This window comes from Lithobates pipiens, unplaced genomic scaffold (genome assembly GCF_037356315.1).
Source record: "Lithobates pipiens isolate NorthernLeopardFrog02 unplaced genomic scaffold, aLitPip1_a1.2 Scaffold_8, whole genome shotgun sequence".
NCBI classification, from domain to species: domain Eukaryota; kingdom Metazoa; phylum Chordata; class Amphibia; order Anura; family Ranidae; genus Lithobates; species Lithobates pipiens.
The window spans coordinates 685,834,383-685,906,471 of NW_027507903.1; the positions used below are offsets into that span (position 1 = coordinate 685,834,383).

General features: G+C 47.4%; 1 protein-coding gene across 1 annotated transcript; it reads right to left on the reverse strand.

Moving 5' to 3' along the window:
- Window positions 1-15,346: 15,346 nt before the first annotated feature.
- On the reverse strand, window positions 15,347-43,592 carry LOC143962195 (activated CDC42 kinase 1-like). Its single transcript, XM_077471525.1, has 12 exons — window positions 43,390-43,592; window positions 34,780-35,103; window positions 34,536-34,688; window positions 32,598-32,875; window positions 32,316-32,442; window positions 29,910-30,056; window positions 28,568-28,662; window positions 21,369-21,533; window positions 21,232-21,293; window positions 20,636-21,027; window positions 19,455-19,550; window positions 15,347-17,489 (listed from the first exon to the last, which is right to left on the reverse strand). Exons 1-12 carry the CDS (start codon window positions 43,390-43,392, stop codon window positions 17,367-17,369), a joined length of 1,965 nt encoding a protein of 654 aa, XP_077327651.1. The 5' UTR covers window positions 43,393-43,592; the 3' UTR covers window positions 15,347-17,366.
- Window positions 43,593-72,089: the final 28,497 nt, after the last annotated feature.

Genomic DNA, 72,089 nt, shown 5'->3' on the forward strand with positions numbered 1-72,089 from the left:
GATAACAATAATATTAAAAGTAATAATAATAATAATAATAATAATCTGCATGAATAAATGACATAATAGTAAACGGATAACAATAATGTTAATAATAATAATAATAATAATAGTAGTAGTAATAACAATAATAATCTGCATGAAAAAATGACGTAATAGTAAACTGATAACAATAATGATAATAATAATAATAATAATAATAATAATAATAATAATAATAATAACAATAATAATCTGCATGATATAATGACATAATAGTAAACCGATAACAATAATGATAATAATAATAATAATAATAATAATAATAATCTGCATGATAAGGGGAAGTAATAGTAAACTGATAATAATAATAAAACCAATAAGAACAATCTGTATGATAAAATGAAGAGTAAATTGATATTAATAAATAACAATAACACTTATTATCATCATCATCTTTGTTTGCATGATAAGATAAATTAATAGAAATAAATTATTAAATAGATAAATATAATAATATACATGATAAAATGAAGTAATAGTAAACTGATAATAATAATCATCATCATAATAATAATTATAATAATAATAATAATAATAATAATATTCTGCAGCAAAAATGTCGTTATAGTAAACTGATAATAATAATAATAATAATAATAATAATAATAATAATAATAGTAGTAATAATAATAATAATAATAATAATAATAATAAAATAAACCTGTGGCACACTGTGTATAACTTTGTGCAAATATTAATATCCAATGTGCCAATACATAAAGTGCAGATGCTAGATAAAATATATATATATATAAAGTAACTGTGAATTAAAGTCACTTATCAGAGCACATTCTGTTTTGGAGCACTGGATTTATATTATACGTATATGGAATTTATTTACACCTATGATATTAGCACTAATTATGTACATTTATTTCTGGTTTATATAACACTGTACAACTGTCTTCTAGTAGCACTTACATTGTAGATTGTGTATTGCGGTGGAGTGCAGAGCACAATGTATAAGATCATTTGATGTGAGTACAAGATAAGGTGCGTTGGCTTGGACCATAGGGTGAGTACATGGATTGAAAACTGGCTACAAGAGTAAGTTCAGAGGGTGGTGATAAATGGGGAGTACTCGGAATAGTCAGGGGTGGGTAGTGGGGTCCTCATAAATGACCTGGAGGATGGGGATGGGGGAAACAGTCCAATCTCTGTATTTGCGGACGATACTAAGCTAAGCAGGGCAATAATTTCTCTGCAGGATGTGGAAACCTTGCAAAAATTCTGAACAGATTAATGGGGGGAGGGGCAACTACATGGCAAATTAGGTTCAATGTAGAAAAATGTAAAATAATGCATTTGGGTGGCAAAAATCTGAATGCAATCTATAGACTGGGGGGAGAACCTCTGGGGGGGATCTAGGATGGAGAAGGACTTGGGGGTCCTAGTAGATGATGGGCTCAGCAATGCCAAGCTGCTGCTAACAAAGTAAACAGAATATTGGCATTAAAAAGGATCAACTCCAGAGCTAAAACGATAATTCTCCCCTCTACAAGACTCTGGTCCGGCCGCACCTGGAGTATACTGTCCAGTTCTGGGCACCAGTCCTCAGGAAGGATGTACTGGAAATGGAGCGACTACAAAGAAGGGCAACAAAGCTAATAAAGGGTCTGGAGGATATTAGTTATGAGGAAAGGTTGTGAGCTCTGAACTTATTCTCTCTGGAGAAGAGACGCCTGAGAGGGGATATGATTTCATTATATAAATACCGGACTGGTGACAGAACATGATCATCACCCCATGACAATGTCCTCCCTGCCCCCCTGTGACAATGTCCTCCCTGCCCCCTGTGACAATGTCCTCCCTGCCCCCCTATGACATTGCCCCCCTGCCCCCCTGTGACAATGTCCTCCCTGCCCCCCTGTGACAATGTCCTCCCTGCCCCCCTATGACATTGTCCTCCCTGCCCCCCTGTGACAATGTCCTCCCTGCCCCCCTATGACATTGTCCTCCCTGCCCCCCTGTTACAATGTCCTCCCTGCCCCCCTGTGACAATGTCCTCCCTGCCCCCCTATGACATTGTCCTCCCTGCCCCCCTGTGACAATGTGACAGTGTCCTCCCTGCCCCCCTGTGACATTGTCCTCCCTGCCCCCCTGTGACAGTGTCCTCCCTGCCCCCCTGTGACAATGTGACAGTGTTCTCCCTGCCCCCCCCCATGACAATGTGACAATGTCCTCCCTGCCCCCCTGCAACAATGTGACAATGTCCTCCCTGCCCCCCTGTGACAATGTGACAATGTCCTCCCTGTCCCCCTGCAACAATGAGACAATGTCCTCCCTGCCCCCCTGTGACAATGTGACAATGTCCTCCCTGTCCCCCTGCAACAATGAGACAATGTCCTCCCTGCCCCCTGTGACAATGTAACAATGTCCTCCCTGCCCCCCTGTGACAATGTGACAATGCCCTCCCTGCCCCCCATGACATTGTCCTCCCTGCCCCCCTGTGACAATGCCCTCCCTGCCCCTCTGTGACAATGTCCTCCCTGCCCCCCTGCCCCCTGCAACAATGTGACAATGTCCTCTCTCCCCTCCGTCACAATGTGAAAATGTCCTCCCTTCCCCCCCTCTATGACAATGTCCTCCATTATTCTGTACATGTAAGACCCCTTTCCAATGTGGGAGATGATTGCAGAGATGGTCCTGGGTGCGTTCGGACCTCAGTGAAGGTATATATACCGTATACTGTATATGTCTGTATGATGTAGAAGAGCCTCTCGGAGAAAGAAGGAATTTCTACAGAAGCTCTAAGAATGAGGATGTGATGAGGAGAAGCGGTGGCCCCGGGGGGGGTTCTATTATCTTATACAGGTGTGGGGCGTCCTCACCACTCAGCACATTCCTCCCATATCACTCACTCATTACCAGAGAATCTAAAGTGGAACTCCGGCCTGGATTTTCTCTCTTTATCATTGGGACTCCCATTGCTGCTTATGGCCCCCTCAGGGAGATTTCTTCTGCCCCCCCCCACACATCCCCCTAGGGAAGATTTGCCCCCCCCCCCCGTTCCGGTGACAACGTTTCCATGTTGAATACCTCTTCACTCACTGTGGCCGGGGTCACCAGGACAATCAGTGAGGGAAAGATAACGTTTAATCTTCCTATAGTCTGCCTCCACTTGTCCCTCTCCCCTCCCCCCTTCCCCCCTTGTCAACATAAAACCTTATCATTGTCACTGGGATGGCATCACCGGGTCTCTGTGCTTCTCTAAGCAGCGTAGGCAGATTGTGGCGGATGGGAGGGGTCGGCAGTGTTCTGTACATAGCTTCCTATGAACCTCACAGCACCCGACCTCCGTACTCTACTCAAGAGCCCTCAGTCCCGATGGAAGCAGTGGGAGGAGCTATACAAATATCAAAATTCCCTGGTGGGTGGGGTCATTCTGGAAGAATGGGTATTTCTAGGCACGCTGTATTTGATGCTGAGTCTCCATGGTTGAAAGAACTGATATCCAATGAGTGAAAAAGGGGCGGGCCGTTTCAGTCCAGATGAGCTGGTACACCCGTACACCCGAGCAAGACTGAATAAAGGGGGGGGGGTTGAAGTCTCCCCAGCAGGGACATGGACAGGTTCTCATTACTCCCCCCACAACTTAACAAAAATATTTATGCTTTATATCAATTAGTGATGAGCCGAACACCCCCCGGTTCGGTTCGCACCAGAACTTTCGAACGGACCGAAAATTCATACGAAATTTAGAACTCCATTGAAGTCTATGGGACTTGAACGTTCAAAATCAAAAGTGCTAATTTTAATGGCTAATAAGCAAGATACTGTCCTAAAAAGTGTTTGGGGACCTGGCTCCTGCCCCAAGGGACATGGGTCAATGCAAACTTTTTTTTTTAAAACTGCCGTTTTTTCGGGAGCACTGATTTTAATGACGATTAAAGTGAAAAAAAGTGAAATATTCCTTTAAATATCGTGCCTGGGGGGTGTCTATAGTATGCCTGAGAAGTGCCACATGTTTCCCGTGTTTAGAACAGTCCCTGCACAAAATGACATTTCTAACGGAAAAAACGTCATTTAAAACTGCTTGCGTTTTTAATGTAATATCTGGTTCCGGCAATATGGATGAAAATCATTGAGAAAAAAATGCCATGGGTAGCCCCCCTGCCCATTACCAGCCCCTTTGGGTCTTGTACGGATATTAAGGGGAACCCCCATAGCCAAATTAAAAAAAGGAAATACGTGTGGCCCCCAGGCCCTATATACTCAGAACAGCAGTATACAGGCGGTGCAAACAAGACAGGGACTGTGTAGGTTTGTTGTGTTAAGTAGAATCTGTTTGTAATTTTGAACTGGTACATTTTTAAAGTGTAGCTCCAGTCCAAAAATCTATTTTTAAGCTTTTAAGAAAAAATAGGGAAAGGTTATCACCCCTGTATAATTTTTTTTGCTGTCCGTCTTTTTTCATCTCACTTCCTGTTGTCTCCTTCCGTTTGCAAGTAGCAGACGTTTGTAAGCTGGATGTTTGAAAGTAGGGGCCTGCCCTATATGCTCTGCAGAAATGTGGGCCTAAGGTGTTGGTGTTGCCACAAAGCTGTAAGCCCTCAAAGTGACTCTTGGTGGACGCTGGAGCGCCCTGCTGTGAACGATTTAATCAAGAATTGTAATTACATGCCATTGTTGAACAGTGATAGAAAAATTGGGCCTTTGGTGGTTGTGGTGGTGGTCATGGTGCCACAACACTATAAGTCCTCACAGTTACTCTCGGTGGGCACAGGAACTGGCCCCGCTGTGAAATATTATATCAAAAATTGTAATTACATGCCCCTGTTAAACAGGGGCTGAAAAATTGGGCCTTAGGCACTTGTGCTGGTGCCACAATACTGCAACCTCTCCCATATACTCTAGTTGGAGTGCAGGAATGAGCCCTGCTGCAAAGCATTGCATCAAAAATTGTAATTACATGCCCCTGTTAAACAGGGGTTGAAAAATTGGGCCTTAGTCACTGGTGGCGTCACCCAGAACCAAAAATGTTCTTCCAAGCTATCAGCAGGATCATTGAGGAGGAGGAAGAGGATAGTCAATCAACATAACAGGACAGTCACTCAGCATCAGCATAGGCAGTCTTGAAGGGATGTGACATTTCAAAAAAAATTATTCGGTTACATCAGCTTCAGGTGCTTGGTAGCTGGTGATGATCCAAGACTGATTCATCTTTATGAAGGTCAGTCGATCAACCGAGTCGGTGGACAGGTGCACCCTGTGATCGGTAACAAAGCCTCCAGCAGCACTGAAGGTGTGTTCTGGATGCAGGACAGGCCGGTAGCTCAATTGCATACTGTGCAAGCTCTGGCCAGTGATCCATCCTCAAGACCCAGTAAGTCAGAGATTTTCGGTGGGAAAGGTGTCCAAGTCTGACCTTGCCCCTAGGTATTTCTGCACCATGTAAATCACACGCTGGTGATGGTTGCTGGAACCGATCATACCTTGGGGCTGTGGACTAAAAAATAGTCTGAATGCATTGGTCAGATGGCCACCTTCTCCTCCACTCCTTCTGTGACTGACTAAAGCCTCAGCAACTCGTTGTACAGGACCAGGAGTTTGTAATCTCCCAGTCTCTGGGAACACGTTGCACAAACCTTTCTGCAAGGCCTCCCGGAGATGTCTCATCCTCTGCTCCCTCTGCGATGGCAAGATAAGGTCCACAACTTTACCCTTGTACCATGGATCAAGGAGAGTGGCCAGCCAGTAATGGTCCCTATCCTTGATCCGAAGAATACGAGGATCTTTCCACAGGTTTTGCAGGATCAGGGAGGCTATGTGGCATAGGTTAGCTGAGGCATTCGGTCCGGAATCCTCTGGGTCACTAAGGACAACATGATCCGCAGCCACCTCCTCCCAGCCACGTACAAGTCCACAGGTTTCTTGGGACTGTAAATCATCCCAAAAAAACGCTGATGCTGATTCTGAGTGCCAGGCTCCACCTCCATGCTGACACAATCCTCCTCCCCCTCCTCCTCTTCCTGTGTGATGGGTGGGACAGCAGGAACACTGCCTCGATAAAGGGGGCCTTGAGAGGCAAGGAAGTCCTCCTCTTCCTGCCTCTGTTCTGCCTCAAGTGCCCTGTCCATTATTCCATGCAGCGTATGCTCCAACAGGTGGACAAGAGGTACAGTGTCACTGATGAATGCACTGTCACTGCTCACCATCCTCGTGGCCTCCTCAAATAGTGACAGGACAGTACATGCATCCCTGATCATGCCCCACTGGCATGGTGAAAAAAAAAACCGAGCTCCCCTGACCCTGTCCTTGTGCCGTAGCCGCACAGGTACTCATTGATGGCCCTCTGCTGCGTGTGCAGCCGATGCAGCATGGCCAACGTTGAGTTCCACCTGGTGGACATGTCACATATAAGCCGGTTCTTGGGCAGGTTCAACTCCTTTTGGAGCTCAGCTAGCCGAGCACTGGCATTAAATGAGGGAAATGCACACAGACTTCCTGGCCTGCCTCAGGACATCCTGTAAGCCCGGGTACCTGCCCAAGAACCGCTGCACTACCAGGTTAAGGACATGAGCCACACAGGGCACATGGGTCAGTTGTCCCTGTTGGAGGGCGGAGAGGAGGTTGGTGCCATTGTCGCAAACCACCATTACTGGCTTAAGCTGGCATGGCATCAACCACCTCTCAGCCTGCCCCTGCAGAGCTGACAAAATATCTGCCCCATTGTGGCTCCTGTCCCCCAAACAAACCAGCGCAAGCACGGCATGGCATCTTTTTGCCTTACTTGCATAGCCCCTTGAACGCCTACGGAGCACCTCTGGTTCGGAGGACAAAGCACTGGAAGAGGCCATGGAGGAAGACGAAGAGTAGGGGTTGGAGGAGAGAGGTGTGTCACAACCAGTAGTAGCATTTTGGAGGCGTGGTGGCGGAACAACCTCCAACACTACTGCACCTTGTCCTGCATCCTTCCCAGCTGCCAGAAGAGTGACCCAATGGACTGTGAAAAATAGGTAACGTCCCTGTCCATGCCTGCTGCACCATGAGTCGGCGGCGATATGCACCTTACCGCTGACCGCCCTGTCCATCGAGGCAAGGACATTGCCTTCCATATGCCGGTAGAGAGCCGGAATCACCTTCCGTGGGGGGCCGAGTCTACCAACTGAAAAGGTAGCAGTTGAAGTGCTAGCAATTTAGCCAAGCTAGCATTCAACTGCTGGGCATGTGGATGGCTGGGAGTGAACTTCTTTCGACGGTCCAGCAGCTGGGGCAGGGACATTTGCCTGCTACTATCAGACGTGGGTGTACTGCTAGCAGAGTGCCCGGAAACACTTGGCTGTGACACACCTAATTCTACACCTTCATTCCTCTCAGAGCAGGTTTCAGAGAGGACTGAAGGTCTAGTGGGGTTGGAGATGCCAGCTGATGAGGAATAAGGAGAGGTCCACTTTGTTCTTTGGTGTGGGTCTTTGAGGTACGCTTGCCAACGAGCTGCATGGCAGGTCAACATATGTCTGGTCAACCATGTGGTGCCCAAGCGGCTGATGTTTTGGCCACGCGAGATACGCTTGAGACATATGTTGCAAATAGCAGTGGTGCGATCTGATGCACTCATCTCAAAAAAGGCCCACACCAAAAACTTTAGGCATAACGCGCAGAGGCAGCGCCCTGCACAGGCGGAGTTCTGCGGTGTGATTTAGTCAGTGTGCTGCCCTTAACCTGGCCCCCGGAGGGCATCCTGCCTCGTTGGAGATGTGCCGCCTCCTCTTCCTCCTCCTCTCTCCTATCAGGCACCCACATCGAGTCAGTGACCTCATCATCCCTTCCCTCTTTATCACTGGAGCAAACTTGGCAGTAAGCTGCAGCTGGTGGAACATGACTGCCAGATTGCTGTCCTTCTTGAGCATCCCCTCTCTCTGCGCTCACGCTACTGCCTTCCTCTAGCTGGGTATCATCATCAGAGCCTTCAAAACGCTGGGCATCCTCCTGGAGCATGTACCCAACACTGTGCTCAAATAGTTCAGGGGACTCTTCAGGAGGTCTAGGGAAGGAGTGACTGATGACATTGAGACAAGGGAAGATGACGCGTTGGCAGCTGCTTTGCTAGTACCCTGAGCCTGGGTGAGAGAGGATGAGGAGGATGAGGAGGGCTTGGTCATCCACTCTACCAAGTCTTTGGCATGATGCGGCTCAACACGTCCAGCTGCCGAAAATAAGGGCAATCGCGCTGATGACGATGCACCACGTCCACGACCAGCACTGTTGTCTCTAGACACAGAGCCTGCTTACCCTCTTTTATTGGCTTGTGACTGTCTGCCTCTCCTTGTTGGCCTTCCAGACATACTAATGGCCCTCAGGGTGATGGGAAAACCAGCAATTGGGGTACCTTTAGGTGCACACTGAGCAGATGACACAGTACACCGACTGTAATTACTGCAGCTGCCTGCCTGTGTTACAGAAACAGAACAACACCAGCAATAAGGGGTATCTTCAGGTGTATACTGTGCAGGAGGCACACAACACCCACTGTAAATGCTGCAGATGCCTGTATTACAGAAACACAACAACAATAAGGGGTAGCTTCAGGTGTATACTGTGCAGGAGGCACACGACACCCACTCTAACTGCTGCAGATGCCTGTATTACAGAAACAGAACAACACCAGCAATAAGGGGTAGCTTCAGGTGTATACTGTGCAGGAGGCACACAACCCCCACTGTAAATGCTCCAGTGCCTGTATTAGGGAAACAGAACACCAGCAATAAGGGGTAGCTTCAGGTGTATACTGTGCAGGAGGCACACAACACCCACTGCAACAGCACTAGATTCCCAAGCAACAAAGACACTGCCCCTGCCTATCCTTCTGTCTATGAACGCCGCAATACACTACACAAGGCCACCGCTCTGGCGTGTACTAAATCCCCCTGAGCTATAATTGGCCACAGGCATCTCCTCACTGACGGCGTGTGATTGGCCAAGCATGTGGGGTCACAGTGCATGTTTGGCCAATCATAAGCCAGCAATGCACTGCGATGGCGCAGTGCAATGTGGGCCGTGAGCGCCATATATGGCGCGAACGGCTCACAGGGTTCTGGATTCCCTGAACAGGTGAACAGCCGGTGTTCAAGTCGAACATGCGTTCGACTCAAACACAGAGCTCATCCCTATGGAGTTGGAGTAAGGAAGATGGACAGCTCCCACCTCATCCAATGACCTATGGAGTTGGAGGATGTGGATGGACATCTCTCATCTCATCCAATAACCTATGGAGTAGGAGAATAAAGAGATCCAATCCCATCCAATGACCTAAGGAGTAGGAGGATGGACAGTTCCAATATCATCCAGTGACCTCTGGAGTAGGAGGATGGATGATGGGAAGCTCCAATCTCATCCAATGACCTATGGAGTAGGAGGATGGAGAATGGACAGATCCCATCTCATCCAATGACCTATGGAGTAGGAGGATGGACTGCTCTCATCTCATCCAATGACCTATGGATTTGGAGGATGGAGAATGGACAGCTTCAATCCCATCCAATGACCTATGGAGTAGGAAATGGAGTATGAACAGCTCCCACCTCATTCAATGACCTATGGAGTTGGAGGATCGACAGCTCCCATCGCATCCAATGAACTATGGAGTAGGAAGATGGCGCATAGACTAGTCTATCCCATCCTATGACCTGTGGAGTAAGAGTATGGAGGATGGACAGCTTCCACCTCATCCAATGACCTATGGAGTAGGAGGATAGAGGATGGACAGCTCCCATCTTATCCAATGACCTATGAAGTAGGAGGATGGAGGATGGACAGCTCCAATATCATCCAGTGACCTATGGAGTAAGCTGATGGAGTATGAAAAACTTCCACCTCATTCAATGACCTATGGAGTTGGAGGATCAACAGCTCCCATCGCATCCAATGACCTATGGAGTAAGAAGATGGCGCATGGACTAGTCTATCCCATCCTATGACCTATGGAGTAAGAATATGGAGGATGGACAGCTTCCACTTCATCCAATGACCTATGGAGGAGGAGGATAGAGGATTGACAGCGCCCATCTTATTCAATGACCTATGGAGTAGGAGGATGGACAGCTCCAATATTATCAGTGATTTATGGATTAGGAGGATGGAGGATGGGCAGCTCCAATCTCGTCCAATGACCTATGGAGTATGAGTATGAAGGATGGACTGCTCTCATCTCATTCAATGACCTATGGAGTATGAAGATGGAGGATGGACAGCTCCCATCTCATTCAATGACCTATGGAGTAGGAGGGAGGAGGATGGACAGCTCCCACCACATCCAATGACCTATGGAGTAGGAGGATGGATGGTCCCCTACCTGGAAGGTTCTACACGGCAGGAAATCTGCTTGAATCATTAATGTAATGGAATTGGAACAATGCCATGCCTGACCCTGTTGAGTATCCTGTGTACCCAAGGCTCATTCAGGGAGACTGCTTAAAGCCCACACAGACTGCGGCCAGAAAAGCCATAGAGTGGATAACAAATGTCTTATTTTGGAAGCCCACCTCTATGGGTGGAGTACTTACTCCAGTCTGCTCAGGTGTGACACAGTTTATAGAGAGGGGTGGAAGTAAGGTCGCCACTTGGGCAGTATTTTACTGCCCATGTTGATGCAGTTCTCCAGTGTGAGCGTGATTTGCAATATATGGGAGCCAGGAATCCCTCTATACATGCAAAGCTTTGCTAGTAATATATTGCATGTGAACACCGGTGACGTGCTACTGACAATCAGTATGTAAACCTTAAACCAAAACAAACATAATAAAAAAATGTGTGTCGGTTGTTTTATGAATTCCAATACAATGATATAATGTATTCACATGAAGTGCACACATCCAAATTCCATAGAAAGCAATATCTGTCACACGTGTGTTGAATAGTCCCATCTAGTATTCATGTTCTAATCTAGATTGTTATTTATCTGTCTGCCACCATCTAGTGTCCATGATGTAGATTGTCATCTGTCTGCTACCATCTAGTGTCCATGATGTAGATTGTCATCTGTCTGCTACCATCTAGTGTCCATGTTGTAGATTGTCATGTCTGCTACCATCTAGTGTCCATGTTGTAGATTGTCATCTGTCTGTCGCCATCTACTGTCCATGTTGTAGATTGTCATTTATCTGTCTGCCGCCACCTAGTGATCATGTTGTATATTGGTATCTGCCTGCAATAGGGATGAGCTCGGTGTTCGACTCGAACACGGGCCGTTCGACTGTTCGGCGAATTCAGAACTTTGTGGGCCGTTCGCACCATATTCGGGTGGCGCTCATGGCCCACAATGGACTCCGCCATCGCAGTGCATTGCTGGCTCATGATTGGCCAAGCATGCACTGTGACCCTGCATGCTTGGCCAATCACAGCGCCGGCAGCGAGGAGAGCCATAATTGGCCACAGACAGGGTGCCTGTGGCCAATTATAGCTCAGGGGGGTTTAGTACATGCCCCACACTATATAAGGCCGCCAGCGCGGCGGCCTTGTGTAGTGTGCTGGCATGCAGGGAGAGAGCAAGATAGGCAGGGACAGTGTCTTTTTGCTTGGGAACCTAGCGCTGTTACAGTGGGTGTTGTGTGCCTCCTGCACAGTATACACCTGAAGATACCCCTTATTGCTGGTGTTGTTCTGTTTCTGTAATACAGGCATCTGCAGCATTTACAGTGGGTGTTGTGTGCCTCCTGCACAGTATACACCTGAAGCTACCCTTTATTACCGGTGTTCTGTTTCTGTAATACAGGCATCTGCAGAAGTTAGAGTGGGTGTTGTGTGCCTCCTGCACATTATACACCTGAAGATACCCCTTATTGCTTTTTTTTCCGTTATTATATAATTTTGTGCAGGGACTGTTCTAAACACGGGAAACACGGGACACTTCACAGGCATACTATAGACACCCCCCAGGTATGATATTTAAAGGAATATATCACTATTTTCACTTTAATCTTCATTAAAATCACTGCTCCCAAAAAAAAAAAACATCAGTTTTTAAACATATTGTTGCATTGACCCATGTCCCCTGGGGCAGAGCCACGTCCCCAAACCCTTTTTAGGACAATATCTTGCATATTAGCCTGTAAAATTAGCACTTTTGATTTCGAACGTTCGAGTCGCATAGACTTCAATGGGGTTCTAAAGTTCGCACAAAGGTTCTGGTGTGAACCAAACCGGGGGGTGTTCGGCTCATCCCTAGTCTGCAATAAGTTTCACACTCCTAACATACAGAGAGAGGTGAGGTGCACTTAAAGTGGAACTATAGTTTCCCCCCTACCAGGTTCTATGCAGAATGACGTTTCAAACAATATCCAGCAATGGTGTGTATGCAGCAACGTGTGTCAGGAAGTGGCCTCCTGGTGTTATTTGAGGTTTCCCTACAATTCAAAGCCACTTGTCCATGAGGAAAGCCTGATCTATGTGGAGAGGCTTCTACCAGTGGCAGCTGGAGCTCAATGTTTTGGGAGGGGCGGCAAACCAACGACCAACACCCCCTCCCCCCCCAGAGAAACAGGATGGGAATGCGGCGATCCTAAGACTCCCCGGCCAATCTGGTGTCAGGAACTGCTGCCTGATTGGCCAGGAGGAGAATCGGGAAGACAAACAATAGCGAATCTTCTGGATTCTCCGCTATTGTCTTCCTGGTATTGCCACTACCCTTCTTATAAGCCTATTAGAGCCTAAGGCTCTAATCACATGCTTCAAAAAAAAAATTGGACACTAATGCATCTGGTGCCCCATATGTAGATTAGGAGAAGAGAGGGAAGAGAAGAATTGATGAAAGAAGGGGGGAGGGAGAGGGGAGAGGAGAAGAGAGGGAAGAGGAGAGGGCAGAGGAGTGATGGAAGAGCGGAGGGGAGAGGAGAGGGGAGTAAGGAGAGATAGAATAGAGGATAGGGATAGAGATGAGAGGAGAGAGGAGAGGGGCAAGGAGAGGGGCAAGGAGAGGGAAGAGGAGAGAAGAGGAGGGAGAGAAGAGTCTTAGTCTTGCTAATAAACATTTTCCTGCAGCTGGTCAAGTTTTCACTTCTTTATCATGTGTGGATCTCTTGTCATAAAACACTTGCCTGTGCTCTACCCAGTCTAGTTCAGTACTGTCCTGCTGTTGAATAGTTTTACATTGCTGTATCATCTTCGGTCTCCTAATTCTTGTAGTAAAGCCCTAATCTCTGCTCCTTGTCGCTAGTACATGTCGGCATAGTCTTGCACATTATAGCTGTCTGGCAACTGACCAATTTTACCTTGCTGGAAAGCGTCCTTCAGTGAGAAATGGGAAAACTGCCACCCATATTCCACTAGTCAAAGAAGGTTAAAGCTCTCCAAAAAAGGCCTTTTTAAAGCCCAAATTACTCTTATTTGAGTGCTGAAGCTGTATGTTAGCCAAGTATAGCACTAACCCCCGAAGGAGCTGCTGTTTTTTTTTTTGGGCTTACCGTTAACTTTCGTTCTCCTTGTTGCACGTCTAGGGGTGTCCCGTGGTAGATGGCCCAGTAACTTGAGACTGACAAAAGATCCACTTGAATGGATTTTATTTGCAAAACTCAGACAATTGAACAGTCTTTCAACTTGGGATCAGAGGGTTGGAAAGGAAGCTCAAGTACTCTTATGCCGTGTACACACGATCGGACTGTCCGAACGAGCGTACCTGCTCACACACGGTACTTTTGCGGCAGACTATCTGCCGTACTTTTGAAATGAACGGACTTGCCCACACACACGGAGGAAAGTCTGTTCATTTTGAGCGTGGCTCCAGGTAGCTGGGGCCAGCGAAGGAAGCTCCTACTCCTACTCCGAAAAAAAGGCGTGGGGGTGTCCCCCTAGGTCCATATCAGACCCTTTTCTGAGCACGCTACCCGGCCGGTCAGGAAAGGGGGTGGGGACGAGCGAGAGCCCCCCCTCCTGAGCTGTACCAGGCAGCATGCCCTCAACATGGGGGGGTGCTTTGGGGAAGGGGGGGCTGCGTGCCCCCCCACCCCAAAGCACCTTGTCCCCATGTTAATGAGGACAAGGGCCTCTTCCCAACAACCCTGGCCGTTGGTTGTCGGTGGGTCTGCGGGCGGCTTATCAGAATCTGGGAGCCCCCTTTAATAAGGGGGTCCCCGGATCCCAGCCCCCCCCCCTATGTGAATGAGTATGGGGTACAATGTACCCCTACTCATTCACCTGTGAAATAAAAAAAATAAAAAACACAACACACAAGGCTTAAAATAGTTTATTGCACAGCTCTGGGGGTCTTCTTCCGTCTTGGGGGGTCTTTTCGCCGGACTCCTCCGCTATCTTCTGCTCTTTTACTAGCGGAGGAGCCCCGCTTTCTTCTTCGTGGCCGCCCGGTGGTCTTCTTCCGACTTCGGGGGTCTTGTCCTTCTCTTCAGTTCTTCTTGCCAGGCCTCCGCGCCTTCTTCTAGCTCTTTTACAAGTGGTGGCCCAGCCTTCTGTCGCCGCTGTCTTCATTGCCGCCTTCTGTACTTCTCTCCTTGAGCTGTTGACTCGTCGCTGTCTCTGGCCACAATGACAGGGACGCGGCGTACGGCGACTTATATAGGGACATCGCCGGGTGATGTCCCCGCCCATTATGACGTCACAGTCCCAGCATCCTCTGTCCCTTCAGGACTCAGAACCATCCTAAAGCCTGGGAAAGGAGGAAGCACTCGCTAGTGCCCCTAGAGGCGAGCTGAGGCTGTTGCTTAACGCAAGTGTGGCAGCACTTTTTCTTAAAAGCAACACTTCACACAGACATAATTATCTCCTAGTAATCCATGGCCCAACTTCTGTAACTCTTTACATTGCACACAAGGAACACAGTCCTTCATTCCACTTCTCTTGTTTGTGTAGCATTCCTGAGCTGGCGCATTGAACTTCACCAGCCCAGGTGCCCATCACAACACCTCAGTGACATTGATTTGAATGTTACTCTTGAATACTAGGAAGCTCAACTGTGTACATAACCCGTACTTATTCTTCCCTGAGGCCTCACTCCATTTTCAGTGTCTTCTAGACTGGGTCCCTAGGATACCCCGTGCCGTGAGTCGGACCCAGTATTGGGGTTCCAGTCACTAGGGAAGAAGTCTATGCATGCAAGTTCATTCACTACCAGGGTCTTCTATTACCTATGTCAAGTCGCCACCCTTCCCGACTGGCTGGTTGCTTATGCATGCAATACTAGTATTGTAGTCAATAGCAATAAAGCATCCTTGGAATAGTTTCAGTGCATGTTAGACATGTGTACTTCATCTTTCCTAACTTATTTTGTCCCCAGACGTAAACCCTGTTCTGTGATATACCAAACATACATGCACCCCTTTACAGGTGTCCTGAAGTCACTTCAGACCAGGCAAAGTTGCATAAAAACAAAGTTCTTTATTAAAAAAAAGAAAAAGAAATTGTTTAAGTATAACAAAATATACAGGCATTTCTTTTCCTACTACAAAGCACCTCTTTTGTGCCCCTTAGATGTTTCCTGGTGCTCTATGAGGTGGCCATGCCTTAGATGGGCGAGACAGTCCTTTTAAAGTCCATTTAGCTGTGGCACAAGTCCATATCCCTGGAAACCCTGATTGTAATCTCCCAAGGGGGGGGGCGGGTTCAGAAGAAAAAGCCATTACATCCTGGCACAGCTCCTATTCCCTTCCCATCCTGGAGCAGAACCAAAACACAGCCCCTGCCCATAGAGGCAGTTCCTCTTTTAACTCCCCCCCCCCCCCCAGCAAAGGATGGTACATCCCAAAAAAGCCTGGGAAAACCAGGCCAGCAGTGTTAACCCTTGCTTTTCAGCACTTACCGACTCTACAGGGCAATTTAAGGAAACAGTGCAATTAACTCACATAGCAATATACAATTTTACAAAGAAATGCAAAGTATTCAGAACAACAACAGTCAAAAATATATACAAAAAATATACATAATACCGTAAACCCTTTGGAAGCACCTGCTTGCATGCCTTAGCTGAACCGCCGTTTTAAACTGCCGATACACTTATGTAGAAATTACACTTTGGTAGACATTCTTATGGCCAAGTGCCTCAGCCCCCTATATCACCAACCACAGTATGTGTCAATCCCACATTAGTGAAAGACCTGGACGTCATCTGCTGAACCTATGCCTTGGACATGGATTTATTTCTTAATTCCCATTTCATGTCACCCTACCCCAAGCCATTGTCATAAAACTCGCTTTGTTTACCACACACGAAAAGTTTGTAAAAAAAAAAATTCTTGATAATTTTCCAGATTTTAAAACGGAGTCACACCCCTTGCCTTGAGAGGTGAACTGTGTCCAAAGGGATGGAACATTTCCAAAAATGGTGGCCTCCATGAGTCTCAGTGCCTAGCCACTGATTATACAGCCTACAACAGCCTTTTTTACCCCCTAAAATATTTTTCAGGTCACTAAAACCAATTCTTTGGGGGTCAATGGAAAGAAAATGCCTCCTACATTATTGATTAGCAGAAAGAACAAAACCTTTATAGTGGTGCTCAGAATGTCACCATTATAGAAAGCTAAAAAAGATCAATGGAGATGTCAGGAGACAAATACAGCTGATGCTCATTTTCCTACAACGAATGCTCATGCACAAGTGCCAGCATACAGATGAGCTCTGGTGTATATGTTGTCGTGCATCAGCGCACCCGTGCACGGCCTATCCCAGGTATGGTACAGAGCTGCCCATTTAAAGGAGACCCAGATGTGTGCTAATCCCTGAATCCTGAAATCTGTGTTCCTCTGTTCCTGCTTTTCCTGACTGACCTCCCATTGCTAACCTGGCTTGCTCCCGACCTTGTCTGTGGTACTGACCTTGACCATGCTACTGGAGCTCGCTCTGCCTGCTTTTGAAGTACCAGTTGATCTATGAGCAATAAAGCAATCTACGATATAGTGGAAGCTGACCATCGACAATTCCTCAGTGATGTCCTAACACAAGAGGATCACCAATAAATGTGACGCCATTCTGAAATGTAGCACATGCCATTTCCAAGTCGGACGCCTGAAAGCACACTCTGGTTCCTCTTGATTAGTATACGTCTTTCAGATGAAGCAGAGGCAAAACATTTTGCATGGTGCTGCCCAACTTTACTAAACTGTTCAGCCAAAGCAATTCCTTCAATGAAATTCCTTCGTTACCGGAATCTGAATGTGCTGGGATGTTAGGAGTGATAAAAATGGCAGAAAACATGCCAAGCTCAGAATTCAAAAGAAAAGCCAACCAATGTATCCAGAAGTTTTGTGTGTAGAGCCAGTACAGTCAGAGCTGCGATAGTAAATCCCAATACATAGAGACATGACCTTCGACACCTTTCTAGGTCATCAGGAATTTTGAATTGCTCTGCGTAAAGGGAGGGAAGAAACTTCAGTCAGTCCCATTATTGAGGGTTCTTATGCCGCAGGACATAGCTTGAAGCCGCTTCTAGGTTCCAATTGAAGTTCTCCAGGATTCTGCGGCATTCCTCCTTACTGTATCGGCTCATGTTGTACACATGAACCACCTGAAGAGAAAGAAATTCTATGATACAAAGAACCTCACATTGTAAATTCATGTAAATTCTACCGATTTCAAGAACTTTATTTTACAAAAACGAAATCCACTTCACCATTTGTCATATAACAACCCATCATCCATTAAAATGTGACAGATCTGTCATATTAAAAACTGTACCAGGGTGCCCCCACATTCACCATACACAATGTTGCATAAATTGCATAAATCCTAAATCCATGAAATAGTCATAATAATTCAAAGTGCAAAGGATTTCTCCTGTAGTGAATATGGAACCGGAAGTTTACACCTCTTTTCTCCATTAATGGGGGGTTGAAAATTCCTTCCAACTTGTTCCATCAGTCCCACAAGGGTTGTAATTCAAGATGTCTCCAAGTTGAGTTGCTATGACAACCCAACCTTTTGACATGTTTAACAACCAAACCCTCTGACTATCTAACTTCTGAAAACCCTACCTCATTATACCCTCAATTTTGGGCCACCCTACCTTCTGGCCACCCCACCTTCTGGCCACCCAAAAATGCAGACCACAAAACCTTCTGACAACTCCACTCCCTGACCACCCTAACTTCTGGAAACTACCTTTGCGATCCCCCCACCTTCTGACAACCCTCACCTACTTTCTGACCTTCCCCCCTTTTGACAACCCAACCTCCAGACAACCAAACCGTCTGACAACCCCACCTCTTGACCACCCTAACTTCTGAAAACCCTACCTTATTATCCCCCCACCGTTTGACCACGCCACCTGCTGACAACCCTCACCTGACCGCCATTACCATCTGACAGCCCTCACCTTAAGATTCACCGTACCTTCTTACTGCCCCTGCAATTTGACAGCACCCCCTTCTGACTATCCCACATTCTAGCCACCCCATCTTCTGACAATCCCCACCTTCTGATGACCATAACTCCTGACAATCCAGCCTTTTTTATCCCCCCCCCCACCCGCTGATCACCTCACCTTATGACAGCTTCCACCTTCTGACTACCTGATTGCCTGATCACAACCCCTTCTGACAATGCCCACTTTCTGACCACAACACCTTCTGACAACCCTACCTCCTGACAACCCCACCTTCCATTTCCTCCACCTTTCAATCACCCTACCATCTGACCACACCACCTTCTGACAACCCCCACCTTCTGGTGAAAGCTTCTCTTCTACCCCTAAATGTGTATTGATTCTTCTTTCTTGTTTCTTAACAATATAGTTGCAATTCTTTATAGTAACTTCAGATCTTAGTATGGAATCTGATTTTGAAATGTCTTTATATTATAGATTTATATAAAAGATTTAAACTTGAAGTTCATGGTGGTGGTGCTGCGGGCCCATGACATCTTGTGTCCAAGCCACAAAGTATGGTAGAGGGCTGTAGCAGCCAGCAAGAAGCTTCTCTAGGAAACTGATAAGTGTCAAACTCCAACCCAAATTAATTATTATCACCTATGGATCTTCTGTTCCCTTTTGGTATATTTTCCAATAGTTTCCATTGATAATGGTACCTTCAGGGATATTATGCCGATCCACTGGTTTCATAGATTAACCTGGACCAAGACTTTCCTGATCTCCACACTTGTTCTAGGTCAGTAATACAGAAAGTATTATAGCCAACTTGGCGAACTAGCATTCATAGAAGGTCCTCAATGGCCACCAGGAAAAACTCACAAGATTGTACTCAACCCTCCAAACTATTCCAGCCTTTACCAGTTCCAATCTTTGGATAGTTACCCAAAATGAGGGTCTACTAAATATTGGGTGTGATTTTGTATAGATATTTGGGTAATTCTAATGCTATGTATGATGTGAAACTCACTCCCATTCCTCTGTAATGAATAAAATGCTTTTACACTCCATGAAGAAACTTTGTTCCAAGCACCAAGACATTTGTCAGTGACTTCCAATCTATATTCACCAGTGAGTTGAATAGTTTGCTTATTAGGAAATTGTCACCTTTAAGTGCTGGACGGCCCGCATCACATCCCCTCCAAAGAAACGCAGGGCTTCATGGCACTTCCCTGGTGTCACGCTATGAATCTGATCCTCCACCTGCAGAAAAGTAGATCATTGACATTATACAATATGTCCGCATCAGCCAGAATTTCAGCTACGCCTGTATAATGCACCACTTACATTAAAGTGTACATGTCATGAAAGGAACATGGAGGCTACTGTTTTGGGTCAGTGTCTGAGGAGCAGCCACAAATAAATTCTCTTTACTGTTGAGCCAATGACTCTGCATATTTTATTGGACGTATCATTTATGGATTTGTCAGCATCAAAGTGATCTGGTGAAGGAGCCCTGTATGGGCCCTAAAAGGGATCTACTGTATATCTTTATGAGACATCATACTCATGTGGCCATGCCACTAGGAAAACATCTATTCCCTCATTCAAAAGGAATCAGAGGACCATTCTAGAAGCTTAAGCTATTCTGACTGTGGACCAGCAAATGAAGAGGAACATCAATAGATAAGAACAATCTGGGGCAAATCTTTTCTTCTATACAACATTCAGCTCATCACTACCAAGTACAAAGTACTGAAGTGCAAAGTACTGAAGGCTCACCAAGACACCCAATCATCTAGATGAAGAATATCAAGGATGGTGTTGCATCTAAAATGGAAGTCAAAATACCTGAAAGTCTACATCAGGGATCCTCAAACTACAGCCCTCCAGCTGTTGCGAAACTACACATCCCATGAGGCATTGTAAAACTCTGACATTCATAGACATGACTGGGCATGATGGGAACTGTAGTTCCTGAACAACTGGAGGGCCATAGTTTGAAGACCCATGGTCTACATCATGTAGATTGGCTAAGGAGAGGCAGAGGTGCCCATCTGATCCATCTCTTTTTCATCTTTCCTCTAATCTGACACTTTTTAGGTCCTACACATTGAATTTCCTGGTTTTGAGCTCCTCCTGTCACTCTTTGCATTAGACTGAAGACTATGGGGAATCATGGGAGCCAGAGGGTGACAAAGGGTCACCAGGAGAGAGAGAGAGGAGTGCTTGCCTCCAGGGCTGCAAAGCTAATTTATTGTTATTCCCTTCAACAGCACCCCTCCTCCTGTCCACCCAAAATGCTTGCAAATGTTTTTAATAATGCGTAGATTCCTCTGTGTCCTCACCTCTCTGATCTTTCTCAGCAGTTCGCTGTGAGTCATTTTGCTGCTGCATCTTCGAGATTTGCATTCTTGTGTCACTTGAGTGACAATCGGGGACTCTCCTCGACCCAAATTTGGGTTAGATGGAAATTTATCTTTCTTATTGGAGCTTGAGAACTGACTGGGGCAATGCATGGTCGGCACAGCCAGAAACTTGTCCTTGGAGGATGTTTTAGGAGGCGTTAGATTTTCCACCAAATTCCGTGGGGGCTGGTCGCTCAGTCTTCTTGCAGACAATACACGGGGCGGAGCTGCTGTAGAATTCATATCTGGTCTACAGGGCTTAGGCGAGGGCTGGTTATGAGGCTTGTCCTTTGCCTTCCAGTCATGGATGTTCTCCAGACTTCTAGAAATACCTGTGGGTGCAATTCAGATAAATGTAAGAAGGACATAAGAATGGAAGAAACTGACCAAAATAAACAGCACTAATGACAGAGGTTGGAAGGTAAAAGTGTATTATAACTGATGAAGGTAAGGCAAGGAGAAAGGAAAGAAGGGAAGACATGGAAAGGAGAAGGGAGGAGATGAGAAGGGCCAATGTTCACCACACAGACACTTACATCGATGCAGTTTTGTATGCCTAGGACCACATCTTTGATCTTCCTTTGCTTTGGCTCTCATGCTGAAAGAAGCAAGAACTCATGAGTATGGGAGAAGTACCGTTACTTCCTTTTGTCAGGGGTGGTAAGAGACTTACTCTTTCTGTGAGTCAACATTCCTAAGAGAAAGCTTTTCCAGACTGTTAGGCAAGTGCAAAGAGTTACAGGCATTGTTAAAGTCCTCTGAACAGATGACACCAGCGGGAAAAGGTCCAATTTTAAGAGTCCTCTTATTCTGTCCCCTCCAGAGCTTAGGTTCAAACCTTTGGGAAGGAATTTACAAAATTCTTATCTAACAATACAAGGAATGTAAATGTACTAGTGCAAATAAAAAAAAATCATTTTGTTAGAAAATAACACCTACAGTATCTGGGTTTATATATAGTATAGTTGCCACCAGAGAATCTAAAGCTTGAACAGTCTCAGGCATCTTAAACATGGAGGAGGCACCCCAAAGGTAAGCCCAAGGCCCAGAGTAAATCTCCCACAGGTGGCCTCTGAAAAAATCCCACAAGCAAAACTTGAGTCTATAGCACAATAAATGAAAGCTTTGGCCAATTAGTCTACTGCCACCGTGACCTTCTCCGGATCAAGCAGACGGATCATGAATAGTTGACCACTAGGGATGAGCTTCGTGTTCGAGTCGAACATACGTTCGACTCGAACATTGGCTGTTCGCCCGTTCGGTGAATACCGAATGTTGTGGGCCATTCGCGCCAAATTCGTGTGGCGCTCACGGCCCACAATGCACTGCGCCATCGCAGTGCATTGCTGGCTCATGATTGGCCAAGCATGCACTGTGACCCCGCATGCTTGGCCAATCACAGCGCTGGCAGCAAGGAGAGCCATGATTGGCCACAGGCAGGATGCCTGTGTCCAATCATAGCTCAAGCTGTGTAGTACACGCCCCACACTATATAAGGCTGCCAGCGCGGCGGCCTTGTGTAGTGTGTTGGCATCTGTAGGAGTTAGTGGGTGTTCTCTGTGTACCTTCAACACAGTATATACCGTTTGTTATCGGCCGATTAAGCGTTCTTGCTCTTCTGTAATTGAGCTTTTAGCAATCTGCAGGAGTTTGTGGGTGCTGTCTGCGTGCTCTGAGCGCAGTATACACCATTATATCCACCTATATAGCTAGCTATATTGCTCTTCTGTAATAGAGCTTGCAGTCAGTTGTAGGAGATTGTGGGTGTTGTCTGCGTGCCCTGACCGCACTATACACCATTATATCTACCTATATAGCTAGCTATATTGCTCTTCTGTAATAGAGCTTGCAGTCAGTTGTAGGAGATTGTGCGTGTTGTCTGCGTGCCTTGACCGCACTATACACCATTATATCCACCTATATAGCTAGCTATATTGCTCTTCTGTAATAGAGCTTGCAGTCAGTTGTAGGAGATTGTGCGTGTTGTCTGCGTGCCTTGACCGCACTATACACCATTATATCCACCTATATAGCTAGCTATATTGCTCTTCTGTAATAGAGCTTGCAGTCAGCTGTAGGAGATTGTGGGTGTTGTCTGTGTTCCCTTGACCGCAGTATACATCATTATCCACCTATATAGCTCTTCTCTAATTGAGCCATCAGCCATCTGCAGGAGTTAGTTGGTGTTGTATGCCTCCAGCACAGCACAGTATACATCAGTATCTACCCTTTAATTCCTGTTCTATAATAAAGGCATCTGCAGGAGTTAGTGGGTGTTGTGTGCCTCCAGCACAATATACACTACCCAATTGCTGGTTTTCCCATCTCCCTTCAGGCCATTACCATGTCTGAAAGGCCAACAAGGAGAGGCAGACAGGCGCGAGCCGATAAAAGAGGGCAAGCAGGCTCTGTGTCTAGAGACAACAGTGCTGGTCGTGGATGCAGTGCATCGCCATCATCAGCACGTGGCCATGAAACACGCTTGTCCTTTTTGGCAGCTGGACGTGTTGAGCCGCATCATGCCGAAGACTTGGTAGAGTGGATGACCAAGCCCTCTTCATCCTCCTCATCCTCTCTAACCCAGGCTCAGGGTACTAGCAAAGCAGCTGCCAACGCATCGTCTTCCCTCGTCTCAATGTCATCATCAGTGACTCCTTCCCTAGACCCACCACGTCCTCCTGAGGAGTCCCCTGAACTCTTTGAGCACAGTGTTGGGTACATACTCCAGGAGGATGCCCAGTGTTTTGTAGGCTCTGATGATGATACTCAGCTAGAGGAAGGCAGTAGCGTGAGCGCAGAGAGAGGAGATGCTCAAGAAGGACAGCAATCTGGCAGTCATGTTCCACAAGCTGCAGCATACTGCCAGGTTTGCTACAGCGATGAAGAGGGAGGGGATGATGAGGGCACTGACTCCACGTGGGTGCCTGGTAGGAGAGAGGAGGAGGAGGCACATGTCCAATAAGGCAGGATGCCCTCCGGGGGCCAGCTTAGGGGCAGCACACCGACTGAATCACAACGCAGAGCTCCGCCTGTGCAGGGCGCGGCCTCTGCGCGTTATTCTAAAAGTTCTTTGGTGTGGGCCTTTTTTGAGACAAGTTCATCAGATCGCACCGCTGCTATTTGCAACATATGTCTCAAGCATATCTCGCGTGGCCAAAACATCAGCCGCTTGGGCACCACATGCTTGACCAGACATATGTTGACCTGCCATGCAGCTCATTGGCAAGCGTACCTCAAAGACCCACACCAAAGAACAAAGCGGACCTCTCCTTGCTCCTCATCAGCTGGGATCTCCAACCCCACTAGACCTTTAGTCCTCTCTAAAACCTGCTCTGAGAGGAATGAAGGTGTAGAATTAGGTGTGTCACAGCCAAGTGCTTCCGGGCACTCTGCTAGCAGAACACCCACGTCCGATTATAGCAGGCAAATGTCCCTGCCCCAGCTGCTGGACCGTCGAAAGAAGTTCACTCCCAGCCATCCACATGCCCAGAGGTTGAATGCTAGCTTGGCTAAATTGCTAGCACTTCAACTGCTGCCTTTTCAGTTGGTAGACTCGGCCCCCTTCCGTGAGTTTGTACAATGTGCGGTTCCTCAGTGGCAGGTCCCCAAACGCCACTTTTTCTCACAGAAGGTGATTCCGGCTCTCTACCGGCATGTGGAAGGCAATGTCCTTGCCTCGCTGGACAGGGCGGTCAGCGGTAAGGTGCATATTACCACTGACTCATGGTCCAGCAGGCATGGACAGGGACGTTACCTGTCTTTCACGGCCCATTGGGTCACTCTTCTGGCAGCTGGGAAGGATGCAGGACAAGGTGCAGTAGTGTTGGAGGTTGTTCCGCCACCACGCCTACAAAATGCTACTACTGGTTGTGACACACCTCTCTCCTCCACCCCCTCCTCTTCTTCTTCCTCCATGGCCTCTTCCAGTGCTCTGTCCTCAGAACCAGCGGTGCTCCATAGGCGTTCAAGGGGCTATGCAAGTACGCAGGCAAAACTATGGCATGCCGTGCTTGCGCTGGTTTGTTTGGGGGACAGGAGCCACACTGGGGCAGATATTTTGTCAGCTCTGCAGGGGCAGGCCGAGAGGTGGTTGACACCACGCCAGCTTAAGCCGGGAATAGTGGTTTGCGACAATGGCACCAACCTCCTCTCCGCCCTCCAACAGGGACAACTGACCCATGTGCCCTGTGTGGCTCACGTCCTTAAACCGTGGTGCAGTGGTTCTTGGGCAGGTACCCGGGCTTACAGGATGTCCTGAAGCAGGCCAGGAAAGTCTGTGTGCATTTCTGCCGATCATTTAATGCCTGTGCTCGGCTGGCCGAGCTCCAAAAGGAGTTGAACCTGCCCAAGAACCGCCTTATATGTGACATGCCCACCAGGTGGATCTCAACGTTGGCCATGCTGCAGCGGCTGCACGCGCAGCAGAGGGCCATCAATGAGTACCTGTGCGACTACGGCACCAGGACAGGGTCAGGGGAGTTTAGTTTTGTCTCACCACACCAGTGGGGCATGATCAGGGATGCATGCACTGTCCTGTCACCGTTTGAGGAGGCCACAAGTATGGTGAGCAGTGACAGTGCATGCATCAGTGACACTGTACCTCTTGTCCACCTGTTGGAGCATACGCTGCATGGAATAATGTACAGGGCACTTGAGGCAGAACAGAGGCAGGAAGAGGAGGACTTCCTTGCCTCTCAAGGCCCCCTTCATCGAGGCAGTGTTCCTGCTGTCCCACCCATCACACAGGAAGAGGACAAGGATGAGGAGGAGGAGGAGGATGATTGTGTCAGCATGGAGGTGGAGGCTGGCACTCAGCATCAGCAGCAGTCTAGTAGGGATGATTTACAGTCCCAAGAAACCCGTGGACTTGTACGTGGCTGGGAGGAGGTAGCTGCGGATCATGTTGCCCTTAGTGACCCAGAGGACTTCGGACCGAATGCCTCAGCTAACCTACGCTGCATGGCCACCCTGATCCTGCAAAGCCTGTGGAAGGATCCTCGTATTCTTCGGATCAAGGAGAGGGACCATTAATGACTGGCCACTCTCCTTGATCCACGGTACAAGGGTAAGGTTGACGACCTTATCTTGCCATCGCAGAGGGAGCAGAGGATGAGACATCTCCAGGAGGCCTTGCAGAAAGGTCTGTGCAACGCGTTCCCAGAGACTGGGAGGTTACAAACTCCTGGTCCTGGACAATGTGTTGCTGAGGCATCGGTCAGAAGGAGCGGTGGAGAAGGTGGCCATCTGCCCGATGCGTTCAGACAATTTTTTAGTCCCTAGCCCCAAGGTATGATGGGTTCCAGCAACCATCGCCAGCGTCTGATTTACATGGTGCAGGAATACCTAGGAGCAAGGTCAGACTTGGACACCTTTCCCACCGAAAATCCTCTGGCTTACTGGGTCTTGAGGATGGATCACTGGCCAGAGCTTGCACAGTATGGAATTGAGCTACTGGCCTGTCCTGCATCCAGCGTTCTTTCGGAACGCACCTTCAGTGCTGCTGGTGGCTTTGTTACCGATCACAGGGTGCGCCTGTCCACCGACTCGGTTGATCGACTGACCTTCATAAAGATGAATCAGTCTTGGATCACCCACAGCTACCAAGCACCTGAAGCTGATGTAACCGAAATAATTTTTTTTTTTTAAATATCACATCCCTTCAAGACTGCCTATGCTGATGCTGAGTGACTGTCCTGTTATGTTGATTGTCTATCCTCTTCCTCCTCGGCTGATATGTTGGAAGAACATTTTTGGTTCTGGGTGATGCCACCAGCCCAATTTTTCAGCCCTTGTTTAACAGGGGCATTTAATTACAATTTTTGATGCAATGCTTTGCAGCAGGGCTCATTCCTGCACCACAACTAGAGTATATGGGAGAGGTTGCAGTGTCGTGGCACCAGCACCAGTGACTAAGGCCCAATTTTTCAGCCCCTGTTTAACAGGGGCGTTTAATTAAAATTTTTGATGCAATGCTTTGTAGCAGGGCTTATTTCTGCACCACAACTAGAGTGTATGGGAGAGGTTGCAGTGTCGTGGCACCAGCTCCAGTGCCTAAGGCCCAATTTTTCAGCCCCTGTTTAACAGGGGCGTTCAATTACAATTTTTGATGCAATGCTTTGCAGCCGGGCTCATTCCTGCACTACAACTAGAGTATATGGGAGAGGTTGCAGTGTCGTGGCACCAGCACCAGTGCCTAAGGCCCAATTTTTAGCCCCTGTTTAACAGGGACATGTAATTACAATTCTTGATATAATATTTCACAGCAGGGCCCGTTCCTGTGCCCACTGAGAGTAACTGTGAGGACTTATAGTGTTGTGGCACCAGCACCACAAACACCAAAGGCCCAATTTTTCTACCACTGTTCAACAATGGCATGTAATTACAATTCTTGATATAATCGTTCACAGCAGGGCGCTTCAGCGCCCACCAAGAGTCACTTTAAGGGTTTACAATGTTGTGGCAACACCAACACCTTGTTCTGCCATTTCTGCAGAGCATATAGGGCAGTCCCCTACTTTCAAACATCCAACTTACAAACGTCTCCTACTTGAAAATGGAAGGAGACAACAGGAAGTGAGATGAAAAAAGCTTAAAAATAGATTTTTTGACTGGAGCTACACTTTAAAAATGTACCAGTTCAAAATTACAAACATATTCTACTTAACAGAACAAACCTACACAGTCCCTGTCTTGTTTGCACCGCCTGTATACTGCTGTTCTGAGTATATAGGGCCTGGGGGCCCCACGTCTTTCCTTTTTTTAATATGGGTACGGGGTTCCCCTTAATATCCGTACAAGACCCAAAGGGGCTGGTAATGGGTAGCCATGCCATTTTTCTCAATGATTTTCATCCATATTGCCGGAACCAGACATTACATAAAAAACGCAAGCAGTTTTAAATGACTTTTTTTCCGTTAAATGTCATTTTGTGCAGGGACTGTTCTAAACACGGGAAACACGTGGCACTTCACAGGCATACTACAGACACCCCCCAGGCACCATATTTAAAGGAATTTTTCACTTTTTTTGTTTTCACTTTAATCGTCATTAAAATCAGTGCTCCCACCAAAACGGCCATTTTTAAAAACATTTTAGGCATTGACTCATGTCCCCTGGGGCAGGAGCCAGGTCCCCAAACCCTGTTTAGGACAGTATCTTGCATATTAGCCATTAAGATTAGCACTTTTTATTTCGAACGTTCGAGTCCCATAGACTTCAATGGGGTTCTAAAGTTTGTACGAATTTGCGGTCCGTTCGAAAGTTCTGATGCGAACCGAACCAGGGGGTGTTCGGCTCATCCCTATTGACCACACATGGAAGATAGTGAACGATGGATGGATCAGGAATGTTCAGCAAGGAAATATTGATAATGTATGTTAATAGTGGGAAGACAGATAATTGTTAGAAGATGACTGATGACCAGTTATTAGCTGTGTACAGGCATGTACTGGCCATTGGGACTACTGGGAGTTTCCCGGTGGGCCGATGGCTCAGTGGGCCACTCTGATGTAAGGGGATGCTGATGGGCCACTCTGATGTAAGGGGGCTGCTCATGAGACACTCTGACATAAGGGGGCTCGTAATGGAACACTCTGATGTAGGGGGGTGCTGATGGGACACTCTGATGTAAGGGGGCTCGTAATAGAACACTCTGATGTAAGGGGGCTGCTGATGGGACACTCTGTTGTAAGGGGGTTGGTGATGGGACACTCTGTTGTAAGGGATGCTGATGGGACACTCAAAATGTAAGTGGGCCGGTCTGGTTGAAGTCCAGGGCCAAATTTCTGTCCCAGTCCAGCCCTGGCTGTGTATAGTAGGAGATGAGCGGTGGATGGAGATACATGGGTACAGAGAACAAATATTTTTCCTTACCCAACTTCAATGACAGTGACGGCATCCCCAGCATCCAAGGGCAGACAGGAGGAATTGTTAACTTCCTGCACAACTCGTACCTCAAGAGGTTTCGCCTGTGGAATTAAGAAGATTTCTGTTAAACAAAGAACTATCAAGAGAGGTCATATAATGAGTAAGGAGTCGTATTGGAGAACAGCACTAAGGAAATTACAGAAATTGAGACTTATATTAAATTATTGAGACTTTATATTAACACCTCACATCAGGCAGGCAGATGCACTCCACTTTCTCCACTGCAGATGGCGCTCAACTGCAGCAGCAGTGTAGAGTGGGAGAAAGTCAAGAGGAATGCTCCTCTATGGTTTCCTGGGTCACTGGGAAAGCTATCCGGTTGGATGTCGTCATCCCATGTGACCCTGGTGCCCATCTTGGGTCAGGCAGAGTCTATTTAAGGGTTTGGTGCGAATTTTGGGAGTGGGTAGTGTAGGAAACAGGTCACCCATCTGTCAGGAAATAGCGGTAGTTAAAGTTTGTAGACGAGTAGGGACAAGATTGTGATGCACCATCTTCCCTGGGATCCTCCCATTTAAATAAAGACCAGCCAGGCCGCATTCTGCCCACCGAGACAGATGCTGGCGGCTCTCCCAAGACCTGCTGTGTTCCACATTGCCGTTACAACCTATGATTGTCCCTGGTCAGGCGCCTTCCCGCCAGGCTGTTTGTAAAGTTGAACTTTGACTTTAATACAAGTTTTGTTTGCTGCAACTGGACCCTGTGTATTTTCTACCACCGCACCAAGCTGCACCTCCCAACGGGTAGAAGCCCTCAGGTGATAGACCTCCTGAAGTGATTATTGTATAAAGCATAATATTGGAGATATCAGATCAGAGTAGGGAAGGCTACAAATCCCAGACTTACTGTATTCTGTAGATTGGTTTATGGAAACATCAGAGATAGATCCCCTGGAAGCATTTTAAAGAAGAAAGACTACCAGCAGAGGTAAAAGCAAAGGTCAATCACTTCCTAGATCTATTGCAGACCAAAGCACAAGGCGATAACAGAGACAGATGATCCAGATGTATTTGTATGAGAGAGGAGGCCAAAGTTGAAGACAGACCCCCGCCCCAGGACCCATGAAAGATAAGAGTAGGTCTAAAATGGTGATAGTCTTCTGAGTCCATTGCATGTTGGGGTAGAAGGAAATATCAGAGATGGATCTCCTGTATGAAAAAAGAGGCTCCCCTGGATCCAGCAGAGGGTACTACAGGGCAATATTGCAGACAGTTCATGGGCAGTCCTTTCAGAATTAGAAGATGATGTTTAAAACAGATCTCCTTGATATAATTGTCAGGTCACTCACCTCTTGCAGAAGGCTGATGATGGAGGTAAAATTTGGCCTCTCTTTCGGTATGTACGCCCAACATTTCATCATCACATTGTACAAAGCAAGAGGACAATCTTCAGGGCACTCCAGCCGCTCAGAATCTCTTTCAATTGCAGCTAAAATCTGGAGAAATGGAGACAACCAAATGGTTACCAACTTCAGGACTGGGAAGGTGATTGGTGGTACTTTACAGCATAATGCTCCAAACTTTCTAAACCAGGGGGGCAGTTTACTGTCCTTTCAGATTTTAGGGGGACCAGATTCAGACCAGTGGGAGTAAGCAATGCCTCAGGCTTGGTAGTCAGTGGGACTATAAAAAATTATATACAAGGATGAGCCGAACAGCCCCCCGGGTTCGCTTCGTACCAGGACTTGAGGCAAAAAACAGGCAAAAAACTTGGACGAACACCGTTAAAGTCTATGGGACACGAACATGAAAAATGTGAAGTGCTAATTTTAAAGGCTTATATGCAAGTTAAAAGTGTTTAGGGACCCGGGTCCTTCCCCAGGGGACATGTATCAATGCAAAATAAAGTTTTAACCACTTATGAACCGCCCGCCGCAGGTTCACGTCGCTACTTTGAAGAGGAATACCGTTGTTATGGTAGCAGCTAGCTACCATAACCCCGGTATCCTCTTCAGTGGGCGGTCCGCTTTTTGATATAAGTGGGCTCTGCGGCAGATTCGCTGTGAGACGGACCGAAAAAAGAAAATGCAACAGCTCCGCCTCCATGGGAGGCTCCCACCGAGTGATGCTTTTTCTCGTTGACAGCTGTTATATAGCTGAGGGCAGGGCCACTCGGTGACGTAAACGGGTGACCCCACCTTCCTCTGACGTCATGTGGCATCAGAAGGGATGGGGGTCATCCATTTACGTCACCGGCCTTCAGTTATACAACAGCCGTCAACGAGAAGAAGTGTCACTCGGCGGGAGCCTCCCATGGAGGCAGAGCTGTTGTGGGTTTTTTTTCAGTCCGTCGGGCGGTGTGAGATGGAGCTACATCGCAAGACAGCCTGGGATCTGAGGGTCCCCTTGTTAAAGGGGGCTTTCAGTTTCTGATAAGCCCCCCGCCCGCAGACACCGGGTAAGGATTGTGGGGTTGAGGCCCTTGTCCCCATTAACATGGGGACAAGGTGCTTTTGGGGGTAACTCCAAAGAACCTCCCCATGTTGAGGGCATGTGGCCTGGTACGGTTCAGGAGGTTCATTAAATTTGGCACAGGGTTCCCCTTAATATCCATACCAGACCTGAAGGGCCTGGTAATGGACTGGGGGGGGGGGGTCATGCTGTTTTTTTTTTATGAGTTATCTATATTACAGAGACCTGACAATTCATTATAGCCACGATCAGTATTAAATTCGTGTTTTTTTTTCCTTTAGAAATGTAATTTTGCTGCGGTATTGTTCTAAACAGGGGAAAACTGTGCCACTTTACAGGCATACTATAGACACCACCCAGGCACAATATTTAAAGCAAAATTTCATTTTTAAAGCGGAGGTCCACCCTAAAATGGACCTCCGCTCATCGGAATCCCCCCCCCCCCCTCCGGCGCAACAATCGGCACCTTTCAGGGGGGAGGGGGGTGCAGTTACCTGGATAATCCAGGTAACTGCACCCACTTCCGGGCTAGCTCTCTGCGGAACGGGGCGTACGTTACGCCCCGTTCCGCAAGCGCCCGCCCCCTTCAGCAAGTGCCCCGCTGCCTGCTGGGAAACACACAGCTCCCAGAGGCAGCGGGGACTGTCCGGATTGCACCGCGCGGCTCGCGCATGCGCAGTAGGGAACCGGGAAATGAAGCCGAAAGGCTCCATTTCCTGATTCCCATACCCAAGATGGCGACGGGACCCGGCAGCCGAGCGAGCGATCGGCTTCGGGTGCCGACATCGCGGGCGCGCTGGACAGGTAAGTGTCACTATTTAAAAGTCAGCAGCTGCAGTATTTGTAGCTGCTGGCTTTTAAAAAAAAAAAAAAAAACGCGGAGTCCCGGTGGACTCCCGCTTTAATGTTTCACTTTAAGCATCATTAAAATCACTGCTCCCGAAAAAACCCGAGTCCCCAAACACTTTATGGCAATAAATTGCATATAAGCCTTTAAAATTAGCACTTTTGGTTCTTCGCGTCCCATAGACATTTTCGAATTTCCAGTGAACACCACATAATGTCTGGTGAACATTGGGCTCATCCCTAATTATATAGCACCGGAGGTCAGTAGCAGGAGAAATAGAGCCCTATCAATGGCACTAATGGGAGGAATAGTACCCTACTGCTGGATGAATTATGTCCCACTGTTGGTGTCAGTAGCAGGAATAGTGCCCCAAGGGTCAGGCGAAGGCAAATGGCCACAATATGCAGACTACTGCTCCACAGAATCGATGCATTACCTGTCTCCCATTCAGGCCAAGCCACGGGTCCTGTCCATAGGTGAACATCTCCCACATGGTGACCCCGAACATCCAGACATCACTTGAGTGTGAAAACTTGCCAAACTTCAGGCTCTCCGGAGCACACCTATAACACAAAGGGAAAATAATGGACTCATCAGTGATTAAGACTTTCCAAACATAACACAACCTTAGAGTTGGTTAGCATCTTACTCCTCACAATAGAGAACAGATCCTTCAGTCGATTCTACCACCCAACTATGTGCTGAACTCCATCCTCACCATGCAAAGGGAATTTTTCGTCGAGGAGACGTGGTGTAATGGTCATCATTTGCCGCCAAGATCCTCGTCAATCCAAAATCTCCGATCTTTACCTTCTTTTCACTGACCACCAATACATTCCGAGTTGCCAGGTCCCTGTGGATAAACTTGCACGTCTCAAGGTATCTCATCCCAGAGGCAATTTGGATGGAATATAACCACAAGAGCTGCAGAGAATACACGCCATCAAAAGAGTGCAGATGATCGAGTAAGGATCCGAGCGGTGCCAACTCTGTAACCTGAGACACAAAGATAGAAAAAAGGTCCAAATTATACAGAGACAGTATATACATAATACCTCTGTGACCATTCAGAAGGAAACACGGGACTCATGTTCATTTTCTGTGTCACCCTACAGGAGGAGGTCATTATGATGATAGGGGGGGACTGATGTTCTTTCTATATGTGTGCCTCTCTTGTGTAAATGACATTTAGGGCTCACTTACACTTCCTTCAACTTTAACACACATTAAAGCTCCTACCGTTTCAATATGCTTCTAAGATACATAGTTACAAAGGTTGAATAAAGACACCAGTCCATCCTGTACAACCCGAGTGTCTACAATTGTCCCTATACATTGCACACGCACATTGGTCCCTATCCTCGAGTTGTCCATAATCCAAGGTCACCATTCATATACTAGGGCCAATTTTGGACAGAAGCCAATTAACCTACCAGCATGTCTTTGGGAGGAAAACGGAGGAAACCCACACAGGCACAGTGAGAACATGCAAACTCCAGGCAGGTGGTGTCGTGGTTGGGATTCAAACCAGCAACGCTTTTTACTGCTAGGCGAGAGTACTACCCACTACACCACTGTGCCGCCCAACACAAGATGTGTTTGTGATACTTCGGTGGTGCTTTTTTGAAGCTTTAATGAAGCTTAGCATATGCCCTATATGTGTTGATTTTCGATTTGTTTTAAAGGGGCTCAGTAGAGCCAACAACTCAGTATTACCCCCACTCAGCAGATCTCCAGCTCATTAGTACCCCTGTTCAGCAAATCCCCAGCTCATTGGCACCTTTGTTCAACAGATGCCCTGTTTAGTAGTACTCCCAGCTCTGCTGATGCCCCATTCAGTTGTGCCCCCAGCTATGTTGATCTCCCACTCAGTAGCATCCTGCAGCTCTGCTGATCTAGCGCTTAGTAGCCCCCAGCTTTGCTGATCCCTACTCAATAGTAGCCCCCAACTCTACTCATCCCCCACGAAGTCGTAACCCCCAGCTCTGCTGATCCCCTGGTTTGCTGATCCTCCCGTCTCTATGGTAGCGGCTCTCCTCCCTCTATATTTCTCCCACGATGCATACCACAGGCGACATTGCTAGTTTCAGCCAGCTCTCTCCCTGTCCTGAAGGGGCTTTTTGTCCCAAAACATGTAGTCTTTGCAGCTGGCTCTTCACATTTCTTGGGCACAGTGGTTTCGGCTTGGCTCTCCTTCCCAGCATTGCCCATAGCTTGTGGCCTTCAGGCTCCACTTCTGCCCAGTTTGTGACATCCTCCCTGAGCGATGGATCAACGCAACATGGCACCAGGCCCTGCCAGTTCTACCTGCCTTGGTATCCTTAGGTGGTCGGTCCATACACCCATGAGCCAACCTCACCAACAGCTACTCCCCCCCCCCCCCAGTGGGCCATTGTGCTGGGACACAGACCTCCCTTCCATCCCCAGGAGTTTGGCTGTGAACACCTTTCATCTCACAGTCCAAGCTGACTGATCATAATACCAGGAGCCACCCTGTCACTCTTGCAGCTTCCGCCTCCAGGTATTTCCTCTGGGTTGGCACCATCCCTTGCCTCTGCATGCCCTTGTTTTAAAGCGCCTCCAATTCCACATTTTGAAGCAAGTGTAAACCAGCCCTAATTCTCTCCCGGTTACCCCAGTAGGTTGAGTCGCTCACCATTTTCATTGGTTGTGTAAGAACCACTCCATAGAGTCGGATGAGATGTGGGTGTTCCAAGGCGTACATCGCATTCACTTCCTGCAGAAAATCCTGAAGAGCTTCAGGGTCACAGTTGGCATCCGCCCGGAGGGTTTTCACAGCAACACTCACCTATAAAGATGTAGTAGATGATTGAGACAGAACATGATAGGGGGGCAGAGACCTCAGAGAACTAGTAAAGATAAAGGAAGGGAATACTCACTGTTCTTCCATTGGAAATCCTCCATTCCCCTTTCTTGACCACTCCAAAGCAACCGCCCCCCAGACGCTCCAATAGGTTCAGGTCTCGGTCATTGATCAGACAGCCAGTGTTTTCCCAGGGGGTTTTGGGTGGTATAAAAGCAGGAGATGGGGCAGAGGGCAATGGGCAAATAGGTGAACTAGAGCGGGATGTGATAAGAGGGGTTGTGAGAAAAGGTGAGAAAGTAGAGGTTAATACAAAAGTCGGAGTCTGGAAAGATGGTGGGGTATTCATTGCATCCTGATTAAATGGTGGAGGGATATCTTGTCTTCTTGCTGCAAACATCTGAAGAAACAGAAAAAGCAGAAAATATGACAATGTTTAGTCTCTTGTGTTGCTTTTAGCTACGACTCATCAATTTCATGGTGTGGAATATGGTGGCTTTCCCTTGGTAGACCTGTATAGATAGAACTGATGGCTCAGTGAATCCTTGGATTTGCCCACTGGGTTGGTAGTCAAGAACAGAGACATTAGTGGAAGGTGTGAGTTAGGGGGTCCAACAAACGTCAATGAGTGGCATTGCTGAAGTGTGGAGTAGGTCATGTGTTGTAGGTTGTGTGATTCAGGTCTTTGTAGAAAAGACCATGTGGTGCAGGTCATTTGGTGGGATACATATAGGGGACACCATAGTGTTTTCCGATAGATGTGCTGGAACTTAACCTAGAAGAAATGGGACTCAACCGCCTAAGCCCAGGTTGGGGAAAGGTATGAAAGAGAACCAGTCACAATTAGGCTCATTAAACAAGAATTTCAGTTAAGCATTATTACTACCGGTACTTATTCATTAAATGTTTGTATTTGCCATGCTATTGAGCCGTACTTTGTCTATTCGGCTTGAGAGTCAAAGTCCCATCAGATCCTTATAGGATTTAGGAATAAGACCCTCATTGGCCATCGAGTTTCACAAAAAATGGCTCAACGTGTGACATTAGGAGCTGCAACATTGGCTAAATGGAAGCCAACTATGAAGCAGGTTTTGGCTGGAGTACTCTGGGAACACGAGAACTTTAGATAACAGCACAGCTGTAGGGTAGGGGCACAAAGGTGCCCGGTGTAAGTTCCTCAAGTTGTCCACTAAATGTCACCATTGTTAGAATCGGTAACCCTCATAGTGAGAGTAGACAATGTAACGACAGCTAGAAGTTTTGAGAATGACACAAATATTTTCACAAAGACTGCTTCTTCAGTGTTTAGAGCTTTTTGTCAGATGTTACTATGGGATGCTGAAGTATACTGAAGTATAATTACAAGCATTCCATAAGTGTCAAAGGCTTTTATTGACAATGACATGACGTTTATATAAAGTCAATATTTGCAGTGTTGACGCTTCTTTTTCAATTCCTCTGAAATTTGCCCCGGCATGCTGTCAATCAACTTCTGGGCAACATCCTGACTGATGGCCGCCCCCCCCATTCTTCCATAATTACTTGGAGTTTTTCGGAATTTGTGTTTTTTTTTTTTTTTGTTCACCCACCACTTGAGGATTGACCACAAGTTCTGAATGGAATTAAGGTCTGGGGAGTTTCCTGGCCAAGGACCCAAAATGTTCATGTTTTGGTCCCCAAGCCACTTAAATAGCACTTCTGCCTCATGGCAAGGTGCTCCATCATGCTGGAAAAGGCATTGATCACCAAACTGTTCTTGGATGGTTGGAAGTTAGAAGTTGCTCTCGGGGGATGTTTTTGCACCATTCTTTATGGTGGTGTTCTTAGGCAAAATTGTGAGTGAACCCACTCCCTTGGCTGAGAAGCCCCCCCACACATGAATGGTCTCCGAATGCATGACACAGGACTAATGGTAGCGCTCACCTTTCCTTCCCTCGACAAGGTTTTTCCGGATGGCTCTTTCCCCCAGTCCTCAACAGTCCAATCCCTGTACCTTATGCAGAATATCGATCTGCCCCTAAAGTTTTTCCTGGAGAGAAGTAGCTTCTTTGCTGCCCTTCTTGACACTAGACCATCCTCCAAAAGTCGTCTCACTATGTGTGCCGATGCGCTCATGCCTGCCTACTGCCATTCCTAAGCAAGCTCTGCACTGGTGGTGCCCCGATCCCGCAGCTCAATCATCTGTAGGACACGGTCTTGGCACTTGCTGGACTTTCTGAACCCTGAAGCTTTTTTTTTTTAAGGGATTAAGTTCATTTTCATGGCAAAGAGGGACTTCGCAATTAATTGCAATTCATCTGATCACATAACATTCTAGAGGAAACGTAAATGCCATCATACAAACTGAGGCAGCTGACTTTGAGAAAATGTAATATTTGGGTCATTCTCAAAACTTTTGGCCAAGGCTGTAGAGGCCCCCAGAGTAGTGAGTGAGGGTGTGACTATAGATGTGAATGTGGGGTGCCAGTTCTGCTGCTGCCAGTGCGGGAAAAATGGCTCAATATAAATTGTTCTGGTGGCAACCTGCTTGGAGGTTGGTCATCATGGGAAGCAATGGGAGGATCAATAGGAAAAGTAGTATTGATTGCGCTTAGTGTAAAAAAAAAAAGGATAATTTAAAACCAACTAACATCAACTTATGCTGCGTACACACGATCGGAAATTCGGCCAGCAAAATACAGATGAGAGCTTTTGGTCGGAAAATGCGACCGTGTGTATGCTTCATCGGGCTTTTGCTGGCCGAATTCCGACCAGCACAGCAGGTTCTCAATTTTTCGGTCGGAAAAAGTTTCGATCAGAAATTCCAATCGTCTGTACCAATTCCTACGCATGCTCAGAAACGATTCGACGCATGCTCGGAAGCACTGAACTTCATTTTCTCGGCTCGCCGTAGTGTTGTACGTCACCGTGATCTTGACAGTCTAAAGTTCAGCGAACTTTTGTGTGACCCATGTGTATGCAAGCCAAGCTTGAGCGGAATTCCGTCTGAAAAACCTTCCAAGATTTTCCCGACGGAAAATCCGCTCGTGTGTACGGGGCATAAGATTATGACGGCAGCACCCACTAAACTCCCACATACAGATCAAAGCAATAAACAAAATTGTGTTGCGCTACCAAAGAAAGTGCTAATACATTAATAATTGAACCATCAGCATAGGGATATTGCATAAAAATCATTATGTGAATATCAATTCATCCAAAGACGATAAATCAATAAAGTTCACGGTGCAAAATCAGTCCAAGTAAAATGTGAACAGTGCAAGAAAATTCTTGAAGTAAACGTGTACACAGTATACCGCCCCAATCTTCTTCAGGTGCCCACCCAACTCACAAACTGCCTATCGATAGGTAAGACCTCAGATATGGAGGCCTACTTGCACTTTTTAGGAGAGATCCTTGCTGGGGTGAATGGATGGCACACTTCAGGATACAGAATAAGGGCTCTGTAAATGTTTGGAAAATGTTTGTATATCACATGAACCTGCTTAGCTGGAATGCAGGAAGTGTGGCACAGGAACGAGAAGAACTGGAAATAACTGGTGTCTGATTTGCATGGGTTCTCCTGACGTTTGGGAAATGTTGTGAGTCATATCCAGTAAGTGAACTTGGTAATTTGGGTTCTCTGTTCTCCAAGAACACCCATTAGCCCCTCTGACACACCTCGTAGAGTGAAAGATTGTGCAATCACTAATAAGAACGTGAATATAGATACCTTTAATTCAGCTGTTATTTAATACCAGGAAATAGACACAAGACAGTTCAGTGGTAAATTAACTCAATGTATTGGTTCGGGTTAGAAAAAAATGGTGGTTTGAGCATAAATATACACACAGAAGGTAGGCTCAGATACACTCCTCTAGAGAGTATAATCTCTAGGCCAAGGTAAATTAGAATAGATTTCTGTACCACTAGACTGGGATCAACTCATGAATCAGTAAAGTCAGCAATAAACACATATAAGCATTAAAGTGGAAGTAAACCCATGGATTTAAACAGTTAAAAAAAAAGGCATGCCGGGAATGCTAACTGCACATTGGCTGTGCTCTCAGCCAAACTATCAAACCATCCAATGGCTGGTGTCATAACGAATCACATGTGCAGCACCATAGCAGTTGAAGATTAAACAGAGGCAAAGATGGCAGCTTCCTTGGCTGAAAACGATAGGGGAGTTTACTTCCACTTTAACTGCAATGAATAACACTATAACTAGTCTAGATTGCACTCTAGGACAATAGCTAGCATAATGTCCCCTGAGAGGTAGCATTTAGCATAAGCATTAGGTGAAGGTCTCTGTGTAGCAGCTATAAAGGGATGCCCTTTAGTCCTCACTCTTCAGCCGGCTAGCATTGGGGCCCAGTTTTACAGTTGGTACACCTGGCAATAGTCACAGTAAAGCCTGCAGGCAGCAGTGCGGCCTACTTAATGGCTTTAGAGTCAGTTCCCAGAGGGCTCAATCTCTCTAGGACAAGATAGTAAATCCCCACAGCAGCTCACCAGTCCCAGTGATATTGGAGCTCACCATCCAGTCACATTTGTGATCAGTCCACTCTCTGCTCTGCACCCAGGTGACTGTTTGCACACCTGAATTCATCCCTCCAGATCCCACTCAGGCCACCGATATGCAGCAATGATGGTGCACACTGGACATGATGTGTACTTTTCGGTCTCCCTCACAGCAAAAGGAAGAAGATGTGTCCTTTACAGCCTGATCAAATGCAGCACTTTTTCTCCTGGCAATCTCCATCTGGGAAATGCAGTTTAAAAGCTCTTGATTACAATAGAGTCCCTCCTCTGGACTACAGCTCCCACAGTGCAGTGCTCCCTGCCTCATTCTATTGAACTCATTAGATTGTAAGCTCTTCTGAGCAAGGCCCTCTTAATCCTCTTGTATTTTATTGTAATATAACTGTATGGTCTCCCTTTTATATTGTAAAGCGTAAACTGTTGGCGCTATATAAATTCTGTACAATTGTATGGAAACCAGTGGAAATCACCTAGCGCGCACACTTATGGGTGACTGCAAATGCCCGTGCGCACTTATGTGCATGCACAATGAGCTGCGTGCACGCGCAGGAGCGTGCCCCTAGTGTTCACCTGCAATAGTAAAAGGATGCTTTAGCCGACTTCCATGGCACCAGCCTTTCTACCTTTTTTTTTGCATCAATGTTTGGGAAAGGTTGGCGTCACTTAGCCAGAATGCCAGGTTCATGGCATTTGGCAATTTGTCCATGGCAAACATGTTTCACTTTAAGCATCAGTAAATCACTCTTCATTTAATTTTTTTTTTTTTTTTACAAACTTTTTACAAACTTTTTTCATTGATACACGTCCCTCAGGGCATGCTTACCTGCATTTAAACCTTCAAAATGGGTACTTTTCCAGATCGGGGTGGCATAGACTTCAATGGGGTTCCTTATTTGGTTCCTAACGTTTTTGATGTTCTGGAACGATGTTCTGAAAGTTCCGAACAGGGGATCGTTCGGCCCATCTTTATTTATGAAGTGGTTTATTTTTTATTTTTTATATTTTGTAAAGTTTATGTATTTTATTAAACTGAATTATCTGGAATGAGGGGCCCATGGAGCAGGGTTGGGATATTATTGGCGTCTGAATTGTTGATGTTTGGAATGGTGACGTAACATATACTGTAAATAGAATTCGTTGGAAGCTTTACGTCTGACCCGCACCCCTCTGTGTTTTGGTAAAATTCCAAGATGGCAACAAGACCAGGAAGGTTTGTTCTGCGCCTGGTTTCCAGAGAAGTTCTGCCTTTGTTTATAGAGTGACGACAATATAAGATTTATGACCCTTTCACCAAAGTTTACAATCTGCCACCAGGCACTGATGTGGCCTCTGCTCCTTCCACCCTCATGGCCTTACAATCACAGCCATGACACTATGAAATCTGTACTCTTGTTTACATGATATACAATAGCATATGCACGCAATCCAAAGTGAGTGACAGTATGTGAAGGAGCTCCACTACCATTCTGCATGGAGGGTAAGTAGTAGCCTCAGTCTCCTCCTGCCCTAAGGGGTCTCCAATGGTGGATCCAGCAGCTGCTGGTGTTAATATTGGTTTTGGTGTTGCTTTTTTAGAAACAGTAATTTCCAGTGTTTAATTAAACATTTTAGGTATAATTTTGGCTTTGTGAAAAACACTATACGAGTGCCATGGTCATAATTGAATGAAAAAATATGTTGCTCTAAATAAAATAAGGCATCAGGTGAGTCCAAAGAGTCACAACCGTGACATAAATAAGTGAGTTTTTGACCGTTGTATCACCAACTTCCTCCATCTTGTGAGACCACCACCAGTAATCAAGATGTGCCCTTACCAGAAAGCATTGACCGCCTATTACGGGAGGTCAACATAGGCTTGTGCATCTGGGATACTCCAAACCTGCAGTGAGGACCACCCAGCAAAAACTCCAAACAGCCAGCGAGGGAGATATCGGGTTCTCTCAATCCAACCGTGACATCAGATCGTGTACCCCAAATAAGAGATGAACGCCAAAATAGTGTAAAACCTTTTTTTTTCCACCAGGATTTAACGAAAAATGGGTAAAAAAAAAAACAGTATAGGCCAAACACGTTGGTTTCCAAGCGTGTATCCTCCAATCACGATGACAGGAAATGACGCTATCGCCCGAACCGCTTTTGTCACTACAAGGACTTCATCCGGGCGCATGGTCATACCATGGTTGTACATCAGGTTAAGTAATTAATTGCCGTATTTTTCATTCTATAATGGCCACTTTTTGCAACGCAGCATATCAAAGTGCAGTTTTTTTTAATAAACTGCATTTTGTCAAGGTCTTTTCTATTTACCTTTTAGGTGTTTCCCAAACAGAAACATGTTTAATCGAGCAGAAAGAAAAAAAATAGGACAGGTAGAGTTTGAAGAGCATGCTAAAATCAACAAATGATAGTGACATTGAACGTCGTTGTTCTACAGGTTTTAGCTAAGCTCGCAATATCATCTTTTCTAAGTAAATGCGATTATACTAAATGAAATGGCTAAATACTAATCCATATACTATTTAATCATTACTAAGAAGACATATAGTAATATGTAATTATTCTTAATTATGACATCTCTTAGCCCTTGTACACACGGTCGGAGATTCCGTCGGAATGCGCCTTATCGGACCGTGTCATCAGATAACCCGACTGTGTGTGGTATGCATCGGACTGATTCCGTCCGAATCTCCGTCCGACCCAATTTTCCAACATGTTGGAAATATTTCCCGACCAACTGGGCCGGTCGGACATACTCCGATCATGTGTAGAGAATTTTGATCGGACCAAGTGCCACGCATGCTCAGATCAAATTCCTACATCAAAGCTATTGGCTACTAGCCTGAATGTAGTCCCATCGTAACAAAATTACATCATCACGTTCTGAAAGATCGGATTTTTCGCCAACTTGGCCCGACCGTGTGTATGCAACATTTTCGGACAAGATCCGACGGACAAAATCCGCCGGGCAAAATCCGACGGATTTGGTTGCGGAAATCTCCGACCGTGTGTACAGGGGCTAACACTGGAGGAAGTGTCTTCTCTGAACCAAGACTATAACAATCTCCAGATCCTACTGGGTCAATGATGGCCAACTGTATTATTGTCTTCTCCATGACTCCAGAGAGCATTGCCCCACTCGCAGTCTGGACCGTTCTGTTCCTCCACCTCCAGACTGATTGCCCTCCAAGTCAGCATTACCCCCAACCACTCCAAAGCTATCCCTTCTACTAGGAAAATCCTAGAAGATTTGGGAAGATCCTGTACCCCACCATATGGAACTAAAGGGCTGTCATGAACAAAACAAAATGCTACAAAGCAGCAATGAACAGATCAGGAGAGCCAAAGGATTTGAAAAGGATTTTCCTTGGTAGGTGTGTCACACAATGTACAACAACAATGACAATGAGGAATTGAAGTTGCTGCATATTGGAAAGATTCTAGGGCAGCGTTCAGTTTCAGGAGCAAAAGGGGAAGGACAGAAGAAAGTGAGCAATGAACGTTTCTAAAAAGTATTATGATGTAAGGAGTGAGCTGGTGTTATTTATTCCTCACATTTCCATAGAACTCACATGTTCTGTAACACTTTATAGCGCCACAAAGTGTTGGTGGTGCTGATGTACAATATGGGAATGGTATTAACACAAGGAACCTCTGTGGCTTGATGGCTCAACATTTATTATGTTCCAGAGACAATAAGACAAGCAAAATGTGAAGGACTGGACCCGGCAATGACTGGCTTGGTACCAATGGATGTTAACATCCGTGTTGCCTATAGCTACAGCTCTACAAGTGTAACTTCTGTTATAGAGGAGATAATGGAGGGAATGCAAAGAGACCACATACACATAGAATATGCTAGACTAAAATACCATATGTGATGGCCAAAAATGATTCACGAAAGATGAAAGTGAGGAAGCAATGCTTCCTATCTATGAGGACGTAAGCTGAGATTTACACAAAGGGCTGGCTGGGGAAATCGTGTATCTGAATATTGTTGAAGCATTTGCTACACTTCCCTATGGGTGACTAATGCCTCAGTTATGATAAGGAAAGACCACATAGTATGGAAAAAATAAACAAAATAGGTGAAATGCTGAATATGAAGCTCCACAACGGACAGTCTATAGTAAATTGAAATAACTTTTGCTAAATGCAAACTTACCATTCAGAAGGCGAAGCTTCAAAGAGACGACAGAAGGTGTCCTGGTTTTCATTCAGCCCCCCCAAGGTTACATGAGCTCTTCTCGGTGCCTCGGTACCTGATATGATCTATGTCCTCTCTATCCAGGGAAATCTTGTGAGACTGATGCCCTGCGGGTACAGGTGAGAGCAGTGTGAGTAGGGATGTAGAAGCTGCAGGTAGGACAGGTGTCATATGACTGCTGGCTGACACAACTCCTCTTTTTATGGAAGGGAGGGGAGAGCAGTGAGGGAGGCAGAATTTGGGCTCTACATACAGCATACTACACTAATATATGTCTGCTATCATTACCTACCATCCCTGTCTACTATCATTGTACCCTTAGCCACTATTTCTGTCCACTGTCATTGTACACTTACCTACTATCGTGGTGTACCATTGTACCCTGACCTTTTATCTCTGTCTACTATCATTGTACCCTTACCTACTATCTCTGTCCACCATCATTGTACCCTTACCTACTATCTCTGTCCACTATCATTGTACCCTTAGCTACTATTGCTGCCTACTATCATTGTACCCTTACCCACTATCTCTGTCCACTATCATTGTACCCTTACCCACTATCTCTGTCCACTATCATTGTACCCTTACCAACTATCTGTCCACCATAATTGTACCCTTACCTACTATCTCTGTCTACTATCATTGTACCCTTACCCACTATCTCTGTCCACTATCATTGTACCCTTACCCACTATCTCTGTCCACTATCATTGTACCCTTACCTACTATCTCTGTCCACCATCATTGTACCCTTACCTACTATCTGTTCACCATCATTGTACCCTTACCTACTATCTCTGTCTACTATCATTGTACCCTTACCCACTATCTCTGTCCACTATCATTGTACCCTTACCTACTATCTCTGTCCACCATCATTGTACCCTTACCTACTATCTCTGTCCACTATCATTGTACCCTTAGCTACTATTGCTGCCTACTATCATTGTACCCTTACCTACTATCTGTCCACCATCATTGTACCCTTACCTACTATCTCCGTCTACTATCATTGTACCCTTACCCACTATCTCTGTCCACTATCATTGTACCCTTACCAACTATCTCTGTCCACCATCATTGTACCCTTACCTACTATCTGTCCACCATAATTGTACCCTTACCTACTATCTCTGTCTACTATCATTGTACCCTTACCCACTATCTCTATCCACTATCATTGTACCCTTACCCACTATCTCTGTCCACTATCATTGTAACCTTAGCTACTATTGCTGCCTACTATCATTGTACCCTTACCCACTATCTCTGTCCACTATCATTATACCCTTACCCACTATCTCTGTCCACTATCATTGTACCCTTACCAACTATCTGTCCACCATAATTGTACCCTTACCTACTATCTCTGTCTACTATCATTGTACCCTTACCCACTATCTCTGTCCACTATCATTGTACCCTTACCCACTATCTCTGTCCACTATCATTGTACCCTTACCTACTATCTCTGTCCACCATCATTGTACCCTTACCTACTATCTGTTCACCATCATTGTACCCTTACCTACTATCTCTGTCTACTATCATTGTACCCTTACCCACTATCTCTGTCCACTATCATTGTACCCTTACCTACTATCTCTGTCCACCATCATTGTACCCTTACCTACTATCTCTGTCCACTATCATTGTACCCTTAGCTACTATTGCTGCCTACTATCATTGTACCCTTACCTACTATCTGTCCACCATCATTGTACCCTTACCTACTATCTCCGTCTACTATCATTGTACCCTTACCCACTATCTCTATCCACTATCATTGTACCCTTACCCACTATCTCTGTCCACTATCATTGTAACCTTAGCTACTATTGCTGCCTACTATCATTGTACCCTTACCCACTATCTCTGTCCACTATCATTATACCCTTACCCACTATCTCTGTCCACTATCATTGTACCCTTACCAACTATCTGTCCACCATAATTGTACCCTTACCTACTATCTCTGTCTACTATCATTGTACCCTTACCCACTATCTCTGTCCACTATCATTGTACCCTTACCCACTATCTCTGTCCACTATCATTGTACCCTTACCTACTATCTCTGTCCACCATCATTGTACCCTTACCTACTATCTGTTCACCATCATTGTACCCTTACCTACTATCTCTGTCTACTATCATTGTACCCTTACCCACTATCTCTGTCCACTATCATTGTACCCTTACCTACTATCTCTGTCCACCATCATTGTACCCTTACCTACTATCTCTGTCCACTATCATTGTACCCTTAGCTACTATTGCTGCCTACTATCATTGTACCCTTACCTACTATCTGTCCACCATCATTGTACCCTTACCTACTATCTCCGTCTACTATCATTGCACCCTTACCCACTATCTCTGTCCACTATCATTGTACCCTTACCCACTATCTCTGTCCACTATCATTGTACCCTTACCAACTATCTCTGTCCACCATCATTGTACCCTTACCTACTATCTGTCCACCATAATTGTACCCTTACCTACTATCTCTGTCTACTATCATTGTACCCTTACCCACTATCTCTGTCCACTATCATTGTACCCTTACCCACTATCTCTGTCCACTATCATTGTACCCTTACCAACTATCTCTGTCCACCATCATTGTACCCTTACCTACTATCTGTCCACCATAATTGTACCCTTACCTACTATCTCTGTCTACTATCATTGTACCCTTACCCACTATCTCTGTCCACTATCATTGTACCCTTACCCACTATCTCTGTCCACTATCATTGTAACCTTACCTACTATCTCTGTCCACCATCATTGTACCCTTACCTACTATCTGTTCAACATCATTGTACCTTTACCTACTATCTCTGTCTACTATCATTGTACCCTTACCCACTATCTCTGTCCACTATCATTGTACCCTTACCTACTATCTCTGTCCACCATCATTGTACCCTTACCTACTATCTCTGTCCCCCATCATTGTACCCTTATCTACTATCGCTGCCTATCATTGTACCCTTACCTACTATCTGTCCACCATCATTGTACCCTTACCTACCTCTGTCCACCATCATTGTACCCTTACCTACTATCTCTGTCCACCATCATTGTACCCTTACCTACTATCTCTATCCCCTATCATTGTACCCTTATCTACTATTGCTGCCTACTATCATTGTACCCTTACCTGCTATCTCTGTCCACTATCATTGTACCCTTACCTACTATCTCTCGCCACTATCATTGTACCCTTACCTACTATCTCTCGCCACTATTATTGTAACCTTACCTACTATCTCTGTTCACTATCATTGTACCCTTATTATTCAGGATTTATATAGCGCCAACAGTTTACGCAGCACTTTACAATGTAGAGGGGGGACAGGATAATTACAGTACAATACAGAAGAGACAGGAGGGCCCTGCTCATAGAGCTTACATTCTAAAGGGAGGTGGTGGTGGTACAAAAGGTAATAGATGCGGGGGAATGATTTGATGGGGTTGTTAGGTGTGTGTGGGATCGGCTTCCCAGAATAAGCGAGTTGCGTTTTCAGGGATCTCCTAAAGGTGGACAGGTTAGGGGCTGATCGGATATACTAGGTCAGGGAATTCCAGAGGATGGGAGAGGCTCTGGAGAAGTCCTGAAGATGAGCATGAGAGGAGGTAACAAGGGAGCTAGAGAGCAGGAGGTCCTGGGAGGAGCAGAGGGGACAATTTGGGCGATATCTGCAGATGAGGTTGGTGATGTAGATGGGGGCAATATTGTGGATGGCCTTGTATGTTGTGGTTAGCATTTTGAATTTTACACGGTGGGGGAGGGGAAGCCAGTGAAGGGATTGGCAGAGAGGGGCAGCAGTCACAGATCGATTAGTGAGGTGTATTAGTCTAGCAGCAGCATTCATAATAGACTGAAGGGGGAAAGCCTGCGTAAGTGTAGAGCAGTAAGGAGAGGGTTGCAGTAGTCAAGGCGGGAAATAATCAAGGAGTGAATAAGTTGCTTTGTGGTGTCAGTCAGGAAGGTGGAATTCTGCAGATGTTGCGGAGGTGAAGGCGGCAGGATTTAGCCAGTGATTGGATATGGGGGATGAAAGAGAGGTCAGAGTCAAGGATTACACCCAGGACCCTGGCATGTGCAGAGGGACTAATGGTTGTGCTGTTGATCTTAATGGTAAAGTCATGCAGGGGACGGACCGGGAAGGAGGAAATATTACAAGCTCAAGATTGAGTTTGAGAAAGTGGTGTGACATCCATACCGATATGTCATTCAGTAAGTTTGAGATCCGTGAGTGGAGAGATAGATCTGGGTGTCGTCGGTGTAGAGATGGTATTGGAATCCATGGGAGGTTATCAACTGGCCCAGGGAAGAGGTATAGAGTGAGAATAGGAGGGGCCCAGGGATGGAGCCTTGGGGTACCCCAACAGAAAGAGTAAGAGGAGCGGAGGAGATGGGGTTGTAAGTGACACTGAAAGTGCGCTGAGATAGGTAGGAGGAGAACCAGGATAAAGCAGAATCACAGAGGCCAAAGGAGTGTAGTTTGCTGAGGAGGAGCAGGTGGTCAAATGTGTCGAAGGCTGCAGAAAGGTCTAAGAGTATAAGTATGGCGTAATGGTCATTGGTTTTAACAGTTAGTAGGTCATTGAGTTTTAGTAGGGTAGTTTCAGTAGAATGTTGTGGATGGAACCCTGACTGTAGGGGAGTGGTTGTCCGTGAGGTAGCGACTCATTCAGTCATGGACAAGGCATTCGATGAGCTTGGAGGCAAACAGGAGCAGGAAGATGGGTCTTAAGTTATTCAAACAGGTGGGTTCTAGTGAAGGTTTTTTAAGTATGGGGGTAACCAGTGCATGTTTTAGCAGGGAAGGACAGGTGCTGGGAGAGAGGGAGAGGTTGAAGATGTGGGTTAGGGAGTTTAGGATAGAGCGGGAAGATGGTCGCAGTAATTGTGAAGGGACAGGGTCCAGGGGACAGGTGGTGAGGTGGGTCATGGAGAGGAGTTTATCAACTTCATCAGTTTTAACTGGGCAGAAGGAGGAGAGTAATGAGTGTGGTGTTGGACCTGATGGGTAGGGGAGTGTCATTGCTGGCTTAGCCCTTCCTTCTCTGGGCTGGCTGCTCAGCTGTCGGCTAATTGCCGGCTCTCATCTCTCTCCACAGTTACCAGCTGTTCCTGATCATGCTCGTCTGACCTGCCTACTTAAAGCTGTCCAGCTCACTTCACCTCTGTCTTTGCCTTGGTCACATCACAAGAAACCATCTCTTGCGGTTCTGTTTAAAGACAGCTGACATCCCCTCTGGCTCTATATCCTGCTTGCTGTTGCTCTACTTGGATCCCTCACTTCTGGCCTGGCTGACTACCCGATCTGATCATTGAACTCTGGCCTGGCTGACTACTCTATCCTGTTACTGGACTCTGGCTATGCTTTGACTACGCTTTTTCTATTTACCTTTTTATTTTTATTTAATAAACAAGTGTGCTTTAATTGTACTTCTGTCTCGGTCTGATTCATGGTTTCTGACAGGGAGCAAGTTGAATGCTGGAAATCTCCATGTGAATGGTGTCAGTTTTGCTTATGAAATGGGGTAGAAAAGAGTTGACGAGGTTTGGACGAGAGGATTTTGATGAGAGTGTTGTAGTAGGTTTGTTTAGCAGTATGGAGGCAGAAGATGTATGTGAGAAGGGCAGATTTGAAGAGGGTAATGTCTTGCAGGGACTTAGATTTACACCATGCTTGCTCAAGAGCACGGCTGCGTCTCTTGAAACTTCTGGTGTCGTCTATTTGCCAGGGTTGTGGCAGATGGGGCCTGGTTCTGCGTGTAGAAAGAGGAGCAATTATGTAGTAGGGAGGATGACAACGTGGTGTTGTAGATGGAAGTGGTTAGTCCTGGGCAGGACAGGGGTGCGATTTTGTCATAAAGGCCATCAGTAGCAGAATGAAGAGGGGAAGGGTTGAGGTTGTGAAGGTTTCTGTGGGTAGTGGTTTTTGGGTTGGCAGCATGGGAGGTAGGAGACAAGGAGAGTGTGAAACTGATAAGGTTGTGATCAGAGAGAGGAAAGGGGGTGTTAGAGAGGTTGTGGGGAGTGCAGCAATGGGAAAATACGAGGTTGAGAGTATTGCCGTTTGAGTGAGTGGTGGTTTGTGTCCATTGTGTTAGATTAAAAAAGGAGGTTAGGAGAACCCAGTGCAACCCAGCTGGACTGGTACTGAAACCAGAAATTTGGAGAAATAGTCCCGAAGCCCAACTGTGGCTTCAGGCAACTTAACTTTTCAAAAATCATAGCGCCTGCTCGTCAGGAGCCAGTGCTATATACTCCCCCCTCCCATTTAGATGATGTCCTCATTGTCTGGGAAGGAAAAAATAAGGACTTTCAGTCCTGAAAGTCGGGTACCTGAACTCGAAATTAGGATGAGGGATGGAAAGGAAAAGGAGAGATTGAACATACAATACGTTGAACAGTTGACATAAAACAAGTCACATCATACACAAACCCCAATACCTGACTATCTACACCACCCACTCTCCGGCAGCTTGATAGGGGATCTCTGTGATTCCTGAAAAGAAAATACACAAAAACAACAAAAACACATACTAAGTGTACAGTTATAGGAGGCAAAGTCCCATTCCCAACAAAAAAATTTGACTCTCTCCAGTGTATCTGACCTACATGTCTGCGTGCAATTGTCCAACTGTTTGTGCAAACTGCCACCATCTAGTGGCAAGAGCGACAAAATGCAAGTCCTTCATACAAGCGCTGTGGCTGGTAGATGACCTTAACATGGAACTTTTCTCTGATAAACCTGACACTATCTAACTAGCCCCACAGTCCTTGTTCTTTTTGCAGAAGAAAAAAACTTTTTCCAAGCAGAGGAAAAACAGTCTCGATAATTACTTTACCAATAAAAGCGAGGGTCTGGCAAAGTTAATGTTTTCCCCTTGGCATCCACGGTGGTAATAAACTATATTACATTGTATGTAAACAGGGAGTTTTGGGACTTTAAATGAAGCACTTGGATAGTGGATTTGTTCTATTATTATAACTTATGGTTTTCCACTGAACAATTAATAAACATCTAAATATGGTTAAAACTCACCTCCACTATCCAAGTGCTTCATTTAAAGTCCCAAACCCCCCCCCCCCCCCTCTACTTGCATATATATCGGGATGGAAGCATTTGGATATTTGGGATTGGTAGTGCTCCCCTACCCCCCCAGTGTGAGGTATATCTAAATATTTATTGTTGATACTTTCAGAATTTCATTTCTGTGTTTTCATAAATCTTTATTTAATTCTGTTGATTGCCAGCATTTTTCCGACACTGCACAAGTGCCCCACATGGATGTTTAGCTACTAGGGCCTATTGTACGCTCACTGGCCGGCCGGTGGTGTTCTGTGGGGGGCGATTGGGTGCCTGGGCGCTGCTGGGCTCTCTTGCTTCCTTATGGGAACTGCGATGCACCAGCGGATCCTCCCCTCCTCCCCTTTCACCTTTGATCGGGATGCTCGGGAGGATTCCGCTCTGCGCATCGGCGCCACGCATCCTACGTCGTGCGTGTGACGTCATACTGGCGTCATTGCGCCGACGCTTTGGCATTTTCCATCTCCGTGTTTCCATTGGGAGGGCATGGCACACCTGTCTCTGGTTGTTAATCCAGGCTAGGTGTGGTCCCTCCCCCTACGTCTCACGTGCGTGGCGTTGGCGGCACACTTAAACCCCATTCGGAGCCAGCTGTGGGTTGTTGCTGGTCTCCGCATGGGGTCTGTACACACCAGCCTATTGGTCTGCTGGTGTTGTCTTTGAGGCGATATGTAGGTAAAAAAACTCTTTCCCTTTTCTGATTCACCCCATTGTTCTTGGGCAATTCCACTACTTCCTCCTGTTTATCACTATTTCACACACACTATATTCTTAACTTTTTTCACTTACTTTAACCCGTGCACCTATATTCCTATGGATACAGTTATGATTATTCTCTCTCTTCTGCACACTATACCAGATTATATTTATTTCCATACACTCATCACGCAGCACTTTTTGTTTACTAGTTCATCACTTTCATGGATTCTCTGGGGTTAAATTTTTAATTTTTCTGACACCTCACATTTTCATTAATTACACCTACAATCCACATTATGCCCTTAGATATTTTGGTTTCAACAATCACTACATTTCCCACTTTAGGGTACACTCTCCTATGCTGGTGCATTTCTCAGGTTTGCCTGATATCGCATTCATCTTCATGCCGCCTCAGTTCCCGTGGAGGAGGTGTGTCCCTGGCCCGCCCAGCATCCACCGTCACGCACTGCACTTGTCGTCCTGACTGGTGAGTCCGCTCGGGTCAAACCATATATATGTATTAAATTTTTATCAATATAGGTAATACACTATTTATATGTTCTTTATTTCATAGGAATTCTGTGGTAGCATCAGCTCCTGATGAGTGGGGAGTCACCCACGAAACGCGTCGAGATTTTGATTTGATGTCCCAGTTATACTTTATACGGAATCATATTTATTTCATTATGAATTGTATATTCCATTAAATATTAACTATTTTTAGTGGAGGCTTGCCTACCATGTGGGCACACTTGTCGATGCCGGGCTTGCTGTCATGGGCACCACCATGCCATTTCATTTACCTGCTGCATTTATCATTGTCGAATGTTGTTATGTGGGTACTATATATTGTGTTTTCATTGCATTGACCCTTATATATATTATGAATTTGTTCTATTATTATAACTTATGGTTTTCCACTGAACAATTAATAAACATCTAAATATGGTTAAAACTCACCTCCACTATCCAAGTGCTTCATTTAAAGTCCCAAAACTCCCTGTTTACATGTATCGAATTACGGTATGGAGGCACGAATCCATGCTTCATTTAAAGTCCCAAAAAAAACCCCCTCTACTTGCATATATTACATTGTCTTTTCCCGGCCGACAAATTACAACTTTCTCGGAGTATATTTGTAATCGTAGTCTTCAAGTGGGAAATGCGATATACCTAAGAAACAAGGCCTGTGCCATGGCCTAGCTGGTCAGTATGCCTGAAAAGAGGGCATACTCTGAATTGTAAGAATAAGAAAATGCTATGAGTATGTATGACAAAACTGGGGGAAACGGGTGGGTGGGAACCCAGAAGACGCCAACCCTGGCCCTGACAGAGGAGGAGGGTTAAATAGTCTCTGACTCCTCCCACAAATACAGGCTGGCCTCCGACCAGCCTTCCTACTTGTAATCGGAGTCTTCAAGTGGGAAATGCGATATACCTAAGAAACAAGGCCTGAGGTGTGTCATGGCCTAGCTGGTCAGTATGCCTGAAAAGAGGGCAAAAAGACAAGTTTGAGGTGGAAAAGGGAAGGTAATGATCCAACCCATAGAATAACGCCTGCCCGGATGGCAACAGTAAGTAACTGGTAAGTATCCGCTGTGACAGGAGAACCCACCAACTCCTGACTTGGTGATGAGAAGGAACCCCCTTTTTAGAGCCCGTGAAGCTACGCAGAACCGAACTGAACGTGCCGTGAGGGATGGATTGAGCCTGACGCCCAAGGCAACCCAGACATGAGAATGAACTGCTTGTGAATGAAAGGATACGTGGGGCAAAGGGAGCAAGGGCTGACCCGAGGAACCCCTGCAAGAAGATGGCCGAGAAGACTGAAATACTTCAACGGACACCAGTGAAGTGCACAGTGAAAAGCCCCCCAACCCCTGGCCTACACATACTTGGTATGAGGAAGTGAGAGGGTGAGTGCCAAAAAGACCACTGAAAGGAGTGAAAAAAGCTGTCTGCCTGATGGATGTGATGGAGTAGGCATCATGGCAATGAGCATCGTCAAACATGGAGACACCATGCCAGACACAGGACACTGGTCCCACCGGATAAGAACAGGACATGCTACAGCCTTAGACCTACCAACTGAGACCTAATCCTGAACTGAAGAAGGAGAGACAGACTCCAACCCAGGGAAAGAAGTCCCATGGCATGATCCAGCCATACCCAAAGTGACTGAAGCCCCCCCCCCCCCAACCTGGAACAGACCGGGGATCAGCAAAGATGACTGGACCGACGTCCCTGAGCAGTATTCCAGGCAACCTCCTAGACAAGAGATCAGAGCTGAGAGTGGAATCCAGAATCATGACGACGTCGCCCAACCTACCACCTAAAGACCGTGGCTTAGGACACACCCTGAGAGAGTATAAATCCCCGGGGCGGTAACCAGGGCCTCTATGCAGGATGTCAACTGAATAAAAGTGACGTCTGCTTCCGTCCCAAGGGTGAGCCCAGTGGCGAAACAACATCTGGAAGTGAGTGCAGGCATGGCTGATATCGGTATGGATGCGGAGACGGCCCAACCTGATAACGCAACTAGAAGAAAAGACAGACAACCAGGCATGAGAACAACAACGCCCCTCTGCCTACCTAAGAATGAGAACATTAGCAGAAATCTCAAGACTACAGCTCGTAAATGAACTAGATGACGAACCCCCCACCCCCCCGTGTGAGTAGTGAGTGAGCCCGAGTAACCAGCAGCACAGAGACAGGTAATTAACAGAAAACTCAGGGCTAGAGTACCCACAGACCGTGGTGGGTAGACGTACAGGTGTGGTGAATGAACATGCATCGTATGACGTATGGTATACGGGCGAGAAGATTGTGGTCAACAATCATTAATAACGAAACCTCAGCCCGTATGGATCTGTAGACGTGACAGATCCTGACGTGTGAGCCCTAGCTAACTGCCCCAGGTACAAACATGAACACAGGCACGATGAGACATGACAACCAACAAATATGAAAACAGGTACCGTAGTATGCCATGAGTGATAGAAAAGCTGGGCCAGAAATGCAAGGACAGCAACCCTATGACAGAACGTTGTGACAGAAATGCTGAGACTGAATGCTGAGGCAGAAACGAAATGACATAAATCCTGGTGCAGAAATGCCGTGACAGAAGACAACACCAAGACAGAAGGTAACACCAAGACAGAAGGCAACGCCATGACAGAAGGCAACACCATGACAGAAATGCTGAAACTGAATGCTGAGGCAGAAACAAAACAGAAACCCAGGGGCAAAATGCAATGACAGAATGCTGAGGCAGAAATGAAATGACAAATCCTGGCAGAAACGCTGAGACAGAAATGCCATGACAGAAATCCTGGGGCAGAAACGCTATGACAAAAAATGCTGAGACTGAAAGCTGAGCCAGAAATGCTGGGCAGAACACTGACAGAAATGCTGGGGCAGGAAATGCTATGACAGAAACGCAGAGACTGTACGCCGAGACAAAATCCAGGGGCAGAGACTGTACGCCGAGACAAAATCCAGGGGCAGAGACTGTACGCCGAGACAAAATCCAGGGGCAGAACCACTACGACAGAAATCCAGGGGCAGAACCACTACGACAGAAATCCAGGGGCAGAACCACTACGACAGAAATCCAGGGGCAGAACCACTACGACAGAAATCCAGGGGCAGAACCACTACGACAGAAATCCAGGGGCAGAACCACTACGACAGAAATCCAGGGGCAGAACCACTACGACAAAAATCCAAGGGCAGAACCACTGCGACAGAAATCCAGGGCCGAACCACTACGACAGAAATCCAGGAGCAGAACCACTACGACAGAAATCCAGGGGCAGAACCACTATGACAGAAATACAGGGGCAGAACCACTATGACAGAAATACAGGGGCAGAACCACTACGACATAAAAAAAGGGGCAGAACCACTACGACAGAAATCCAGGGGCAGAACCACTATAACAGAAATCCAGGGCTGAACCACTATGATAGAAATCCAGGGGCAGAACCACTACGACAGAAATCCAGGGGCAGAACCACTACGACAGAAATCCAGGGGCAGAACCACTATAACAGAAATCCAGGGCCGAACCACTATGATAGAAATCCAGGGGCAGAACCACTACGACAGAAATCCAGGGGCAGAACCACTACGACAGAAATCCAGGGGCAGAACCACTATAACAGAAATCCAGGGGCAGAACCACTACGACAGAAATCCAGGGGCAGAACCACTACGACAAAAATCCAGGGGCAGAACCACTGCAACAGAAATCCAGGGCTGAACCACTACGACAGAAATCCAGGGGCAGAACCACTACGACAGAAATCCAGGGGCAGAACCACTACGACAGAAATCCAGGGGCAGAACCACTACGACAGAAATCCAGGGGCAGAACCACTGCGACAGAAATCCAGGGGCAGAACCACTACAACAGAAATCCAGGGGCAGAACCACTACGACAGAAATCCAGGGGCAGAACCACTACCACAGAAATCCAGGGGCAGAACCACTATGACAGAAATCCAGGGGCAGAACCACAATAACAGAAATCCAGGGCCGAACCACTATGACAGAAATCCAGGGGCAGAACCACTACGACAGAAATCCAGGGGCAGAACCACTACGGCAGAAATCCAGGGGCAGAACCACTACGACAGAAATCCAGGGGCAGAACCGCTACAACAGAAATTCAGGGGCAGAACACTGACAAAAATCCAGGGGCAGAAATGCTATGACAGAAATCCAGGGGCAGAAACGCTATGACCGAAAACTAGACAGAACGCTGTGACGAAATGCTGGGCAGAACGCTGTGACAGAAATTCTGGGGCATAACGCTGTGACAGAAATGCTGGCCCGAACACTTGTGACAGAAATGCTGGGCAGAACGCTGTGACAGAAATGCTGGGGCAGAACGCTGTGACAGAAATGCTGGGCAGAACGCTATGACAGAAATGCTGGGCAGAATGCTATGACAGAAATGCTGGGCAGAACGCTATGACAGAAATGCTGGACAGAACGCTATGACAGAAATGCTGGGCAGAACGCTAAGAGAAGCCCCGGATTGGAAGCCTGGAAGGGGGTAGAGGAGGGGCTGGCATGACAGGGTGACTAAGGAGCATTAGAAGGGGTTAAGGTGAGAGAGTGAGGAGAGAGGGGTGTGTCAGCAAGTGTGAACGGAGCTGAAGGGGCGGAGCAATACAAAAAGGGGGCGAAGCCGGGAACGGGGACAGTGAGAGGAAAAGATCAATGGAGGAGGCAGTTTTTCTCACTGCTCCTCCACTTATCAAAATGGCGGACGTGCGGGACCTCGTGGCACAGCTGAGGAGAGCGGCGGCAGAGAGGGGTACAGCATGGCTGCAGCAGCAGGTGGGGGAGATCATAGCGGCAGAAGGGACAGTGGTGAGGGCGGATGAGCGGCAGCAACATGCGCGGAGGTCACGGCATCCGCCGCGTTTTTTACCTGGGCCTGCCACTCGGCCACCTCATGCAGATAGGAGCCCTGTGGAGGCAGAGGATCCAGAAGGACGGATGGATCGGTCGGAGGGATAGCTGGAGCGAGCACCAGGGATCTGAGGCAGAGGCAATCCAAAAAGGGGCGGGACCCACCGGCGGGACGTTCGGCTAGGAAGAAGGGCTGCCAGAGCAGTTTGGAGAGTCGCACGGAGAGGGGCAGGTCCGGTTCACATCGCCGGTCTGCCACGGCGGAGAGGAGTCTGGCTGTACCGCAGCCCAGGCTAGTGGCCTCAGGGGTAGGGGGACAACCGGTCCGAAGGAGAATTGTCAGAGGAGGAGGAGGAACCAGTGCCACCGAGGGAGAGCAGCGGGTCGGCTGTGGGAGGAGTTCCTGGTCAGCCTGGTGAGTCCAACCATTCCATTACTTTGTCTACTGCTTTGCATGATTCCTTGGGGGGGTGCAGATGGGTGCGGAGGTGCCGGTGCAGGTGCAGGTGGCAGTCCAGCCACAGGTGGGGGCAGCTCCTGCTGGGGTGGGTGCAGCGGCGCAGATGGGATACCTGTTAGAGGGCCTGCGGGCATTGGTGGGGAAGTTTGCTGGGGGTCCACAACAGCCAAGTCCAACGGCCCTGTGGACAACGCCGGGTCTGGGGGTGGACGAAACCAGTACGGGGGCCACACCCGCCGTGGCGCCTCCCACAGCGCAAGCAGGGGTAGGGTGGCCACAGACAAGGTGCCGGATAAGGGGAACAAGGATGCGGTGGTGAGGACCGACGTGGTGAGGATTGCGGACGTGGCCAGATGCGAGGTGTACGTCTGCTTCGAGGGCCCGTTAGGAGCGCATCTGAAACCGGAGGTTCGCAAGAAGATTGGGAAGGGTGAGTATGTGGAAATCTTCTCGCTGCTTCCATTGGAGAAGTTCAACTTGGATAGGGTAAAGCCCGATGATTCCAAAAAGGAGGACGAGGAAAAGCAGCGGTACAGGTTGATACCGTGCACTTTTTCAAACTGGCTCCAGGCGTTCGCCATTTTGGCGAGTGTCATAGGCGAGAAGAGCCCCGAGCACTGCTCGGCGTTGTTCTGCTATATGGATGCCATAGGTGAGGCTCACAGGGTATATGGGGGGCTGGCCTGGCTCCGCTACGATGAGCAGTTCAGGCAGCGGAAGTCGGTGCGTCCAGAACTGCGTTGGGATCACAAGGACATCAGCCTCTGGATGAGATTGATGTCCTCGGCGCGGCCGGAAAGAAGTGGGGGGTGTGCTGGCAATTCAATGAAGGTGCCTGCAAGTATGGGGGAGCGTGCAGGTTTAAGCACGAATGCTCGGGCTGTGGGGGAGCCCACAAGCTCGCCAGGTGTTTCAAGAAGGAAAAACAGGCAGGAGACTCTGCTCACAAAAGGGAGGACTCCGGTGATGCTGGAAAGGATGCTGCCTTTCCTAAGTAAGTATCCGGATGGGGAGGCGGTTTGCTTAATGACGTCGGGGTTTCGGGACGGTTTCAGGATTCCGTGTGCTCTGGCGGTGCCGCCGCCGATGACCGGAAACTTAAAATCAGTGTTACAGCACCCGGGGGTGGTGGACGAGAAGTTGGGTAAGGAGGTGGATTTGGGACGCATGGGGGGACCATTCGCAGAAAACCCTGGGGGGACTTGGTGGTGTCACCTTTGGGGGTCGTCCCCAAAAAAGAGGTGGCCAAGTTCCGCCTGATACATCATCTTTCCTTCCCTAAAGGGGGCTTGATGAATGACTTCATCGACCCCGAGGCGTGCACGGTATCGTACACATCGTTTGATGCGGCTGTGCGATGGGTTAGGTGCTATGGGCAGGGGGCACTAATGGCAAAGGCTGATATTGATGATATTGAATCGACTTTCAGACTGCTCCCGGTGCACCCGGATAGCTTTCGGCTGCTGGGGTGTCACTGGCGGGAACAGTTCTATGTGGATAAATGCCTGCCCATGGGTTGCTCGATTTCCTGTGCCTTCTTTGAGGCATTCAACTCCTTTCTGGAATGGGTGGTGAGGGACGTTTCAGGCCTGGAGTCGGTCATCCACTATTTGGACGACTTTCTGTGTGTGCGATTCTGCTGTCCACGTTGCAGCACATCGCAGGCAGGTTTGGGGTCCGACGTCGGAGTTGAGTTTCCTGGGGATTGTGATTGATTCGGTGGCTATGGAGTGCAGGTTGCCTAGCGACAAATTGGAGGCATTGCAGCGGGACATTAGGGAGATTCAGGGGCGGCAGAAGGTTCAGTTGAGAACCTTACAGTCGCTGCTGGGCAAGCTGAATTTTGCCTGCAGGATCATTCCCATGTGGAGGGTTTTCTGCCGATGGCTGTCAGCTGCCACTGCGGGTGTGCAGGTTCCCACTCATTTCATTCGGCTGCGCCGCAAGCATAGGGCTGACTTTCGGGTGTGGCATGACTTTATGTCCACCTACAACGGTAGGGCTATGTGGATGTCCGGCCCGGTGAGCAATTTCGGTGTGGAGTTGGTCACTGACACTGTGGGATCCACTGGCTATGGGGCGTTCTTTCGGGGCCGGTGGAGTGCGGAGCCTTGGCCGCAGTCCTGGAGGACAGCTGGGCTTCTGGGAAATTTGGTACTGCTCGAGCTTTTCCCAGTGGTCCTGGCGTTGGAGCTATGGGGGGAAGATTGCAAAAATGTTAAGCTGTGGATCAACTGCGACAATATGGGGGGGGGGTGCAGGTGGTCAACCGTATGTCAGCCTCCTCCCCGCCGGTCGCACAGCTGCTGTGGCAGTTGGTGTTTAGGTGCTTGCAGTTAAACATTTTTGTTTATGCCGTCCATATCCCTGGGGTGGAGAACTCATTGGCGGACTCTCTATCTCGTTTCCAGTGGGACATGTTCAAGGAGTTGGCACCGAACGCGGAGGCGGTCGGGGTGCCTTGCCCGGACTAGATGTGGGAGCTGCCGTTGGCATCATCGCGGGATGGGTCCGGCGGTCGCTGAGTGAGTCCACCTGGTCAGCCTATTCGAAGGTATGGTTAGAATGGTCAGGTATGGTGAGGGAGATGAGGGTAAGTGGTCGGGGACCCGATGGGAGATTGCTGATGCTGTACTTCGTGACCAGGAATATGGAAGGAGGAGTGTCCGCCTCTTCGCTGGATCGGAAGATGGCGGGTTTGGCGATTTTGTGTAAGTTGATGGGGGAGGAAGACTGGACGAAGGACTTTTGGGTTTGGCAGGCGTTAAAAGGGTATCGGAGGCAGTTCAAACGGCAGGATACTAGGCCACCAGTTACGTTTGCAAACCTGCAGGCGATTTGTGCATGGCTGGGCTCAGTGTGTCCTTTGGGATACGAAGCGTTGCTTTTTACGGCTGCTTTCTCATTGGCGTTTTATGGGGCGTTTCGTATTGGGGAACTGGTGAGACCCTCCAAACGGATGCCGGGTGGTCTGTTGGAGGAGGACGTGACTTTGATGGAAGACTGGGTGTTTGAGGAGATCAAAAACGGACCAACAGGGCAGGGGGACTGTTATTTCTTTGTTTGCGTTCCCGGGATCGGGGGTTTGCCCGGTGGCTGTAGTGCAGAATTTCTGGGCTGTACGTGAGAGGGGGGCAGGTCCTTTCCTGCAGCATTAGAGGATGGGTTGTTCCTGTCAAAATTTCAATTTATAGCCGGCGTTGTTTGAAGGAGGTGGGGTTAGACTGCACGAAATATGCCTCGCACTCCTTCCGTATTGGGGCGGCCACGGAGGCCGCCAAGTGCGGGTTGGATGAGGCGGCTGTTTGGAGAATTGGTAGATGGGAATCTCGTCAATTACGGACATATGTGCGACCACAGTTGGCAAGGGAGTGATGTTTAAAAAAATTAAATAAAAATTTATGAAAACCGTCCTTGGGACGGTATGGCAGGGTGTGTATGGGGATTTTGTGTTGGGGATGCTACCGGTAACTTGGTTGGGGACGCTAACGGTCTCTGTACAGGTGATGTGGGATTTGGGCTGATAGTGCACATGTTCAGTTGTGGTTTGTTTTTCATTTTCAGATGGAGGTTCGCATCGCCTCGTCTGGATTGTTGGGCACTCGTATGTGTGCTGGGGGGCCAGCAGGGGAGATGAGCACCCAGACGGCAGGCAGTTCGGGATTTCCAGACGGGATGCTTGCATAAGATGGTTGGGGATCCCCGGGATGAAGTGGGCTAGAGTGGTGGAAGAGGTGGACAGGTATGCAGGGCTGGACAGGCCCCTGGACGTTTTGGTCATTCATGCCGGGGGGAATGACTTGGGGGTCTGCAAGGTCAGAGACCTGTTGGCGGAGATAAAGGTTGACTTTATGCGTTTGAGGTTTCAGTTCCCAGACACGCTACTGCTCTGGTCGGATATTGTGGCCAGGACGGTTTGGAGGTGGGCAAGGTCTACAGTCAGCATTAATAAGAGAAGGATTAGAGTCAATAAGGTGATAGGACGTTTTGTGGTACAGAACGGGGGAATAGTTATTCGGCATAGAGAGTTGGAGGCTAATGTGGGTCTGTACCTGAGGAGGGATGGGGTCCACCTGTCCGACGTTGGAATCGACCTTTGGTCGATGGGACTACAGGATGGTATTCAGAAGGCCCTGAGGGTGTGGGGTCGCCCTCAAGGTTGAGGTATCTCCCTTTCAGGCTGTGGCGGTTCGTCTGGTGGTCTTTGATGGTTGGCGGTAAATCAGTGGTGATCTAAAAGGGGTGGGGGGCTCAGTGGTGGTATGGGCCCCTCCGGTGTATTCCTGAACGGTGGATGGAATACTGGTGTGTTTTCACTGACGGGAGTTGTCTCCGAGCGGTCACAGCTGGAGGCCTGGTTATGTTAAAATAGGTACCGCAGTGAATTGGTTATTTTGGGGATTATGTTGGGTCACCGTCAGAGATCACCAGACTAAGGTCATGTTATTATATGTTAATGTTAATTTGTTGTATATAGATATTTATATATATATATATATATATATATATATATATATATTTTTTTTTTTTTTGGTTGGAGTAATTTATTGGTTATTGTGTAATAAAGGCTGTTATGGCCATTATACTCCAAAGAAGGTGTGGTGTCATCATTTAGGTAAAAGATTGGAAGGGGGTATTGAGGGGTATAGTAGGTAACAGCAGAATGGAGAGGATCATTTTAGTCTACACTGGTCATGACAGAAATGCTGGACAGAACGCTATGACAGAAATGCTGGACAGAACGCTATGACAGAAATGCTGGGGCAGAACGCTATGACAGAAATGCTGGGGCAGAACGCTATGACAGAAATGCTGGGGCAGAACGCTATGACAGAAATGCTGGGGCAGAACGCTATGACAGAAATGCTGGGGCAGAACGCTATGACAGAAATGCTGGGGCAGAACGCTATGACAGAAATGCTGGGGCAGAACGCTATGACAGAAATGCTGGGGCAGAACGCTATGACAGAAATGCTGGGGCAGAACGCTATGACAGAAATGCTGGGGCAGAACGCTATGACAGAAATGCTGGGCAGAACGCTATGACAGAAATGTTGGACAGAACGCTATGACAGAAATGCTGGACAGAAATGTTGGACAGAACGCTGTGACAGAAATGTTGGACAGAACGCTGTGACAGAAATGTTGGACAGAACGCTGTGACAGAAATGTTGGACAGAACGCTGTGACAGAAATGTTGGACAGAACGCTATGACAGAAATGCTGGACAGAACGCTATGAGAGAAATTCTGGGCAGAACACTGACAGAAATGCTGGGCAGAACGCTGTGACAGAAATGCTGGGCAGAACGCTGTGACAGAAATGCTGGGCAGAAAGCTGTGACAAAAATGCTGGGCAGAACGCTGTGACAGAACGCTGGCAGAACGCTGGCAGAACACTAACGGAAAGATGGCAGAACGCTATGACCGATACGCTGGCAGAATGCTATGACAGAATGCTATGACAGAAAAACGCTGTCAGAACACTATGACAGAAAAATGCTGGACAGAACGCTTTGACAGAAAAATGCTGGCAAAACGCCATGACAGAAAAACCGGGCAGAAACGCTATGACATATGCTGGCAGAACGCTATGACAGAAATGCTGGCAGAACTCTATCACAGAAAAAAATTGGGCAGAACGCTGGCCGCGATAGAACCACTGAAAAAGAAAATAAGAACAAGTAAAAGCAGCAACCTGGTGGACTGAGATCCTCTGTCACTGCTGCAGAGATGCCAGTTAGTGAGAAGAAAAAAAGGAGCGACGGGCGGGTGACCGCCCATCCCCCCTCCGTGAGCACCAGGACCGACCAGGCGTGCTGATAGTGAGGATGGATGAACATATGGAACACCAGCCGATCCCCCGCCACATGAAACAAGGGGAGAGGGGATCTGGCGTGCGGCCGAACCACTAGGCAGGCGCTCCCCCTTTGCAGGAGATGTGTGTGGGGAGCAGAGCCGGCAGCCTATCCCCCCCCCCCCACACACACACACACACACACACACACACACACACACACACACACACCGGAGAATCGCCGGGGCCACCACGTGGAGCTGGGGAGAGAGGAGGCGGGCAGCTGGCTCCCTCGTGGAGCTAGAAGCATGGGGAGTGGGCGGGCACCTGGACGACGGATGCACCCCGCTCCCCCCGGCATGAGCGCCGGGAGAAGCGGGCGGCATGCTATCCAAAGGGAGCCGTAGGTGGTGGAGGATGGATGGACGGCCCCTCGCCCCACCCCCGGATGCCGGGAGGAGCGGGCGGCAACCCCCTCCCCCCGCTGGAACCTGGGCGGCGAGGGTGGATGGCAGGGCGGCCTCCATTGCAGCGGCCGACCATCACCCAGAGAACGCCAACCCTGGCCAGCCTTCCCACATGTCTCCCAAAGCTGCAGTGCTGAAGACACCCGGTGAAGCGTTCATACATACTGGGGGAACATCCTTGTTTCCTAAAGGGCTTTGGTACTCTCAGATAGTCCCACACATCACTGGCATACCTTTGCTCTCGGTTTTTTTCGATCTCCTGCGTGATTTTACTGTGAACATAGGGAAATTCCAACCATACTCTGTAGCCACCCGCTTGTTCAGCAGCCGCTGGGATCGTGAAAGCCTAGGCAGAGCTTAGGCACTTCCATCCCCCAGGAAGCACACAAGAGTTAGGCGATTTCCGTACCATGGTAAAAGGCAATCTCTTAGGTTTGGACAAACTGAAATTTTTGGGTAAAGTCTCGATAATGGTTGTAGGGGTTCCCGCCTGAGGCAATACACTCCCCAAATTCAAGGCTAACCAGTAGGGATGAGCTTAGAGTTCGAGTGAAACTCATGTTCGACTCGAACATTGCCTGTTCGCCTGTTCAGCGAACAGTGAACAATTTGGGTTGTTTGCGGCAAATTCGAAAAGCCGGAACACCCTGTACAAGTCTATGGGAGAAATCTAAAGTGCTAATTTTAAAGGCTAATATGCAAGTTACTGTCCTAAAAAGTGTTTGGGGACCCGGGTCCTGCCCCAGGGGACATGGATCAATGCAAAAAAAAGTTTTAAAAATGGCAGTTTTTTAAGGAGCAGTGATTTTAATAATGATTAAAGTGAAACAATAAAAGTGGAATATTCCTTTAAATTTCGTACCTGGGGAGTGTCTCTAGTATGCCTGTGAAGGGGCGCATGTTTCCCGTGCTTAGAACTGTCCCTGCACAAAGTGTCATTTCGCAAGGAAAAAAAGTCTTTTAAAATCACTTGCGGCTATAATGAATTTTGACGGCTCCCGTAATACAGAGAACACTCAATGAGTGTTCTCTGTATTACGGGAGCCAACAATTCATTCATTGATTGATTAAAAAAAAAAAAAAAAAGAGTGGGGTTCCCCTAAATTCAATTACCAGGCCTTCAGGACCTTCAGGTCTGGTATGGATATTAAGGGGAACCCTGCGTCAAATGTAAAAAAAAAAATTGACGTGGGGTCCCCTTAAAAATCCATACCAGACCCTTTATCTGAGCACGCAACCTGGCAGGCCGCAGGAAAAGAGGGGGGGATGAGAGAGCGGCCCCCCTGCCTCCTGAACCGTACCAGGCCACATGCCATCAACATTGGGAGGATGCTTTGGGGGTTTGTGACCCCTCAAAGCACCATGTCCCCATGTTGATGGGGACAACGGCCTCATCCCCACAACCCTGGCCGGTGGATGTGGGGGTTTGCGGGTGGGGGGCTTATCAGAATATGGAAGCCCCCTTTAACAAGGGGACCCCCAGATCCCAGCCCCCACTGTTTGAAATGGTAAGGGGGTACAAAAGTACCCCTACCATTTCACAAAGAAAGTGTAAAAAATGGTTAAATAAGACAAACACTTTTGAAAAATTCCTTTATTAAAAATAAAAAAAATTAAAAAAAGATTCCAGCTGTAGTAATCCACTCTTGCTATCCAGCGATGGATGATCATCGCTCCGGGGTCCAGCGATGGCTGATCTGATCCAGCGACGGGTGATTTTCAGTCCAGCGCAGTCCATCCATGGATCCGTCTTCTGTCTTCACTGAGGAGACACTGCGGGGATCCCGGCGCCTGACGTTTCTTATATTAGGAGGCGGGGCCACCCGTCACCTGACCCCGCCCCCTCTGATGTTAGTGGGGGAAGCTAGGGCTTTCCCAATGACGTATGGGTGACCCGCCAGAAACCTGCGTTACATCAGGGGGGGGGCGGGGTCACCCATACGTCATTGGGGAACCCCTGGCTTCCCTCACCAGCATCAGAGGGGGCAGGGTCAGGTGACAGGTGGCCTCGCCCTCCTAATATAAGAAACATCAGCGTACTAACATAGGTAAAGTTTATCCAGGGAAATCCGATCGCCTCTTGGGGGATCAGGAAGGAGTTTTTTTCCCCTGCTGTAGCAAATTGGAGCATGCTCTGCTGGGGTTTTTTTTTCGCCTTCCTCTGGATCAATTGTGGGCATAAAATCTGGTATTTGGATTGTACGATTATTTTTTATTTTATTTATTTGTTTTTAAGGTTGAACTGGATGGACTTGTGCCTTTTTTCAACCTGACTAACTATGTAACTATGTAATGGCCTGCAGGGAGATGGGAAAACCAGCAATTGGGCTCGCTTTAGGTGCACACTGAGGAGATGACACAGTACACTGACTGTAATTACTGCAGCTGCCTGCCTGCGTTACAGAAACAGAACAACACCAGAAATAAGGCATAGCTTCAGGTGTATACTGTGCAGGAGGCACACAACATCCACTGTAAATAATGCAGATGCCCCTATTACAGAAACAGAACAACACCAGCAATGAGGGGTAGCTTAGTGTATACTGTGCAGGAGGCACACTACACCCACTCTAACTGCTGCAGCTGCCTGTATTACAGAAACAGAACACCAGTAATAAGGTGTAGCTTCAGGTGTATACTGTGCAGGAGGCACACAACACCCACTGCAGCAGCGCTAGGTTCCCAAGCAACAAAGACACTGTCCCTGCCTATCGTGCTCTTTCCCTGAACGCCGCAACACGCTACACAAGGCTGCCGTGCTGGTGGCCTTATATAGTGTGGGGCGTGTACTAAACCCCCCTGAGCTATAATTGGCCACAGGCAGTACTTCCGGCACTGTGATTGGCCAAGCATGTGGGGTCACAGTGCATGCTTGGCCAATCATGAGCCAGTAATGCACTGCGATGGCGCCGTGCATTGTGGGCCGTGAGCGTGAGTCTCCTGCAATCAAGGCTGGACTGGGACAAAAATTTGGCCCTTAGACTTCATTCACACCAGCCCACTTTAATTTTGCAAACAGGCACAAAAACAGTATATAAAACTATACACAATTGTGCAAAAAAATACATAAGTAGCATAACATAAGGAGTCCTCACTAACCTTTTATTATTTCACTTATTCTCCTCTGTATTTTTCTCCTCTTTCTCACATCACTGCGTGAAGTTGAGGGCAAGCCGTGCAGCCATTACTTTGTCACTGAAATTGGCCCACTGAGCCATCGGCCCACCGGGAGACTCCCTGTAGTCCCGATGGCCAGTACATTTCTTCTGTCCTCCTCAACTGTCCTCTCCAACTGTCCTCCCCTGTGTCCTCCTCTTTCATCATCTGTTCCCCCCTCTACTCTCCTTTACTTCTCCTACAATCTCCTTTTCTTCTGTCCTCCTCTACTCTCCTTCCCTTCTCCTCCACTCTTCTTCCCTTCTCCACTCTCCTCCTCTACTCATTTCCTTTTCATCCACTCTCCTCCTCTCCTCCCCTTCACTTCTCCTCCACTCTCCTTGTCTCCTACTCTCCTCCTCTTATCCTCCACTCTCCTTCTATTATCCTCCACTTTCCTCCTCTACTCTCCTTCCTTTCTCCTCTATTCTCCCCCCTCTACTCACTTTCCTTTCTCCTCCACTCTCCTTCCCTTCTACACTATCCTCCTATACCCTCCTTCCCTTCTCCTTCACTCTCCTTCCCTTCTTCTCTTCCACTTTGCTCATCTACTCTCCTTCCCTTCTTGTCCACTCTCCTCCTCTACTCTCCTTCCCTTCTCCTCCACTCTCCTCCTCTACTCTCTTTCCCTTATCCACTATCCTCCTCTACTCGCCTTCCCTTCTCCTCCTCTACCCTCCTTCCCTTCTCCTCCTCCACTTTGCTCATTTACTCTCCTTTCCTTCTTGTCCAAAGTGGAGGAGGAGAAGGGAAGGAGGGTGGAGGAGGAGAAGGGAAGGAGGGTAGAGGAGGAGAAGGGAAGGCGAGTAGAGGAGGATAGTGGATAAGGGAAAGAGAGTAGAGGAAGAGAGTAGAGGAGGAGAGTGGAGGAGAAGGGAAGGAGAGTAGAGGAGGAGAGTGGAGGAGAAGGGAAGGAGAGTAGAGGAGGAGAGTGGACAAGAAGGGAAGGAGAGTAGAGGAGGAGAGTGGACAAGAAGGGAAGGAGAGTAGATGAGCAAAGTGGAGGAGGAGAAGGGAAGGAGGGTAGAGGAGGAGAATAGAGAAGGGAAGGAGAGAAGAGGATGAGAGTGGAGGATAAGAGGAGGAGAGTGGAAGGAGGGTAGAGGAGGAGAATAGAGGAGAAGGGAAGGAGAGAAGAGGATGAGAGTGGAGGATAAGAGGAGGAGAGTGGAGGATAAGAGGAGGAGAAGGGAAGGAGAGTAGAGGAGGAGAGTGGACAAGAAGGGAAGGAGGGTAGAGGAGGAGAGTGGACAAGAAGGAAAGGAGAGTAGATGAGCACTCTCCTCCTCTACCCTCCTTCCCTTCTCGTCCACTCTCCTCCTCTACTCTCCTTCCCTTCTCCTCCTCTTATCCTCCACTCTCCTCCTCTTATCCTCCACTCTCCTTCCCTTCTCCTCTTCTCTCCTTTCCCCTCCGCTCTTCTCACCTTCTCGTCTCCATCACTCTCCTCCTCTATCCTCCTTCCCTTCTGCCCCACTCTCCTCCTCTACTCTCCTTCCCTTCTTCTCCTTCACCTTGCTCCTCTACTCTCCTTCCCTTCTTGTCCACCCTCCTCCTCTACTCTCCTTCCCATCTCCTCCACTCTCCTCCTTTGCTCTACTTCCCTTCTCCTACGATCTCCTTTTCTTCTGTCCTACTTCACTCTTCTTCTCCACTATCCTCTTCTTTCTCCTTCACTTCTCTTACATCTCCTTCCCTTCTCCACACTGCTCTACTCTCCTCCCTTATGCTTTGCTTTGTGCACTGGTGCTCCTCCCACTATCTCTTCACTGCACTCATCCTTTGCTCTCCTCCTACTTTGTCCTCCTTTGAACTCCTCCTCTGCTTTCCTCCAATGGTCTCCTCTGGAGCTATGTTGTCTCTAAAAACCCCATCCAAGTCTCATGTGAGCAGGGCATGGGACAGACAATGATTGGCCTAACTTAATGACTTGTGATTGATTGAGTGCCTACTAACTAGAGACCTGGGTCAGATCTGGGTTTAATGGTGCCTCCCACATTGAAATGCAAAAACTTTACAAATTGTTATTAAGACAATATCATAATTTAAACACACATGAATAGAGAATGGACAGCTCATCTCATTCAATTAACTATGGAGTAAGAGTAAGAAGGATGGTTATCTCCCATCTTATCCAATGACCCCTGGAGTAGGAGAATGGAGGATGGACAGCTCTCGTCCTATCCAAAGACCTATGGATTGGAGGATGGACAGCTTGCATCTCATGCAATGACCTATAAAATGGGAGCATGGACAGCTCTCATCATGTGGTGCTCACAGCCCACAATGCACTGCGCTATCACAGTGCATTGCTGGCTCATGATTGGCCAAGCATGCACTGTAACCCCACATGCTTGGCCAATCACAGCGCCAGTAGCGAGGAGAGCCATAATCCTGCCTGTGGCCAATTATAGGTCAGGGGGGTTTAGTACATGCCCCACACTATATAAGCCTGCCAGCGTGGCGGCCTTGTGTAGTGTGTTGGCTTGCAGGGGGAGAGCAGGATAGGCAGGGACAGTGTCTTTTTGCTTGTGGACCTAGCGCTGTTACAGTGGGTGTTGTGTGCCTCCTGCACAGTGTACACCTGAAGATACCCCTTATTGCTTTTTTTTCTGTTAAATGTAATTTTGTGCAGCGACTGTTCTAAACATGGGAAACACATGCCACTTCACAGGCATACTACAGACACCCCCTAGACACGATATTTAAAGGAATATTTCACTTTAATAGTCATTAAATTAAGTGCTCCCGAAAAAAAACCCACCATTTTTAAAAAAATGTTTTGCATTGACCCATGTCTCCTTGTCCCCTGGGGCAGGACCCGGGTCCCCAAACCCTTTTTACGACAATAACTTGCATATTAGCCTTTAAAATTAGCACTTTTGATTTAGAACGTTTGAGTCCCATAGACTTCCATGGGGTTCTAAAGTTCGCACGAAGGTTCTGGTGCGAACCGAACCGGGGGGTGTTCGGCTCATCCCTAGTCTGCAATAAGTTTCACACTCCTAACATACAGAGAGAGGTGAGGTGCACTTAAAGTGGAACTATAGTTTCCCCCTTTCAGGTTCTATGCAGAATGACGTTTCAAACAATATCCAGCAATGGTGTGTATGCAGCAACGTGTGTCAGGAAGTGGCCTCCTGATGTTATTTGAGGTTTCCCTACAATTCAAAGCCACTTGTCCATGAGGAAAGCCTGATCTATATGGAGAGGCTTATAACAGTGGCAGCTATGGCTCAATATTTCGGCAAAGCAATGCCAACACCCACCCCCCCAGAGAAACAGGATGGGAATGCGGCGATACCAAGACTCCTCGGCCAATCGGTTGTCAGGAACTGCTGCCTGACTGGCCAGGAGGAGAACCGGGAAGACAAAAAATAGCGAATCTTCCGGATTCTCCACTATTGTCTTCCTGGTATTGCCGCTACCCTTTTTATAAGCCTATTAGAGGCTAAGGCTCTAATCACATGCTTCTGGTGCCCCACATGTAGATTAGGAGAAGAGAGGGAAGAGAAGAATTGATGAAAGAAGGGGGGAGGGAGAGGGCAGAGGAGAGATGGAAGGACGGAGGGAAGAGCAGAGAAAGAAGGGCGGAGAGGAGAGATAGAGATGAGGAGAGGGCAGAAGAAGAGGAGAGAGAAAGTCTTAGTCTTGCTAATAAACATTTTCCTGCAGCTGGTCAAGTTTTCACTTCATCATGTGTGGATCTCTTGTGATAAAACACTTGCCTGTACCCTGCCCAGTTTAGTTCAGTACTGTCCTGCTGTTGAATAGTTTTACATTGCTGTATCATCTTCGGTCTCCTAATTCTTGTAGTAAAGCCCTAATCTCTGCTCCTTGTCGCTAGTACATGTCGGCATAGTCTTGCACATTATAGCTGTCTGGCAACTGACCAATTTTACCTTGCTGGAAAGTGTCCTTCAGTGAGAAATGGGCAAACTGCCACCTATATTCCACTAGTCAAAGCAGGTTAAAGCTCTCCAAAAAAGACCTTTTTAAAGCCAAATGACTCTTATTTGAGTGCTGAAGCTGTATGTTAGCCAAGTGTAGCACTAACCCCCGAAGGAGCTGCTGGTTATTTTTGGGCTTACCGTTACCTTCCGTTCTCCTTGTTGCACATCTAGGGGATGTCCCTTGGTAAATGGCCTGGCAACTTGAGACTGACAATAGATCCACTTGAACGGATTTTATTTGCAAAACTCAGACAATTGAACAGTCTTTCAACTTGGGATCAGAGGGTTGGAAAGGAAACTCAGGTACTCTTAGTGTCAAAGTCAAAAAACATTGAAGAACTTGCTTAATTTGACTGCATCCAGAGAATAGCCATTCGCAGCTGGATGATCACTCAAGTTGGACAGTCCCTCTCTCACAAGGCCTAGCAGCCAACTTGGTGCTTACTCAGGAACAAGTCTCTGCCATGGACATCGTCGTAGAACACGCAGGAAAACTAAGCTTGTAGAACACTTGTAGGATATCTGGATCTTTGAGCCTGCTTGACAATATCCACAAGACCGTATTCTCTTGGTTACTTCAGCCCTTCCAGGCTTTTGCTAAGAAAACCAACCCGTACGTGGTGTTCTTCTGAAGAGTCCTCCCCTGGAATGCTTGAAATACACTGGGTCACTCCCGAACCGGAGACACCCAACCACCTCAGAATCCTCCTTTAGTTTCCCTGCCTTGGGCTAGGGAGCCCAGAGTCATTAAAGTCAAGTGGATCCGCACCCCAGGCCATAGCCTTCCTGGGGGCTGGTCAGGAGGGACCAGGACCATGTAGTCAGTACATCATTATGGACTGGAACCCCAAACCACATGACATCCGCATCTTACGTACCCTCTCCCAGAAGACCAGCAAGAGCGCCATTCTCACTGGGCAGGCTCAAAGAGAGAGCAACTTAAGCACCAGAGCATAGTTCCATACCTGCCAGAAGAGCTAGTGCCCCCTGTGGCCAGGCTGAACATCTCACAGTCCAGTCAGACTGATGCCGAGGCCCAATTTAGATAATTGTACCCAAACTGCAGTTTAGCCAGCTTTAACTTTTGAAAAACAGCATGCTCTTCAGGAGCTGCCGATACACAAACTAATGGCTATAAAGAAAAAAATGCTGTCACTGAAACTGTCCAAGAAAATCACATTTTTCTGTAACACCTCACAGGTTTATGGCATCCCCAATCATGTTATTTAAATGATTTGTGGATGTTCAATGTTGTCCCCAAATTTACATGAAAAGATCCTCCCCTGGTTGTGCAGGATTTTTTGCATTGCTACATGTCTCCAATGGCAGAATGAATGTGGACTTTACTTGGAGCCCTTGTTAGGTTGTCACAGGTGTCCCTGCTTGGGAGGTTCATCTCACTTCCTGTTCAAGGGACAGGACAATCTAGCCCCTCCTCGCTTCAATAAACACAAAAAAGTCACTAGTTCAGACCCAGGTCCTGACAATAATATGTGAGGGTGCTGAAAGGATGAGTTGAAGAGTAGAAAGATAGATTTGGGTAGCATAGAGATGGTATTGGAAGCCATGGGAGGTAATC

Coding starts and splice junctions, on each gene's coding strand:
- LOC143962195 (XM_077471525.1), bottom strand. Junction 32,876..34,535: donor TTACACAACCAATGAAAATG/GTGAGCGACTCA, acceptor TTTGTGTCTCAG/GTTACAGAGTTGGCACCGCT. Junction 17,490..19,454: donor GGGCCGTCCAGCACTTAAAG/GTGACAATTTCC, acceptor CTTTCTCTTCAG/GTGGTTCATGTGTACAACAT.